We start from the raw sequence: 72089 nt of genomic DNA, 5'->3' as shown, positions 1-72089 counted from the left end.
TTATTAAACAACAATAACAGCAGCCTTTTTTCTTTTGTTTTTGTATGTTTGGATTGTGCATCTGTTTACCATACAAATGCCACAACATCTGTTCCTACAAAAAAAACACTTTGTAACTTTGTGTAGCTGATTGTTCCAGCAAAATGTGGTGAGTAAACTGAAGAAATAACTTATTTGTGTATTTTCTGATCCCATAAAAAACTATCTATATATTAGTGATGAGCGGGTTCGGTTCCTTGGAATCCGAACTCGCCCGAACTTCACCCTTTTTTGCACGGGTCAGAGCAGAATCGGATCCTCCCGCCTTGCTCGGTTAACCCGAGCGCGCCCGAACGTCATCATCCCGCTGTCGGATTCTCGCGAGACTCGGATTCTATATAAGGAGCCGCGCGTCGCCGCCATTTTCACACGTGCATTGAGATTGATAGGGAGAGGACGTGGCTGGCATCCTCTCCGTTATAGTAGAACTATACTATAGTAGAAGAACTTAGTTAGTTATAAATTGTGGGGAGGATTGGGGACGGGGAGCAGCTGTTAGGGAGTACAGTGCAGGGTTTTGAGTTTAATTAATCCGTTGTTACTTGTTTCCCTGCCTGAAAAAAAACGCTCCACCATATCTGTGCTCACTCAGTGTGCTGCACTGCTGCATGATATATCTGTGCTGAGTGCACTGCTCACACTGCCTAATTGTGGGGACTGGGGAGCAGTTATAGCAGGAGTACAGTGCACAGTTTTGCTGACAGTGACCACCAGTCCAGTATACGTTTGTCTGCTGCAAAACACTGTGGTGTTTTTTTCTATCTTTCTTCATGCTTGTTTGTTTAGCAGTCTGCTGACAGTGTCCACCAGGTCCTTTATACAGTATATTATATTTATATATAATTAAGCACTAAGCAGCAGTACGGTAGGCCACGGCTGTACCTACCTCTGTGTCGACTCGTCACTCATCGTCCATAAGTATAAGTAATACTATCCATCCATCTACATTATACCTGTGGTGTTTTTTTTTCTTTCTTCATACTAGTTTAGCAGTCTGCTGACACTGTCCACCAGGTCCGTGATAAGGAATATTACATTTATATATAAGCACTAAGCAGCAGTATGGTAGGCCACGGCTGTACCTACCTCTGTGTCGACTCGTCACTCGTCACTCGTCGTCCATAAGTATAAGTAATACTACATCCATCTACATCCATCTACATTATACCTGTGGTGTTTTTTTTTCTTTCTTCATACTAGTTTAGCAGTCTGCTGACACTGTCCACCAGGTCCGTTATACAGTATATTATATTTATATATAAGCACTAAGCAGCAGTACGGTAGGCCACGGCTGTACCTACCTCTGTGTCGACTCGTCACTCATCGTCCATAAGTATAAGTAATACTATCCATCCATCTACATTATACCTGTGGTGTTTTTTATTCATTCTTCATACTAGTTTAGCAGTCTGCTGACACTGTCCACCAGGTCCATTATATACAGTATATTATATTTATATATAAGCACTAAGCAGCAGTACGGTAGGCCACAGCTGTACCTACCTCTGTGTCGACTCGTCACTCGTCGTCCATAAGTATAAGTAATACTATCCATCCATCTACATTATACCTGTGGTGTTTTTTTTTCTTTCTTCATACTAGTTTAGCAGTCTGCTGACACTGTCCACCAGGTCCGTTATATACAGTATATTATATTTATATATAAGCACTAAGCAGCAGTACGGTAGGCCACGGCTGTACCTACCTCTGTGTCGACTCGTCACTCGTCGTCCATAAGTATAAGTAATACTATCCATCCATCTACATTATTCCTGTGGTGTTTTTTTTTCTTTCTTCATACTAGTTTAGCAGTCTGCTGACACTGTCTACCAGGTCCGTTATATACAGTATATTATATTTATATATAAGCACTAAGCAGCAGTACGGTAGGCCACGGCTGTACCTACCTCTGTGTCGACTCGTCATTCGTCGTCCATAAGTATAAGTAATACTATCCATCCATCTACATTATACCTGTGGTGTTTTTTTTTCTTTCTTCATACTAGTTTAGCAGTCTGCTGACACTGTCCACCAGATCCGTTATATACAGTATATTATATTTATATATAAGCACTAAGCAGCAGTACGGTAGGCCACGGCTGTACCTACCTCTGTGTCGACTCGTCACTCGTCGTCCATAAGTATAAGTAATACTATCCATCCATCTACATTATACCTGTGGTGTTTTTTTTTTCATTCTTCATACTAGTTTAGCAGTCTGCTGAGACTGTTCACCAGGTCCGTTATATACAGTATATTATATTTATATATAAGCACTAAGCAGCAGTACGGTAGGCCACGGCTGTACCTACCTCTGTGTCGACTCGTCACTCGTCGTCCATAAGTATAAGTAATACTATCCATCCATCTACATTGTATACCTGTGGTGGCTTTTACTTGTGCGCAAAATATGGAGAACAAAAATGTGGAGGTTAAAAAAATAGGGAAAGATCAAGATCCACTTCCGCCTCGTGCTGAAGCTGCTGCCACTAGTCATGGCAGAGACGATGAAATGCCATTAACGTCGTCTGCCAAGGCCGATGCCCAATGTCATAGAACAGAGCATGTAAAATCCAAAACACAAAAGATCAGTAAAAAAATGACCCAAAAATCCAAATTAAAAGCGTCTGAGGAGAAGCGTAAACTTGCCAATATGCCATTTACGACACGGAGTGGCAAGGAACGGCTGAGGCCCTGGCCTATGTTCATGGCTAGTGGTTCAGATTCACATGAGGATGGAAGCACTCATCCTCTCGCTAGAAAAAAGAAACGACTTGCGGCAAAAGCACAGCAAAGAACTGTGCGTTCCTCGAAATACCAAATCCCAAAGGAGAGTCCAATTGTGTCGGTTGCGATGCCTGACCTTCCCAACACTGGACGGGAAGAGCTTGCGCCTTCCACCATTTGCACGCCCCCTGCAAGTGTTGAAAGGAGCACCCGCAGTCCAGTTCCTGATAGTCAAATTGAAGATGTCAGTGTTGAAGTACACCAGGATGAGGATATGGGTGTTGCTTGGGCTGGGGAGGAAATTGAAAAGGAGGATTCTGATGGTGAGGTGGTTTGTTTAAGTCAGGCACCCGGGGAGACACCTGTTGTCCGTGGGAGGAATATGGCCATTGACATGCCTGGTGAAAATACCAAAAAAATCAGCTCTTCAGTGTGGAAGTATTTCAACAGAAATGCGGACAACAGGTGTCAAGCCGTGTGTTGCCTTTGTCAAACTGTGTTAACCACCTCGGAACATCCTCCCTTATACGTCACCTGCAGCGCATTCATAATAAGTCAGTGACAAGTCCACTGACCAGTAAATCCCTTCCTCTTGTAACCAAGCTCGCGCAAACCACACCACCAACTCCCTCAGTGTCAATTTCCTCCTTACCCAGGAAAGCCAATAGTCCTGCAGGCCATGTCACTGTCACTGGCAAGTCTGACGAGTCCTCTCCTACCTGGGATTCCTCCGATGCATCCTTGCGTGTAATGCCTACTGCTGCTGGCGCTGCTGTTGTTGCTGCTGGGAGTCGATCGTCATCCCAGAGGGGAAGTCGTAAGACGACTTGTACTACTTCCAGTAAGCAATTAACTGTCCAACAGTCCTTTGCGAGGAAGATGAAATATCACAGCAGTCATCCTGCTGCAAAGCGGATAACTGAGGCCTTGACAACTATGTTGGTGTTAGACGTGCGTCCGGTATCCGCCGTTAGTTCACAGGGAACTAGACAATTTATTGAGGCAGTGTGCCCCCGTTACCAAATACCATCTAGGTTCCACTTCTCTAGGCAGGCGATACCGAGAATGTACACGGACGTCAGAAAAAGACTCACCAGTGTCCTAAAAAATGCAGTTGTACCCAATGTCCACTTAACCACGGACATGTGGACAAGTGGAGCAGGGCAGACTCAGGACTACATGACTGTGACAGCCCACTGGGTAGATGTATTGCCTCCCGCTGCAAGAACAGCAGCGGCAGCACCAGTAGCAGGATCTCGCAAACGCCAACTCGTTCCTAGGCAGGCTACGCTTTGTATCACCGCTTTCCAGAATACGCACACAGCTGAAAACCTCTTACGGCAACTGAGGAAGATCATCGCAGAATGGCTTACCCCAATTGGACTCTCCTGGGGATTTGTGACATCGGACAACTCCAGCAATATTGTGCGCACATTACATCTGGGCAAATTCCAGCACGTCCCATGTTTTGCACATACCTTGAATTTGGTGGTGCAGAATTATTTAAAAAACGACAGGGGCGTGCAAGAGATGCTGTCGGTGGCCAGAAGAATTGCGGGCCACTTTCGGCGTGCAGGCACCATGTACAGAAGACTGGAGCACCACAAAAAAAAAACTGAACCTGCCCTGCCATCATCTGAAGCAAGAGGTGGTAACGAGGTGGAATTAAACCCTCTATATGCTTCAGAGGATGGAGGAGCAGCAAAAGGCCATTCAAGCCTATACATCTGCCCACGATATAGGCAAAGGAGGTGGAATGCACCTATCTCAAGCGCAGTGGAGAATAACTTCAACGTTGTGCAAGATTCTGCTGCCCTTTGAACTTGCCACACGTGAAGTCAGTTCAGACACTGCCAGCCTGAGTCAGGTCATTCCCCTCATCAGGCTTTTGCAGAAGAAGCTGGAGGCATTGAAGGAGGAGCTAAAACAGAGCGATTCTACTAGGCATGTGGGACTTGTGGATGGAGCCCTTCATTCGCTTAACCAGGATTCACGTGTGGTCAATCTGTTGAAATCAGAGCACTACATTTTGGCCACCGTGCTCGATCCTAGATTTAAAACCTAAGTTGGATCTCTCTTTCCGGCAGACACAAGTCTGCAGGGGTTCAAAGAACTGCTGGTGAGAAAATTGTCAAGTCAAGCGGAACGCGACCTGTCAACATCTCCTCCTTCACATTCTCCCGCAACTGGGGGTGCGAGGAAAAGGCTCAGAATTCCGAGCCCACCCGCTGGCGGTGATGCAGGGCAGTCTGGAGCGACTGCTGATGCTGACATCTGGTCCGGACTGAAGGACCTGACAACGATTACTGACATGTCGTCTACTGTCACTGCATATGATTTTGTCACGATTGAAAGAATGGTGGAGGATTATATGAGTGACCGCATCCAAGTAGGCACGTCAGACAGTCCGTACGTATACTGGCAGGGAAAAGAGGCAATTTGGAGGCCCTTGCACAAACTGGCTTTATTCTACCTAAGTTGCCCTCCCTCCAGTGTGTACTCCGAAAGAGTGTTTAGTGCCGCCGTTCACCTTGTCAGCAATCGGCGTACGAGGCTACTTCCAGAAAATGTGGAGAAGATGATGTTCATTAAAATAAATTATAATCAATTACTCCTTGGAGACATTCACCAGCAGCAATTGCCTCCAGAAAGTACACGGGGATCTGAGATGGTGGATTCCAGTGGGGACGAATTAATAATCTGTGAGGAGGGGGATGTACACAGTGAAAGGGGTGATGAATCGGACGATGATGATGAGGTGGACATCTTGCCTCTGTAGAGCCAGTTTGTGCAAGGAGAGATTGATTGCTTCTTTTTTGGTGGGGGCCCAAACCAACCAGTCATTTCAGTCACAGTCGTGTGGCAGACCCTGTCGCTGAAATGATGGGTTGGTTAAAGTGTGCATGTCCTGTTTATACAACATAAGGGTGGGTGGGAGGGCCCAAGGACAATTCCATCTTGCACCTCTTTTTCTTTTTTTCTTCTTTGCGTCATGTGCTGTTTGGGGAGTATTTTTTGGAAGGGCTATCCTGCCTGACACTGCAGTGCCACTCCTAGATGGGCCAGGTGTTTGTGTCGGCCACTAGGGTCGCTTAGCTTACTCACACAGCTACCTCATTGCGCCTCTTTTTTTTCTTCTTTGCGTCATGTGCTGTTTGGGGAGTAGTTTTTGGAAGGGCCATCCTGCGTGACACTGCAGTGCAAACTCCTAGAGGGGCCAGGTGTTTGTGTCGGCCTCTAGGGTCGCTTAGCTTACTCACACAGCTACCTAATGGCGCCTCTTTTTTTTCTTCTTTGCGTCATGTGCTGTTTGGGGAGTAGTTTTTGGAAGGGCCATCCTGCGTGACACTGCAGTGCCACTCCTAGATGGGCCAGGTGTTTGTGTCGGCCACTACGGTCGCTTAGCTTACTCACACAGCTACCTCATTGCGCCTCTTTTTTTTCTTCTTTGCGTCATGTGCTGTTTGGGGAGTAGTTTTTGGAAGGGCCATCCTGCGTGACACTGCAGTGCCACTCCTAGATGGGCCAGGTGTTTGTGTCGGCCACTAGGGTCGCTTAGCTTACTCACACAGCTACCTCATTGCGCCTCTTTTTTTTCTTCTTTGCGTCATGTGCTGTTTGGGGAGTAGTTTTTGGAAGGGCCATCCTGCGTGACACTGCAGTGCCACTCCTAGATGGGCCAGGTGTTTGTGTCGGCCACTAGGGTCGCTTAGCTTACTCACACAGCTACCTCATTGCGCCTCTTTTTTTTCTTCTTTGCGTCATGTGCTGTTTGGGGAGTAGTTTTTGGAAGGGCCATCCTGCCTGACACTGCAGTGCCACTCCTGGATGGGCCAGGTGTTTGTGTCGGCCACTAGGGTCGCTTAGCTTAGCCATCCAGCGACCTCGGTGCAAATTTTAGGACTAAAAATAATATTGTGAGGTGTGAGGTGTTCAGAATAGACTGAAAATGAGTGGAAATTATGGTTATTAAGGTTAATAATACTATGGGATCAAAATGACCCCCAAATTCTATGATTTAAGCTGTTTTTTAGGGTTTTTTGAAAAAAACACCCAAATCCAAAACACACCCGAATCAGACAAAAAAAAAAATCGGTGAGGTTTTGCCAAAACGCGTTCGAACCCAAAACACGGCCACGGAACCAAACCCAAAACCAAAACACAAAACCCGAAAAATTTCAGGTGCACATCCCTACTATATATGTGTGTAAACTATCTCACAGCCCCAGCATGAAGACATTCCTCAGACTGGTCCATAATGATGTGCAGCATTTTAAGCCAACACGCCTCTTCGATAATCTTACTCCTGGTGAAAGAAAGGCGCTCAAAAATTTGAGAGATGTTACCTCTATTGTAATAAGACCCGCTGACAAGGGTGGAGCCGTGGTAGTCCAGGACTGGACAGATTACGATTTCGAAATATGTCGCCAATTGGCCGACACTAATGTATACCGTAGGGTCATGACTAACCCTATACCTGTGATAAAAAAGACCATTGATCTGAGTTTTAAGAGGGGATTGGAGAGTAATTCGATTGAACAGGACCTTTTTGAATTCTTAAGTATAGATGAGCCTAAATGTCCTATCATCTATACTCTTCCAAAAATACACAAAACAACGACCAAACCACCCGGGCGACATATAATTGCAGCCGAGGGCTCACTGTTACAACCTATCGCTAGGTGGGTTGATTCTATATTTCAGCCATATGTGAGTAAATGTCGCAGTTATATACGCGACACAAGTGATTTTCTTAATCAACTTGGACTAAATGGGGTCCCCAGGGGCAAGTGTCGTTTAGCCACTATGGATGTACAATCACTGTACATGATTATACCACACAGTGATGGATTGGAAGCAATCAAGGAGGTACTTACTAGAAATCCAGAGGGTAATGTACCTACTGAATTTGTTTTGGAACTGACCAATCTCGTGTTGAGTCATAACCATTTCAAGTATAAGGATTCGTACTTTCTTCAGTTATCGGGTACAGCCACGGGTTCTAACTTGGCGCCCGTGTCCGCACATCTGTGTATGTCCAAGTTTGAGGAGACACATATCTTACCCATATATGGTTCCAAAATTCCTTTCTACAAACGATTCATTGACAATGTCTTCCTAATCTGGGAGGACTCGCAGGAATCTTTTGTAGAGATGGTCAACAATATTAACATGCTTAATAGCCCTGTTAAATTCACTTGTGAAAGCTCCCACCATTCGGTTCACTTTCTAGATGTTCAGGTATCCATTGTAGATGGAGTATTTGTTACATCTGTATACAGAAAGCCCACTGATAGAAACACTACTTTATTGACCAGCAGCTTCCATCCCCCTTCGCTAAAGGATAATTTACCCATCTCGCAGTTTTTGCGGGTAATGCATATCAACAATGATGGAATAATTAGGGAGAAACAGTTGGAAGAAATGAAGCAACGGTTTAGTGAAAGAGGGTATTCAACTAAAGTGATCAATAACAGTCTCCTTAAAGCTAGGAATATATTTAGCGGTACCTCATCAAGGGTTGCAGCTAATGATAACCGTATGGTCTTTACCACGAAGTTCGATAATTTACGCGCAAAACATTGCGCAAACATTGGCCGATTCTAAAATCTGATCAAGGGTTACCCTTTACACATATGGATCCTCCAATGATGGCTTATAAACGGGGATCCAATCTTAGACAAATGCTGATGAGGCCTACAATGGTACCAGAAACTAAACTTAATTTTCTCCAGATTATGAGTAGTAAACCTGGTTGTTTTTCATGCGGGAAGTGTACGACATGTAGATCCCTACTCACTGGCTCTACTTTACCCCATCCACGCTCCGGCAGGAATATAAAAATAAGGTACCACATGCATTGTAGGCTTGATGTCAGATTGTGTTTGGGCTGTGTCCCCGGAGGGGGCGCTAGTGGGTCAGTGGAGGTAGATGGGAGAAAACGAGGAGGCTGGATAACGTTCCTGCGCATGAGCGCAATGGTATTTTATTTGGCAGATGATATAATACAGAATGGTAGCAGAAACAATAATAACAGATGAATAAAGTCAATCACTCAGTATGATAACTGAAAGTCTATGGCAATGGATGACAGATGACTTGAGAAAATAATATCCGGTAATATATAAACAGAAGAACAAGTGTTTGTGAAATGGTTCTGGTTTGGAAACCAGTGCAGGTTTTAAAACAGGAAACTTAGGCAGCAAGGTGTAGAATGGCAAACCTGAGCAGAGGCAGGAGTCTGACTTCACAGTGCAGGTGATGAGGCACTGGCAGCAGCAAGCTGTATCACAGGTGGAGGAATGAAACACACCTGGAGTCAGTCTTCAACTGCAGGCTGAAGCACACAAGGTGGTGATGAGTGTGAAGCCTTATTTGCAGGTTGCAGGTATTGCTGGGCCTTGAAGTTCCACGGAGCTGTGCAGAGTAACCAGGAGTACAAGTTCTTAAGCAGAGAACCAGGAACACAGGAGGAACAGGAACAGATCCTTTCACATGGGTCGCTGGAGAGACACAAAGTCCAGGATGCCTGCAGACTGATCCTGCAGTCTCTTATGTACCCCATGGTGCACAGGGATTGGATGAGTGAAGGAAAGTGGGTGCGGCCAAGCACCGGATTGGCCGCAGTATACTGGCTGTTTACAGACTGTCATGGCGGCGCCCACGCTGCGGCCTAGCAGGGACGCGGCGCGCTACATGCCCGCTGTCTCAGGAGTGTTCCCAGGCCCTTGATGATGTCCCATGGCAGGGGCATAGGTGACAGGTGACCGCAGGGAGCCAGGACGGAGTCCGCAGCGGCGGACGGATGTCAGCCTGGTAAGTCGATTCCTGACAGTACCCCCTCCTTTAGGGGTGGACACCGAACACCCACGTGGTTTGGAGGGATGAGTGCTGTGGAAGACACGGACCAACCTAGGAGCATGGACATCGGACGAATTCACCCAACTTCTCTCCTCTGGGCCATAACCGGACCAATCGACCAGGTACTGGAGACGTCCATACCGACAACGGGAGTCCAGAATTTTGTTGATCTCGAATTCCACGCCCCGCTGAGTTCGAACCTTGGGACCTACTGGAAGAGTATTCTGAAAGCGGTTTAGGACTAGAGGTCTGAGGAGAGAAATATGAAAAGCGTTAGGTATACGAAGGGAAGATGGTAACTTTAATTTATAGGCCACTGGGTTGATGACTCTTTCGACAGGGTAAGGACCAATGAAGCGTGGTGCAAACTTCATGGATGGGACCCTGAGACGGAGGTTACGGGTTGATAGCCAAACCTTGTCCCCAGGTTTCAAATGGGGAACCGCACGTCTCTTGCGGTCGGCAAAGACCTTGTACCGACTGGAGGCCTTTTTGAGGGAAACGTGAATTTTTCTCCAAATAGATGAAAACTGAGTCAGAGCAGTAGTGGCAGCAGGAACATCCATATGAGGGAGTTCTTGGAAATCAGGTACACGGGGATGTTGCCCATATACTGCAAAGAATGGTGTCGTTTCAGTGGCAGTATGGTATCGAAAGTTGTGGGCAAACTCGGCCCATGGGAGCAGATCGAACCAGTCATCCTGGGAAGATGAAACATATAATCTTAAAAAAGTCTCAAGTTCTTGATTGACCCTCTCTGTCTGCCCATTCGTCTGAGGATGGTATGAAGATGAAAACTTCAGTTTGACCTGCATGGCAGAACAGAGGGCCCTCCAAAACCTCGCTACAAACTGTACCCCCCGGTCAGATATTATTTCAGAGGGTAAACCATGTAAGCGGAAAATCTCCCGTAGGAAGATTTGGGCAAGTTTTGGGGCAGAAGGGAGACCCTGGAGAGGAACAAAATGAGCCATCTTGGTGAATCTGTCCACTACAACCCAAATGGTATTATGTCCTTGAGAAGGAGGAAGGTCGGTGATAAAATCCATGGACAGGTGTGACCAGGGACGACTAGGGATAGACAGTGGTTGTAACTGACCTGCTGGAGACTGACGAGGAGTCTTGTGCTGCACACATTTAGGACAGGATGCCACGAAATCCTGGATGTCCATTTTCATCTTTGGCCACCAATATGTAGCAGAAAGGAACTTGAAGGTCTTCAGGACCCCAGGATGACCAGTGAACTTGGATTGATGGGCCCAAGATAGCAACTTGGGACGGAGATCTGGGGAAACAAAAGTCTTACCAGGAGGAGGAGCTGGGGAGACTTGAGATGCAGCGAAAACCACGGGACTCAGGATGGAATGTGGCACTGAGTCAGATGTTCCTTCTTCAGATTCCATGGATCGGGATAACGCGTCGGCTTTCACATTCTGCGAACCTGGGCGGAAATGAAGCTTGAAATTAAAACGTGAGAAAAACATAGCCCACCTGGACTGGCGAGGGTTAAGGCACTGAGCTGCCTTTAAATATAGCAGGTTTTTATGATCCGTGTAGATACTAAACGGATGTTTGGCCCCTTCTAGGAGATATCTCCATTCCTCGAGAGCCAGCTTGATCGCCAGTAGTTCTTGATCTCCCACGGAGTAGTTAGCTTCTGCAGGAAGAAACTTTCGAGAATAAAATCCACAAGGGTGGACTTTCCCATCGGATCCCTTCTGAGAGAGAACAGCTCCAACCCCAACTGTAGAGGCATCTACCTCCAACTCGAATGGTCTGTTGACATCTGGCTGAGACAGCACTGGAGCAGACATAAAGGCTAGCTTGATCTTCTGGAAGGCTGCCAAGGCTTCTTCTGACCAGTTGGAATGGTCTGCCCCTTTCCGAGTCAGGTTGGTAATAGGAGCGATGAGAGTGGAGAATCCTCGAATAAATTTTCTATAGTAGTTAGCGAAACCCAGGAATCGCTGGATAGACTTGAGAGAGTTTGGAATGGACCAATTGGCAATAGCTTCCAATTTTGTCGGGTCCATCTGAAGATCCGATCCGGAAATTATATAACCCAGGAAGGGTATAGAGGGAACTTCAAAGGTGCATTTAGATAGTTTCCCGTAGAGCCGGTTCTCACGAAGACGTCGGAGAACTTCACAAACTTGTAGACGATGAGATGGAAGGTCTTGGGAGAAGATAAGGATATCATCTAAGTAAACAACGAGGTACTTATACAGGACATCACGAAAGATTTCGTTCACAAAGTGTTGGAACACTGCTGGAGCATTACTCAACCCAAATGGCATTACCAGGTATTCATAATGGCCATCTCGAGTGTTGAAAGCTGTCTTCCACTCGTCACCACTCCGGATTCTGATGAGATTATAGGCACCGCGGAGATCTAACTTGGTGAAGATGCGGGCTCCTTTAACTCTGTCAAATAATTCGGTAATGAGTGGTAATGGATAACTATTCTTGATAGTAATGTCATTGAGACCCCGATAGTCAATGCATGGACGCAGTCCTCCATCCTTCTTTTTAACAAAGAAGAAACCTGCACCAGCGGGAGATGATGACGGACGGATGAATCCCTTCTGAAGATTCTCTCTGATGTAATTACTCATCGCCTCAGTTTCAGGAACAGACAACGGGTAGGTGCGCCCCCTAGGTGGCTTCTTGCCAGGAAGGAGATCGATGGGACAATCCCATTCCCTATGGGGCGGCAGGATATCAGCAGCCTTTTCACAGAAGACGTCTGAGAAGTCTTGATAAGCTGCTGGGAGACTTGACTGTGTCTTTACTTCGGTAGACTTAATGGGACACACTTGGGCTAAGCAGGATTGATGACAATGTGAACCCCATGAGGTAAGCTGCAACGTTGACCAGTCAAACTGTGGATTATGTAGCTGGAGCCAGGGCATGCCCAAGACAATCTCCTGGGTGGCTTGAGGGATGACCAGGAACTTGATCAGTTCAGAATGGAGAAATCCAACTCCCAGAACCACTGGAACAGTTTGATGAGAAATGTTCCCCTTGGAGATTCGACTACCATCCACAGCAGTAATGTAAACTGGACAAGAAAGTTCACAGGTAGATAGGCAAAATTTATTTACCGCAGCTTGGGTGATAAAGTTTCCTGCAGCACCGCAGTCCACTAATGCTGACGCAGACTGGAGCCCAACTGGAGTCTCTAGCATCACTGGAAGGATGAGGTCTTGTTGAGAAGGAGCTTGACTGAAAGATCCTAACTTGACTCCTCCCTTACAAGTCAGGATCTGGCGTTTCCCGAACGCACCGTGCAGGAGTTAATCTGATGGCCCGCAGCAGCACAGTATAGGCAGAGTCTCTCACGTATTCTTCTTGCCCGCTCTTCAGGAGTTAGGCGGGACCTATTTATCTGCATAGGCTCGTCAGAAGAGGGAGACTGGAACTGTACAGAAGGTATGAACCTTGATCTGTGTGGCTCACTCCGAGCGCGTTCATTATTGCGTTCGCGGATGCGAGAGTCCAACTTAATGCACAGGGAGATCAAATCAGACAGTTGAACAGGAATGTCACGGGTCGCCAGTTCATCCTTGATCCGATCCGAGAGTCCGTGCCAGAAAGCTGCTACCAGAGCTTGGTTGTTCCACTGAACCTCTGCAGCCAACGTCTGGAACTGGATGACATATTGTCCCATGCTTCGGGTACCTTGACGAAGTTGGATCAGGTCTGCCGAAGCTGATGTCGCACGACCAGGCTCGTCAAAGATCCGTCTGAAGGTTGACACGAAGTCTGTGTAGTTGTTAATCAGAGGGTCAGCACGTTCCCACAGAGGAGACACCCAACTCAGAGCAGATCCAGAGAGTAAGGAGATGATGTAGGCAACCTTGGATCTTGGCGTGGGGAAATTATGTGGCAATAACTCAAACTGTATTTCACATTGATTGAGAAACCCGCGACATAACTTAGGACTGCCATCATACTTGCTCGGCACGGGCAGATGCAGACGTGACACTGGAGCTGATGCAGCCGGCATAGAAGAACTCACAGCACTGGCAGGTGCTGGAGTAACAGGAACAGTAGGAGAGAGTACACTAGGCAGAGATTGCTGTAGTGTATCTAATCGGGAGGACATCCCTTGCAGGAATTGAAGCATCTGCTGCTGCGCAACCTCTTGACCATCCAGACGGGAGACCAGATTTTGCAAGGCCTCTGACCCCACACTCCGTCCACCATCCGAGTCCATCGATCCTGGACTTACTGTCAGATTGTGTTTGGGCTGTGTCCCCGGAGGGGGCGCTAGTGGGTCAGTGGAGGTAGATGGGAGAAAACGAGGAGGCTGGATAACGTTCCTGCGCATGAGCGCAATGGTATTTTATTTGGCAGATGATATAATACAGAATGGTAGCAGAAACAATAATAACAGATGAATAAAGTCAATCACTCAGTATGATAACTGAAAGTCTATGGCAATGGATGACAGATGACTTGAGAAAATAATATCCGGTAATATATAAACAGAAGAACAAGTGTTTGTGAAATGGTTCTGGTTTGGAAACCAGTGCAGGTTTTAAAACAGGAAACTTAGGCAGCAAGGTGTAGAATGGCAAACCTGAGCAGAGGCAGGAGTCTGACTTCACAGTGCAGGTGATGAGGCACTGGCAGCAGCAAGCTGTATCACAGGTGGAGGAATGAAACACACCTGGAGTCAGTCTTCAACTGCAGGCTGAAGCACACAAGGTGGTGATGAGTGTGAAGCCTTATTTGCAGGTTGCAGGTATTGCTGGGCCTTGAAGTTCCACGGAGCTGTGCAGAGTAACCAGGAGTACAAGTTCTTAAGCAGAGAACCAGGAACACAGGAGGAACAGGAACAGATCCTTTCACATGGGTCGCTGGAGAGACACAAAGTCCAGGATGCCTGCAGACTGATCCTGCAGTCTCTTATGTACCCCATGGTGCACAGGGATTGGATGAGTGAAGGAAAGTGGGTGCGGCCAAGCACCGGATTGGCCGCAGTATACTGGCTGTTTACAGACTGTACACAAGGTGGGAAGCTGCTCAATCAGATTGTAATGTCACTCAGGTGCTAAAAGGGGAGGGGTAATTCTGTGTAGGAAAAAAAAAACTGTGTTCCCTAATGCACACCGAGTGAATAATATTACTATATAATAATAGTCAGATAATACGGAGATCTTAGTTGCGTATATCTGCAGATATAGGGTTAAGCCCCCAGGCCGATCGACAAGGCTTCTCCGTCACTGGGGGTCCCTAATACTAGGCATGGGCCCGGGGTGCAGGACCCCACAATGTCGGCACAGGTCGGCCACCCCAGGTCAGCACACAGGTGAAAATTAATAGGGGTTAATAAGAAGCACAGAAGTGCTATGTAAGTGGTGTGATTAAAAAATATATACAAAGTAATAGGAAAAATAATAAGTGTTAATAAAGTGTTAGGGTGTGCCGACCTGCAACAGCCCACCCATACCGACACAGGGGCCACTGCACCCCACACCCACCCCATAAATAATTACATATATATATCTGGGTTAAATTCCCAGTGTAAGGCCACATGGTAATGGCACCTACAGCATCTGAGAGCCAGCTTACCTGGGGATACCCCTGACTTCCCCTATGGCACTACTAGAGTCAGCAATCCCTCCTAATGCTAACCCATTTGTGCCTCTCTATATACAATACACAAGGTGGGAAGCTGCTCAATCAGATTGTAATGTCACTCAGGTGCTAAAAGGGGAGGGGTAATTCTGTGTAGGAAAAAAAAAACAAAAAACTGTGTTCCCTAATGCACACCGAGTGAATAATATTACTATATAATAATAGTCAGATAATACGGAGATCTTAGTTGCGTATATCTGCAGATATAGGGTTAAGCCCCCAGGCCGATCGACAAGGCTTCTCCGTCACTGGGGGTCCCTAATACTAGGCATGGGCCCGGGGTGCAGGACCCCACAATGTCGGCACAGGTCGGCCACCCCAGGTCAGCACACAGGTGAAAATTAATAGGGGTTAATAAGAAGCACAGAAGTGCTATGTAAGTGGTGTGATTAAAAAATATATACAAAGTAATAGGAAAAATAATAAGTGTTAATAAAGTGTTAGGGTGTGCCGACCTGCAACAGCCCACCCATACCGACACAGGGGCCACTGCACCCCACACCCACCCCATAAATAATTACATATATATATCTGGGTTAAATTCCCAGTGTAAGGCCACATGGTAATGGCACCTACAGCATCTGAGAGCCAGCTTACCTGGGGATACCCCTGACTTCCCCTATGGCACTACTAGAGTCAGCAATCCCTCCTAATGCTAACCCATTTGTGCCTCTCTATATACAATACACAAGGTGGGAAGCTGCTCAATCAGATTGTAATGTCACTCAGGTGCTAAAAGGGGAGGGGTAATTCTGTGTAGGAAAAAAAAACTGTGTTCCCTAATGCACACCGAGTGAATAATATTACTATATAATAATAGTCAGATAATACGGAGATCTTAGTTGCGTATATCTGCAGATATAGGGTTAAGCCCCCAGGCCGATCGACAAGGCTTCTCCGTCACTGGGGGTCCCTAATACTAGGCATGGGCCCGGGGTGCAGGACCCCACAATGTCGGCACAGGTCGGCCACCCCAGGTCAGCACACAGGTGAAAATTAATAGGGGTTAATAAGAAGCACAGAAGTGCTATGTAAGTGGTGTGATTAAAAAATATATACAAAGTAATAGGAAAAATAATAAGTGTTAATAAAGTGTTAGGGTGTGCCGACCTGCAACAGCCCACCCATACCGACACAGGGGCCACTGCACCCCACACCCACCCCATAAATAATTACATATATATATCTGGGTTAAATTCCCAGTGTAAGGCCACATGGTAATGGCACCTACAGCATCTGAGAGCCAGCTTACCTGGGGATACCCCTGACTTCCCCTATGGCACTACTAGAGTCAGCAATCCCTCCTAATGCTAACCCATTTGTGCCTCTCTATATACAATACACAAGGTGGGAAGCTGCTCAATCAGATTGTAATGTCACTCAGGTGCTAAAAGGGGAGGGGTAATTCTGTGTAGGAAAAAAAAAAACTGTGTTCCCTAATGCACACCGAGTGAATAATATTACTATATAATAATAGTCAGATAATACGGAGATCTTAGTTGCGTATATCTGCAGATATAGGGTTAAGCCCCCAGGCCGATCGACAAGGCTTCTCCGTCACTGGGGGTCCCTAATACTAGGCATGGGCCCGGGGTGCAGGACCCCACAATGTCGGCACAGGTCGGCCACCCCAGGTCAGCACACAGGTGAAAATTAATAGGGGTTAATAAGAAGCACAGAAGTGCTATGTAAGTGGTGTGATTAAAAAATATATACAAAGTAATAGGAAAAATAATAAGTGTTAATAAAGTGTTAGGGTGTGCCGACCTGCAACAGCCCACCCATACCGACACAGGGGCCACTGCACCCCACACCCACCCCATAAATAATTACATATATATATCTGGGTTAAATTCCCAGTGTAAGGCCACATGGTAATGGCACCTACAGCATCTGAGAGCCAGCTTACCTGGGGATACCCCTGACTTCCCCTATGGCACTACTAGAGTCAGCAATCCCTCCTAATGCTAACCCATTTGTGCCTCTCTATATACAATACACAAGGTGGGAAGCTGCTCAATCAGATTGTAATGTCACTCAGGTGCTAAAAGGGGAGGGGTAATTCTGTGTAGGAAAAAAAAACTGTGTTCCCTAATGCACACCGAGTGAATAATATTACTATATAATAATAGTCAGATAATACGGAGATCTTAGTTGCGTATATCAGCAGATATAGGGTTAAGCCCCCAGGCCGATCGACAAGGCTTCTCCGTCACTGGGGGTCCCTAATACTAGGCATGGGCCCGGGGTGCAGGACCCCACAATGTCGGCACAGGTCGGCCACCCCAGGTCAGCACACAGGTGAAAATTAATAGGGGTTAATAAGAAGCACAGAAGTGCTATGTAAGTGGTGTGATTAAAAAATATATACAAAGTAATAGGAAAAATAATAAGTGTTAATAAAGTGTTAGGGTGTGCCGACCTGCAACAGCCCACCCATACCGACACAGGGGCCACTGCACCCCACACCCACCCCATAAATAATTACATATATATATCTGGGTTAAATTCCCAGTGTAAGGCCACATGGTAATGGCACCTACAGCATCTGAGAGCCAGCTTACCTGGGGATACCCCTGACTTCCCCTATGGCACTACTAGAGTCAGCAATCCCTCCTAATGCTAACCCATTTGTGCCTCTCTATATACAATACACAAGGTGGGAAGCTGCTCAATCAGATTGTAATGTCACTCAGGTGCTAAAAGGGGAGGGGTAATTCTGTGTAGGAAAAAAAAACTGTGTTCCCTAATGCACACCGAGTGAATAATATTACTATATAATAATAGTCAGATAATACGGAGATCTTAGTTGCGTATATCTGCAGATATAGGGTTAAGCCCCCAGGCCGATCGACAAGGCTTCTCCGTCACTGGGGGTCCCTAATACTAGGCATGGGCCCGGGGTGCAGGACCCCACAATGTCGGCACAGGTCGGCCACCCCAGGTCAGCACACAGGTGAAAATTAATAGGGGTTAATAAGAAGCACAGAAGTGCTATGTAAGTGGTGTGATTAAAAAATATATACAAAGTAATAGGAAAAATAATAAGTGTTAATAAAGTGTTAGGGTGTGCCGACCTGCAACAGCCCACCCATACCGACACAGGGGCCACTGCACCCCACACCCACCCCATAAATAATTACATATATATATCTGGGTTAAATTCCCAGTGTAAGGCCACATGGTAATGGCACCTACAGCATCTGAGAGCCAGCTTACCTGGGGATACCCCTGACTTCCCCTATGGCACTACTAGAGTCAGCAATCCCTCCTAATGCTAACCCATTTGTGCCTCTCTATATACAATACACAAGGTGGGAAGCTGCTCAATCAGATTGTAATGTCACTCAGGTGCTAAAAGGGGAGGGGTAATTCTGTGTAGGAAAAAAAACTGTGTTCCCTAATGCACACCGAGTGAATAATATTACTATATAATAATAGTCAGATAATACGGAGATCTTAGTTGCGTATATCTGCAGATATAGGGTTAAGCCCCCAGGCCGATCGACAAGGCTTCTCCGTCACTGGGGGTCCCTAATACTAGGCATGGGCCCGGGGTGCAGGACCCCACAATGTCGGCACAGGTCGGCCACCCCAGGTCAGCACACAGGTGAAAATTAATAGGGGTTAATAAGAAGCACAGAAGTGCTATGTAAGTGGTGTGATTAAAAAATATATACAAAGTAATAGGAAAAATAATAAGTGTTAATAAAGTGTTAGGGTGTGCCGACCTGCAACAGCCCACCCATACCGACACAGGGGCCACTGCACCCCACACCCACCCCATAAATAATTACATATATATATCTGGGTTAAATTCCCAGTGTAAGGCCACATGGTAATGGCACCTACAGCATCTGAGAGCCAGCTTACCTGGGGATACCCCTGACTTCCCCTATGGCACTACTAGAGTCAGCAATCCCTCCTAATGCTAACCCATTTGTGCCTCTCTATATACAATACACAAGGTGGGAAGCTGCTCAATCAGATTGTAATGTCACTCAGGTGCTAAAAGGGGAGGGGTAATTCTGTGTAGGAAAAAAAAAACTGTGTTCCCTAATGCACACCGAGTGAATAATATTACTATATAATAATAGTCAGATAATACGGAGATCTTAGTTGCGTATATCTGCAGATATAGGGTTAAGCCCCCAGGCCGATCGACAAGGCTTCTCCGTCACTGGGGGTCCCTAATACTAGGCATGGGCCCGGGGTGCAGGACCCCACAATGTCGGCACAGGTCGGCCACCCCAGGTCAGCACACAGGTGAAAATTAATAGGGGTTAATAAGAAGCACAGAAGTGCTATGTAAGTGGTGTGATTAAAAAATATATACAAAGTAATAGGAAAAATAATAAGTGTTAATAAAGTGTTAGGGTGTGCCGACCTGCAACAGCCCACCCATACCGACACAGGGGCCACTGCACCCCACACCCACCCCATAAATAATTACATATATATATCTGGGTTAAATTCCCAGTGTAAGGCCACATGGTAATGGCACCTACAGCATCTGAGAGCCAGCTTACCTGGGGATACCCCTGACTTCCCCTATGGCACTACTAGAGTCAGCAATCCCTCCTAATGCTAACCCATTTGTGCCTCTCTATATACAATACACAAGGTGGGAAGCTGCTCAATCAGATTGTAATGTCACTCAGGTGCTAAAAGGGGAGGGGTAATTCTGTGTAGGAAAAAAAAACTGTGTTCCCTAATGCACACCGAGTGAATAATATTACTATATAATAATAGTCAGATAATACGGAGATCTTAGTTGCGTATATCTGCAGATATAGGGTTAAGCCCCCAGGCCGATCGACAAGGCTTCTCCGTCACTGGGGGTCCCTAATACTAGGCATGGGCCCGGGGTGCAGGACCCCACAATGTCGGCACAGGTCGGCCACCCCAGGTCAGCACACAGGTGAAAATTAATAGGGGTTAATAAGAAGCACAGAAGTGCTATGTAAGTGGTGTGATTAAAAAATATATACAAAGTAATAGGAAAAATAATAAGTGTTAATAAAGTGTTAGGGTGTGCCGACCTGCAACAGCCCACCCATACCGACACAGGGGCCACTGCACCCCACACCCACCCCATAAATAATTACATATATATATCTGGGTTAAATTCCCAGTGTAAGGCCACATGGTAATGGCACCTACAGCATCTGAGAGCCAGCTTACCTGGGGATACCCCTGACTTCCCCTATGGCACTACTAGAGTCAGCAATCCCTCCTAATGCTAACCCATTTGTGCCTCTCTATATACAATACACAAGGTGGGAAGCTGCTCAATCAGATTGTAATGTCACTCAGGTGCTAAAAGGGGAGGGGTAATTCTGTGTAGGAAAAAAAAAACTGTGTTCCCTAATGCACACCGAGTGAATAATATTACTATATAATAATAGTCAGATAATACGGAGATCTTAGTTGCGTATATCTGCAGATATAGGGTTAAGCCCCCAGGCCGATCGACAAGGCTTCTCCGTCACTGGGGGTCCCTAATACTAGGCATGGGCCCGGGGTGCAGGACCCCACAATGTCGGCACAGGTCGGCCACCCCAGGTCAGCACACAGGTGAAAATTAATAGGGGTTAATAAGAAGCACAGAAGTGCTATGTAAGTGGTGTGATTAAAAAATATATACAAAGTAATAGGAAAAATAATAAGTGTTAATAAAGTGTTAGGGTGTGCCGACCTGCAACAGCCCACCCATACCGACACAGGGGCCACTGCACCCCACACCCACCCCATAAATAATTACATATATATATCTGGGTTAAATTCCCAGTGTAAGGCCACATGGTAATGGCACCTACAGCATCTGAGAGCCAGCTTACCTGGGGATACCCCTGACTTCCCCTATGGCACTACTAGAGTCAGCAATCCCTCCTAATGCTAACCCATTTGTGCCTCTCTATATACAATACACAAGGTGGGAAGCTGCTCAATCAGATTGTAATGTCACTCAGGTGCTAAAAGGGGAGGGGTAATTCTGTGTAGGAAAAAAAAACTGTGTTCCCTAATGCACACCGAGTGAATAATATTACTATATAATAATAGTCAGATAATACGGAGATCTTAGTTGCGTATATCTGCAGATATAGGGTTAAGCCCCCAGGCCGATCGACAAGGCTTCTCCGTCACTGGGGGTCCCTAATACTAGGCATGGGCCCGGGGTGCAGGACCCCACAATGTCGGCACAGGTCGGCCACCCCAGGTCAGCACACAGGTGAAAATTAATAGGGGTTAATAAGAAGCACAGAAGTGCTATGTAAGTGGTGTGATTAAAAAATATATACAAAGTAATAGGAAAAATAATAAGTGTTAATAAAGTGTTAGGGTGTGCCGACCTGCAACAGCCCACCCATACCGACACAGGGGCCACTGCACCCCACACCCACCCCATAAATAATTACATATATATATCTGGGTTAAATTCCCAGTGTAAGGCCACATGGTAATGGCACCTACAGCATCTGAGAGCCAGCTTACCTGGGGATACCCCTGACTTCCCCTATGGCACTACTAGAGTCAGCAATCCCTCCTAATGCTAACCCATTTGTGCCTCTCTATATACAATACACAAGGTGGGAAGCTGCTCAATCAGATTGTAATGTCACTCAGGTGCTAAAAGGGGAGGGGTAATTCTGTGTAGGAAAAAAAAACTGTGTTCCCTAATGCACACCGAGTGAATAATATTACTATATAATAATAGTCAGATAATACGGAGATCTTAGTTGCGTATATCTGCAGATATAGGGTTAAGCCCCCAGGCCGATCGACAAGGCTTCTCCGTCACTGGGGGTCCCTAATACTAGGCATGGGCCCGGGGTGCAGGACCCCACAATGTCGGCACAGGTCGGCCACCCCAGGTCAGCACACAGGTGAAAATTAATAGGGGTTAATAAGAAGCACAGAAGTGCTATGTAAGTGGTGTGATTAAAAAATATATACAAAGTAATAGGAAAAATAATAAGTGTTAATAAAGTGTTAGGGTGTGCCGACCTGCAACAGCCCACCCATACCGACACAGGGTGTGGGGTGCAGTGGCCCCTGTGTCGGTATGGGTGGGCTGTTGCAGGTCGGCACACCCTAACACTTTATTAACACTTATTATTTTTCCTATTACTTTGTATATATTTTTTAATCACACCACTTACATAGCACTTCTGTGCTTCTTATTAACCCCTATTAATTTTCACCTGTGTGCTGACCTGGGGTGGCCGACCTGTGCCGACATTGTGGGGTCCTGCACCCCGGGCCCATGCCTAGTATTAGGGACCCCCAGTGACGGAGAAGCCTTGTCGATCGGCCTGGGGGCTTAACCCTATATCTGCAGATATACGCAACTAAGATCTCCGTATTATCTGACTATTATTATATAGTAATATTATTCACTCGGTGTGCATTAGGGAACACAGTTTTTTTTTTTTTTTTTTTCTGTTTACAGACTGTCATGGCGGCGCCCACGCTGCGGCCTAGCAGGGACGCGGCGCGCTACATGCCCGCTGTCTCAGGAGTGTTCCCAGGCCCTTGATGATGTCCCATGGCAGGGGCATAGGTGACAGGTGACCGCAGGGAGCCAGGACGGAGTCCGCAGCGGCGGACGGATGTCAGCCTGGTAAGTCGATTCCTGACACTTGACTTGTTCCTTAGGATTTGATTGTGGCTGATATCTGATGTTTAAGTGTCAAGCAACCATCCAGGACAACGCCAAGATTCCGCACCCGATCAGTGGTCTGTAATTCTGAATCCCCAAGTGTAATTCCAGTTGGTTGGCTATGCTGCAGTCTTGTCCTTTGATGTTGCGGTCGTATCATAAGGACCTCTGTTTTATCTGGGTTCAGTCGCAGCCAACTGGCGCTCATCCACTCCTGTAGCTCAGCTAGACAGCCATTTAGGGTTGCTATTGGGTTATCTGTGCCCGGAGCAAAGGACAAGTACAGTTGTGTATCATCTGCATAGCAGTGGTAGACCAGACCATGGCGCCTGATTATTTCGCCCAATGGGAGCATGTATACTGCAAAAAGCATGGGGGATAGTATAGAACCTTGTGGGACACCACATGGCAATGGCACTGGTGGTGATGAGTATAACCCAAACGATACTCTCTGTGACCTGCCTGTGAGAAATGATTTGAACCAGCTTAGGACTGTGCCACCCAGACCACAGAAATGTATCAGTCACTCAATCAGAAGCCCATGGTCCATGGTATCAAATGCTGCCGGGAGATCCAGAAGGATTAATATTGAACAGTCACCTCTGTCTCTTACCATCAGAAGATCATTTAACACACACACCAGGGCTGTTTCAGTGCTATGTCTTCTCCTGAATCCTGATTGAAATGGATCATAAATATCATGGGTTGTCCGGCGGGTTTCCAGTAGATTTGCAACCACTTTCTCAATAACCTTTCCTAGGAAAGGAAGGTTTGATACCGGTCTGTAGTTGGTGTTACGCACACCAGTGCTGACAGGAGTATACCGGTGTATGAACAGAGAGGGATGCAAAGCAAACGAACTCACAGACAGACATGGGAGTATAACATAACAAAGTGAACGAAGAAGCCCAAAGGCTCAGGAATTGGGTGTCTCCCTAGAGTCAGGAATGCTCAGATGGAATAGAGTGGACAATGAGGCGAGATGTAGTGATTTAACATGTGGAGCACCCGAAATGATGTTGCTAAGAGCAACAGAAAGAACCCTAAAGGGTTACCAACGGGTGTGGAAATAAACTCCTTGGTCAGAGATAGAAATATAGACACAAGGAGAGTATCCACAATCCTAACCCCCACTTGCAGGGCACAGGTTCAGCTTACTGTCACTAAACTGACACCTGGACGCCCTGCACAGTGAGAGAGGATTAAGCAGGCAGGTCTGAGAGTACAGCCGCAAACCTGCTGGGTTCACAGAATAGCAAAAGAACCCCAGCAGGTTAAACAACTGACTCCAGTCTTACTGCTAGGTCCGGATTGGCAGAATGAAGTACCGAATCCCAAGGCCTATTTGCAGTAAGCAACAAGTAAATACAAAGTCACACAGTACTAGCTAACTCTCTGGAACTGACTAACCAACAAAGCTTCAGCAGCATTTGCCTAGCCTGAGAGGATGGTTTATATAGCAGGTGCTGTCCACGCCCCACTCAGACCTCACAGACTGTGAGCACAAACCAGCGCCGGATTCCCTGCCGTGCACAGAGCCTGTAACCACTGCACAGTAAAAACCCGGACCGGAGTATAAGCTGCGCTCAGGTTACTTCACTAACACTTGCCTCCCGGTTGCCATGGCGACGTGGCAGCACAGAGCAGGAGATCCTAACAGTACCCCCCCTCTCACGAGGGGTCAAAGAACCCCTACCACCGGGTTTATCGGGGAACTGCGAGAAGAAAGAGCGTATCAGTCTGGGGGCATGAAGATCACAACTGCGCACCCACGACCGTTCCTCCGGGCCATACCCCTTCCAGTGCACCAAAAATGACAGCCGACCCCGAACCATCTTGGAGTCAAGAACCCTTTCAACAACAAACTCCCTCTGACTCCGTATCAGAAGAGGAGAAGGTCTTCTACTGGAAGGATTACTAATCGCCAGTTTTAAAAGGGAACAATGAAATGTTTTATTGATACCCAATGAACGGGGCAGATCTAACTGAAATGCCACCGGATTGATAACCCTGGTGATCTTATAAGGGCCAATGAACCGGGGGCCTAACTTATGAGATGGCTGTCTCAACTTCAAATTCTTGGTGGACAACCAGACGAAGTCTCCTAATTTGAAGCTGCAGGGCCTTCTCCGCTTATCAAAAACCCTTTCGGTCACTAATGATACAGACACAAGGGCTTTCTTCACTTTCCTCCAAATACCCCTAATGGCCGAAACCACAGAGGAACCACCAGGCGTGGAATCCAGGGGGTCAAAAGAATTAGCCTTAGGATGATGCCCATACACACAAAGGAAGGGAGAGATCCCTGTAGAAGAGTGAGCCACGTTGTTATAGGCAAACTCCGCCATGGATAGCTGAGCAACCCAGTCAGTATGACACTTGGAGACATAACACCTGAGGAACTGCTCCAAGGACTGGTTCACCCTCTCAGTTAGCCCATTAGACTGTGGATGGTAGCCTGATGACAAGCTCACAGAAATCTGGAGATCGGAACAAAATGCCCTCCAGAATTTGGCCACAAACTGGGATCCACGGTCAGAGACCACATCAAGTGGCAACCCGTGGAGGCGCACAACATGCTGCATAAATAACTCAGACAGGCATCTGGCCGATGGCAACCCAACCAGTGGAACGAAATGCGCCATCTTCGAAAACCTGTCAACGACAACCCAAATGGCTGTCATCCCCGAGGATTTGGGCAAGTCCACCACAAAATCCATGGAAATGTGGGTCCATGGTTTATATGGAATAGAGAGTGGATGTAATGGGCTGACAGAAACCCCTCTAGGAGTTTTATTTCGGGCACAAACGTCACATGCCCGAACCCACTGATCCACATCCCTAGCCACCGAGGGCCACCACACCGCCCTAGACAGCAACTCCCGAGTTCTGGCAATACCTGAATGCCCTGCCGACCTCTTGGCATGGAATTCCAGGAACACTCGCTGTCTTAACCTAGGAGGCACAAACAAGAGACCAACCGGAAGGTCTGGAGGAGCCTGCTCCTGTGCTCTAAGGACTAATGACAAGAGGTCCTGGGTAATGCCCACTTTAATACATGATGGGGACACAATGGGCAATGGCTCCTCGGTGGTCTCTTGGACTGGAGCAAAACTCAGCGAGAGCGCATCAGCCTTGATGTTTTTTGACCCAGGGCGATATGTTATCAAAAAATTAAAGCAAGCAAAAAACAAAGCCCATCGTGCCTGCCTGGCATTGAGACGCTTCGCTGACTCTAAATATGCCAGATTCTTATGGTCAGTGAGAATTGAGACCACAAACTTAGCCCCCTCAAGCCAGTGTCTCCACTCCTCGAGTGCATCCTTAATAGCCAACAATTCCCGGTTACCCACGTCATAATTCATCTCGGCAGGCGAAAATTTACGGGAAAAGTAAGCACAGGGATGAAGGCGATTATCAGACACTCCCATCTGAGAAAGCACTGCCCCTATACCCATCTCAGAGGCATCCACCTCCACCACAAAAGGACGCTCTGGATCTGGGTGTCGCAGCACCTTGGCCGAAACAAATGCCCTTTTGAGACGGGCAAAAGCCGCTTTAGCCTCACAAGACCAGTGAGCAACATCCGCCCCTTTCTTAGTGAGTGCCACCAAGGGCGCCACTATAGACGAAAATCCAGCGATAAATCGTCTATAAAAATTTGCAAAGCCCAGGAAACGCTGAAGCGCCTTCAAACTAGTGGGCTGCACCCAATCCAGGACTGCCTGTACCTTAGAACCCTCCATTTGGAAACCTTCTGAGGAGATAATATACCCTAGAAATGCGATTTGCTGGACTTCAAATTCGCACTTCTCCAGCTTCGCCCCAAGCTGGTGGTCTCTGAGTTTCTGGAGGACTAAGCGTACATGCTTCCGATGTTCCTCCAGGGAATGGGAGAAGATTAGGATGTCATCTAGATAAACATCTAAGAATCTATCCAAATATTCCCTGAGCACATTGTTCATGAATTCCTGGAAGACTGCCGGGGCATTAGAGAGCCCAAAAGGCATCACCAAATATTCATAATGCCCTGAGTGGGTATTAAAGGCAGTCTTCCATTCATCCCCCTCTCTTATTCGGATTAGATTGTATGCACCGCGTAGGTCAATCTTAGAAAAAATGGTGGCAGTACGAAGCTGGTCAAACAAAACCGAAATGAGAGGCAGTGGGTACGAGTTTTTAATCGTGATACGGTTCAATTCCCTGAAGTCGATGCAGGGTCGCAACGAACCGTCCTTTTTACCCACGAAGAAGAACCCCGACCCAACTGGGGACTGTGAGGGTCTGATAAATTCCTTAGCCAAGTTCTCCTGAATGTACTCTGCCATAGCCTGAGTCTCAGGACGTGTCAGGTAGTACAACCTGCTCTTGGGAAGCTTAGCATCCGGCAACAAATCAATGGCACAGTCATAGGGGCGATGGGGAGGTAGTACCTCCGCAACTTTTTTGGAGAACACATCCGCAAAATCTGCATAAAATCCTGGCAATCCTGGCAAACTTAGCTGTGAGAGCCTGACTGGAAGGCTCAAGCAACTCCTGAAACAATCACTACCCCAACTAAGAATCTCCCCAGAGACCCAGTCAAATTGAGGGTTATGGGCCCTTAACCAGGGTACCCCCAAAACCAATGGGGCAAAAGAACAGACAGTCACATAGAAAGACAATTTTTCAGAGTGTGTGGCTCCAATAAACAACGGAATTTGGCTGGTGCAGGAGGTAATTTTACCCTGGGACAATGGTTCCCCGTTTAACCCACAGATCTCAATCTCTGATGCCAAAGGTACTGAGGGAACAGAGTGTTCCAGGGCGAATTGACGGTCCATGAAAACCCCATCGGCCCCACTGTCAACAAAGGCCTCAGTCTTGACAGTTTGGCCGAGGATCTCCAAAGTCACCGGAATGAGAAAAGTCTTTTGAGGAAATTCTGGCCTGACAGGATTTTTCCCATCACCCTCAGGCCCTGAAGTTTTCCGGCTTTTCTGGGCATGATACTACAACATGACCTTTAGTCCCACAGTACAAACACAAACCCTGCTGTCTCCTCCGCGTCTTCTCACGCGAGGAGAGGCGGGTAGCCCCAATCTGCATAGGCTCCTCGGAATATTCCTCAGAGTCTGAGGTTCCCTTAGGAAAAAAGGAAACTGCGGTCTCCCTTTCAAGCCTACGCTCTCTCAGCCGTCTATCCACCCAGATGGATAACTGCATGAGCTGATCTAAGCTATCAGGCGAGTTGGTCCTTTATCTGGTCAGAAAGGCCCCTTCGGTACTGGTTTCTCAGGGCTGGGTCATTCCACTGGGTATCATGAGCCAACCTCCGAAACTCCGTACTATAAACCTCAGCTGGCCGTTGCCCTTGCTTAAGGACCGTAATCTGAGCCTCGGCTGAAGCCATCTTGTCAGGGTCATCATACAAAATGCCAAGTGCCGTAAAAAAAGCATCAACACTTTTAAGCAATGGACAGTCAGGCTGCAACCCATATGCCCAGACCTGTGGGTCTCCTTGTAGCAAGGAAATCACTATGCCCACCCGCTGAATCTCCGACCCAGAAGACTGGGGCTTAAGCCTGAAATATAGCTTACAGCTCTCCTTGAAACAAAAGAACTGTGAGCGATCTCCAGAAAACGATCCGGGAGATTTACTTTCGGCTCCTTAACCCCTGAACTTGCCGCTGCTGCTGCGGGAGCTCTGCTAGCGGCCTGCGGGGTGTTCATTTTAATGGACATCTCATTAAATTGTCGAGTCAGGACCTGCACCTGATCGACCACCTGTTGCAAAGTATTTTGAGGGGTATGCTCCATATTCCCACAAAATTTCAACAGGAGTATGGCTGCTGAATATGTTACGCACACCAGTGCTGACAGGAGTATACCGGTGTATGAACAGAGAGGGATGCAAAGCAAACGAACTCACAGACAGACTTGGGAGTATATCATAACAAAGTGAACGAAGAAAGCCCAAAGGCTCAGGAATTGGGTGTCTCCCTAGTGTCAGGAATGCTCAGATGGAATAGAGCGGACAATGAGGCGAGATGTAGTGATGTAACATGTGGAGCACCCAAAATGATGTTGCTATGAGTAACAGAAAGAACCCTAAAGGGTTACCAACGGGTGTGGAAATAAACTCCTTGGTCAGAGATAGAAATATAGACACAAGGAGAGTATCCACAATCCTAACCCCCACTTGCAGGGCACAGGTTCAGCTTACTGCCACTAAACTGACACCTGGACGCCCTGCACAGTGAGGGAGCATTAAGCAAGCAGGTCTGAGAGTACAGCCGCAAACCTGCTGGGTTCACAGAATAGCAAAAGAACCCCAGCAGGTTAAACAACTGACTCCAGTCTTACTGCTAGGTCCGGATTGGCAGAATGAAGCACCGAATCCCAAGGCCTATTTGCAGTAAGCAACAAGTAAATACAAAGTCACACAGTACTAGCTAACTATCTGGAACTGACTAACCAACAAAGATTCAGCAGCATTTGCCTAGCCTGAGAGGATGGTTTATATAGCAGGTGCTGTCCACGCCCCACTCAGACCTCACAGACTGTGAGCACAAAACCAGCGCCGGATTCCCTGCCGTGCACAGAGCCTGTAACCACTGCACAGTAAAAACCCGGACCGGAGTATAAGCTGCGCTCAGGTTACTTCGCTAACACTTGCCTCCCGGTTGCCATGGCGACGTGGCAGCACAGAGCAGGAGATCCTAACAGTTGGTCATGCAGTCGGGATCTAAATTAGGTTTTTTAAGAAGCGGTCTGACAATTGCTTCCTTTAGGGGTCCAGGAAAAATGAAAAGAGCATTGAACAATTTTTGCAAATTTTGCAATTTTTGCAGAGACTCTATCCAGTAAAGGGGAAAGTTAGTGACTGTGTAATACGATATCCAGATACTTTGTGGGAAAGTGTGAAATGGTCATAACTAAGACAGCATTCTGTGACATCACACTATATTCCATTGGCTGTCCTTGCATACGCATCTAATAGAGAAACGGAAGGACTTGTATATCATTTTGTTAGATGGTTTGTCACAGAAATGGAGATTATAAATGTATACGTATATGTTAGTGATGAGCGGGTTCGGTTTCTCGGAAACCGAACCCCCCCCGAACTTCAGCTTTTTTTACACGGGGCCGAGCAGGCTCGGATCCTCCCGCCTTGCTCGGTTAACCCGAGCGCGCCCGAACGTCATCATCGCGCTGTCGGATTCTCGCGAGGCTCGGATTCTATCGTGAGACTCGGATTCTATATAAGGAGCCGCGCGTCGCTGCCATTTTCACACGTGCATTGAGATTGATAGGGAGAGGACGTGGGTGGCGTCCTCTCCGTTTAGACTAGAGTACTAGAGAGAGACATTTGATTTACTAATTTTGGGGAGCATATTATTAGGAGGAGTACTACTTGCTGATAGTGTGACCAGTGACCACCAGTTTAATTAATCCGTTCTCTGCCTGAAAAAAAACGATACACAGTGTCCAGCAGGTACGTCATTATATAATATATACCTGTCCGGCTGCAGTAGTGATATATATATATTTTATATCTCATTATCATCCAGTCTATATTAGCAGCAGACGCAGTACGGTAGTCCACGGCTGTAGCTACCTCTGTGTCGGCAGTCGCTCGTCCATCCATAATTGTATACCACCTACCCGTGTTTTTTTTTTCTATCTTCTTGATACTAGTAGCTTACTTTAGGAGTCTGCAGTGCTGAGCTGACAGTGTCCAGCAGGTCCGTCATTATATAATATATACCTGTCCGGCTGCAGTAGTGATATATATATATTTTAATTTTATATCTCATCATCATCCAGTCTATATTAGCAGCAGATGCAGTACGGTAGTCCACGGCTGTAGCTACCTCTGTGTCGGCAGTCGCTCGTCCATCCATAATTGTATACCACCTACCCGTGTTTTTTTTTTCTATCTTCTTGATACTAGTAGCTTACTTTAGGAGTCTGCACTGCTGAGCTGACAGTGTCCAGCAGGTCCGTCATTATATAATATATACCTGTCCGGCTGCAGTAGTGATATATATACATTTTAATTTTTATCTCATTATCATCCAGTCTATATTAGCAGCAGACGCAGTACGGTAGTCCACGGCTGTAGCTACCTCTGTGTCGGCAGTCGCTCGTCCATCCATAATTGTATACCACCTACCCGTGTTTTTTTTTTCTATCTTCTTGATACTAGTAGCTTACTTTAGGAGTCTGCAGTGCTGAGCTGACAGTGTCCAGCAGGTCCGTCATTATATAATATATACCTGTCCGGCTGCAGTAGTGATATATATATATTTTATATCTCATTATCATCCAGTCTATATTAGCAGCAGATGCAGTACGGTAGTCCACAGCTGTAGCTACCTCTGTGTCGGCAGTCGCTCGTCATCCATAAGTATACTAGTATCCATCCATCTCCATTGTTTACCTGAGGTGCCTTTTAGTTGTGCCTATTAAAATATGGAGAACAAAAATGTTGAGGTTCCAAAAATAGGGAAAGATCAAGATCCACTTCCACCTCGTGCTGAAGCTGCTGCCACTAGTCATGGCCGAGACAATGAAATGCCATCAACGTCGTCTGCCAAGGCCGATGCCCAATGTCATAGTACAGAGCATGTAAAATCCAAAACACCAAATATCAGTAAAAAAAGGACTCAAAAATCTAAAATAAAATTGTCGGAGGAGAAGCGTAAACTTGCCAATATGCCATTTACCACACGGAGTGGCAAGGAACGGCTGAGGCCCTGGCCTATGTTCATGGCTAGTGGTTCAGCTTCACATGAGGATGGAAGCACTCAGCCTCTCGCTAGAAAAATGAAAAGACTCAAGCTGGCAAAAGCACAGCAAAGAACTGTGCGTTCTTCGAAATCCCAAATCCACAAGGAGAGTCCAATTGTGTCGGTTGCGATGCCTGACCTTCTCAACACTGGACGTGAAGAGCATGCGCCTCCGCCATTTGCACGCCCCCTGCAAGTGCTGGAAGGAGCACCCGCAGTCCAGTTCCTGATAGTCAGATTGAAGATGTCTGTGTTGAAGTACACCAGGATGAGGAGGATATGGGTGTTGCTGGCGCTGGGGAGGAAATTGACAAGGAGGATTCTGATGGTGAGGTGGTTTGTTTAAGTCAGGCACCCGGGGAGACACCTGTTGTCTGTGGGAGGAATATGGCCATTGACATGCCTGGTGAAAATACCAAAAAAATCAGCTCTTCGGTGTGGAAGTACTTCAACAGAAATGCGGACAACATTTGTCAAGCCGTGTGTTGCCTTTGTCAAGCTGTAATAAGTAGGGGTAAGGACGTTAACCACCTCGGAACATCCTCCCTTATACGTCACCTGCAGCGCATTCATCATAAGTCAGTGACAAGTTCAAAAACTTTGGGCGACAGCGGAAGCAGTCCACTGACCAGTAAATCCCTTCCTCTTGTAACCAAGCTCACGCAAACCACCCCACCAACTCCCTCAGTGTCAATTTCCTCCTTCCCCAGGAATGCCAATAGTCCTGCAGGCCATGTCACTGGCAATTCTGACGAGTCCTCTCCTGCCTGGGATTCCTCCGATGCATCCTTGCGTGTAACGCCCACTGCTTCTGGCGCTGCTGTTGTTGCTGCTGGGAGTCGATGGTCATCCCAGAGGGGAAGCCGTAAGACCACTTTTACTACTTCCACCAAGTAATTGACTGTCTAACAGTCCTTTGCGAGGAAGATGAAATATCACTGCAGTCATCCTGCTGCAAAGCGGATAACTGAGGCCTTGGCATCCTGGGCGGTGAGAAACGTGGTTCCGGTATCCATCATTACTGCAGAGCCAACTAGAGACTTGTTGGAGGTACTGTGTCCCCGGTACCAAATACCATCTAGGTTCCATTTCTCTAGGCAGGCGATACCGAAAATGTACACAGACCTCAGAATGTTAGGCGCCGGGGTCCGATCGTCGGTGCGGCCCGGCGCCTAGCAACCAGGGACGCCGTACGCGTACAGCCGCCGGCTCCCTGGCAACGCTAGACGCCGGGCGCACTGAGCCGCACGGACCCTAGCAACAGGGACGCCACTGGCGGCCGCGTTCCCCGTTGCTGGGTCCATTTAAATTAGTATTGCACCTGTTTCCTGGCCGTGCAGCAAGGCAGCTGCACGGCATTTATGCAATCAGCCCTGTCAGCAGCTGATTGGAGGGCTCCAGTTTATATGCTCTTTCAGTGCCTCACACAGACGCCAGTAATAGCTTCCTGCATGCTGTCTCTGTTTGCTGAGAGTGTTTCCAGTCTTGCTGTATCCGGTCGTTCCAGTCCTCAGTTGTCCTGCAGTTGGAAGTCATCATCTTGTTCCTGGAGTCCTGACTGATCACCGTATTAAACATCCAGTGGTGTTCGTGAGTCACGGCGTTGCCGTGTGTAGCGGCTTGGCCGCTTTATTATTTATTATTTATTATTTGTGTTTCGGAGCATTCTGCGGAGGATTCCGCTTCCACAGATCCACTCTGGTATCCGGCGGTGCCGGGTAGGAGTATTGGACAAGTGGATTTTGGTTGTCCTTTTCACTGGCGATTTTTCCGCACATACTTTAAATTTTGTTAGTTAGCTTGTTGCCCTTGGCCTGTTGTTAGTCAGAGGTCCTCTTGTCATCATCCTGCCTCAGATTTTCCTTTGTCTCTCACTAAGACCGAGGGGCACCGGAGTTGGGCAGACATAATCCGCCTTTCAAACGTGGCTGCCAGGGGCTCAAGAAACCATAGTCTCGCAAGGGATTTCCGATAGCACGGGTGAGACAATAGAGTTAGGGCGCCAGGGGCAACTAGGCTTTCCTGCTCCCGGAACCAGCATTCCCTTCCAGTACTCTGGTCATTGTCACAAGATCTCCTCCAGTCAGGAGTACTGGAATCATAACACAGAAAAAGACTCACCAGTGTCCTAAAAAATGCAGTTGTACCCAATGTCCACTTAACCACGGACATGTGGACAAGTGGAGCAGGGCAGGCTCAGGACTATATGACTGTGACAGCCCACTGGGTAGATGTATGGACTCCCGCCGCAAGAACAGCAGCGGCGGCACCAGTAGCAGCATCTCGCAAACGCCAACTCTTTCCTAGGCAGGCTACGCTTTGTATCACCGCTTTCCAGAATACGCACACAGCTGAAAACCTCTTACGGCAACTGAGGAAGATCATCGCGGAATGGCTTACCCCAATTGGACTCTCCTGTGGATTTGTGGCATCGGACAATGCCAGCAATATTGTGTGTGCATTAAATCTGGGCAAATTCCAGGACGTCCCATGTTTTGCACATACCTTGAATTTGGTGGTGCAGAATTATTTAAAAAACGACAGGGGCGTGCAAGAGATGCTGTCGGTGGCCAGAAGAATTGCGGGACACTTTCGGCGTACAGGCACCACGTACAGAAGACTGGAGCACCACCAAAAACGCCTGAACCTGCCCTGCCATCATCTGAAGCAAGAAGTGGTAACGAGGTGGAATTCAACCCTCTATATGCTTCAGAGGTTGGAGGAGCAGCAAAAGGCCATTCAAGCCTATACAATTGAGCACGATATAGGAGGTGGAATGCACCTGTCTCAAGCGCAGTGGAGAATGATTTCAACGTTGTGCAAGGTTCTGCTGCCCTTTGAACTTGCCACACGTGAAGTCAGTTCAGACACTGCCAGCCTGAGTCAGGTCATTCCCCTCATCAGGCTTTTGCAGAAGAAGCTGGAGACATTGAAGGAGGAGCTAAGACGGAGCGATTCCGCTAGGCATGTGGGACTTGTGGATGGAGCCCTTAATTCGCTTAACAAGGATTCACGGGTGGTCAATCTGTTGAAATCAGAGCACTACATTTTGGCCACCGTGCTCGATCCTAGATTTAAAACCTACCTTGGATCTCTCTTTCCAGCAGACACAAGTCTGCTGGGGTTCAAAGAACTGCTGGTGAGAAAATTGTCAAGTCAAGCGGAACGCGACCTGTCAACATCTCCTCCTTCACATTCTCCCGCAACTGGGGGTGCGAGGAAAAGGCTCAGAATTCCGAGCCCACCCGCTGGCGGTGATGCAGGGCAGTCTGGAGCGACTGCTGATGCTGACATCTGGTCCGGACTGAAGGACCTGACAACGATTACGGACATGTCGTCTACTGTCACTGCATATGATTCTCTCCCCATTGAAAGAATGGTGGAGGATTATATGAGTGACCGCATCCAAGTAGGCACGTCAGACAGTCCGTACTTATACTGGCAGGAAAAAGAGGCAATTTGGAGGCCCTTGCACAAACTGGCTTTATTCTACCTAAGTTGCCCTCCCACAAGTGTGTACTCCGAAAGAGTGTTTAGCGCCACCGCTCACCTTGTCAGCAATCGGCGTACGAGGTTACATCCAGAAAATGTGGAGAAGATGATGTTCATTAAAATTAATTATAATCAATCCTCCGTGGAGACATTGACCAGCAGCAATTGCCTCCACAAAGTACACAGGGAGCTGAGATGGTGGATTCCAGTGGGGACGAATTCTGTGAGGAGGGGGATGTACACGGTGATATATCGGAGATTGATGATGAGGTGGACATCTTGCCTCTGTAGAGCCAGTTTGTGCAAGGAGAGATTAATTGCTTCTTTTTTGGTGGGGGTCCAAACCAACCCGTCATTTCAGTCACAGTCGTGTGGCAGACCCTGTCACTGAAATGATGGGTTGGTTAAAGTGTGCATGTCCTGTTTATACAACATATGGGTGGGTGGGAGGGCCCAAGGACAATTCCATCTTGCACCTCTTTTTTCTTTAATTTTTCTTTGCATCATGTGCTGTTTGGAGAGTAGTTTTTTGAAGGGCCATCCTGCGTGACACTGCAGTGCCACTCCTAGATGGGCCAGGTGTTTGTGTCGGCCACTAGGGTCGCTTAGCTTACTCACACAGCTACCTCATTGCGCCTCTTTTTTTTCTTCTTTGCGTCATGTGCTGTTTGGGGAGTAGTTTTTTGAAGGGCCAGCCTGCGTGACACTGCAGTGCCACTCCTAGATGGGCCAGGTGTTTGTGTCGGCCACCAAGGTCGCTTAGCTTACTCACACAGCTACCTCATTGCGCCTCTTTTTTTCTTTGCGTCATGTGCTGTTTGGGGAGTAGTGTTTTGAAGTGCCAGCCTGCGTGACACTGCAGTGCCACTCCTAGATGGGCCAGGTGTTTGTGTCGGCCACTTGGGTCGCTTATCTTAGTCACACAGCTACCTCATTGCGCCTCTTTTTTTCTTTGCGTCATGTGCTGTTTGGGGAGTCGTTTTTTGAAGGGCCAGCCTGCGTGACACTGCAGTGCCACTCCTAGATGGGCCAGGTGTTTGTGTCGGCCACTTGGGTCGCTTATCTTAGTCACACATCTACCTCATTGCGCCTCTTTTTTTCTTTGCGTCATGTGCTGTTTGGGGAGTAGTTTTTTGAAGGGCCAGCCTGCGTGACACTGCAGTGCCACTCCTAGATGGGCCAGGTGTTTGTGTCGGCCACTTGGGTCGCTTATCTTAGTCACACAGCTACCTCATTGCGCCTCTTTTTTTTCTTTGCGTCATGTGCTGTTTGGGGAGTAGTTTTTTGAAGGGCCAGCCTGCGTGACACTGCAGTGCCACACCTAGATGGGCCAGGTGTTTGTGTCGGCCACTTGGGTCGCATATCTTAGTCACACAGCTACCTCATTGCGCCTCTTTTTTTCTTTGTGTCATGTGCTGTTTGGGGAGTAGTTTTTTGAAGGGCCATCCTGCGTGACACTGCAGTGCCACTCCCAGATGGGCCAGGTGTTTGTGTCGGCCACTAGGGTCGCTTAGCTTACTCACACAGCTACCTCATTGCGCCTCTTTTTTTCTTTGCGTCATGTGCTGTTTGGGGAGTCGTTTTTTGAAGGGCCAGCCTGCGTGACACTGCAGTGCCACTCCTAGATGGGCCAGGTGTTTGTGTCGGCCACTTGGGTCGCTTAGCTTAGCCATCCAGCGACCTCGGTGCAAATTTTAGGACTAAAAATAATATTGTGAGGTGTGAGGTGTTCAGAATAGACTGAAAATGAGTGGAAATTATGGTTATTGAGGTTAATAATACTTTGGGATCAAAATGACCCCCAAATCCTATGATTTAAGCTGTTTTTGAGGGTTTTTTGAAAAAAACACCCGAATCCAAAACACACCCGAATCCGACAAAAAAATTTTGGTGAGGTTTTGCCAAAACGCGTTCGAACCCAAAACACGGCCGCGGAACCGAACCCAAAACCAAAACCCGAAAAATTTCCGGCGCTCATCACTAGTATATGTACACAAGGGAGATGAAATTGTCTATGCAGTCGGATAAGACTAAGAATATTAGAGTATAAATCACTAGCTACACAAGCTATTCAGAGACTGCAAGTAGATCTGTTCAGAGAGAAAGAGACACTGATGCTTTAATTTAATGTAGAAAATAATCAAGACAGAAATGAGTCTGTATGAAGAAAAACTGTCACGTTACCCATCTGGATGTTATGAGATCTAGAGTTCTTTGTACTAAGCCAGCGGATGAGATATACTGGGTCTTTATACTTCATGACATAGATCAGTTCTCTACATTCAGCTTACTGGATACAGAGTAATGTAACTTTACATTCAGAACAGAGAAATGTCATTTATTTTGGGCTACACTGGTAACCAGGATAAAGAATTACAGTTACACATCTAAGCAGGAATTTCTAAAGTGGCCTCAGACTCAGTAAAGGAACTTTCACACTCTCATATATTTGGAATATAACAGAACATTGTTGTTTATCATCTTTATGGGCCACAACTTGCGCAACTCAGGTTTTTTCAGAGTACCCGGGTCACTTATTCAGCGCGGTTATCACCAAATTTTGTATTGTGTATTGTGTATTAGTATATGAATAAGGTGTGTCAAATAATATTACAAATATAATACCAACTGTTGTTGCTGGAGGTTAATTAGAAGAGCTGGAAAGAAGAACGGGTATATGGGTAATATATGATTTATATATATATATATATATATATATATATATATATATTTATATATATATTTATATGTACATATATGTATATATAACAAAACCCACATACAAAGTACAGGTAGAAGTCAGGCAGCCTGTTAGAGCAATAGCTTGGGTGGAGGCACATTATTAGAATTAGTAACCTTATAAGGGAGGGTTACACTGTCGACCAGTGACTATCGACCTATAGTGGTTGACCCAAACATTGTCGACCTAGACACTGTGGATCCTATGATCCACACCCTTGCATTATCCTGCTTTACTATGGGGCTGTCACCACTTCAGGAGCTGAAGGAGTTAATACAATCAGGGAGTGAGAGAGAGGCTCTGTGTGAGCTCAGAGTGGAGGACATGGATTAGGGGAAGGAGGGGGGAGGAGAAGCTTCCTGTGTGTGTGGAGAGAGGAGCAGGAGTGAGGACTCTGGTGCTGGGCTTGTTTTTCACTCATCAGCTGCTTGTTTTTTATTTTAGAGTTGGCAACATTGGACACAACACATTTCAGTGTAGGAGGCGGGAGAGGAGGTGACGGTGACCGGCAGTGAGGTGAGCGATGTTCCTGGTGTATGAGAGACGTCTGCGGGCACCATATATGGTATGTGTGACCAGCTCCCCACACTTGGGACCTAGGCCCTAATTCAGACCTGATCGCAAAAGCAAAATCTCTCTCTAATGGGCAAAACCATGTGCACTGCAGGTGGGGCAGATGTAACATGTGCAGAGAGAGTTAGATTTGGATGGGTTATACTGTTTCTGTGCAGGGTAAATACTGGCTGCTTTATTTTTACACTGGAATTTAGATTTCAGTTTGAACACACCCCACCCAAATCTAACTCTCTCTGCACATGTTTCATCTGCCCCACCTGCACTGCAGATGATTTTGCCCATTACAGAAATATTTTGCTGTTGCAATCAGGTCTGAATTAAGCCCCTTATGCAGTAAGGATTTCTATTTCTGATATAAAGCAGTTTCTGCGATCAAATAGTTGCCGCCCAGAAATTCAGAAATAACGCCCATTGCAGAAACTGTGAATGCATCGCAATATGCAGCTGATCGCAGAACCATGCGCAATTACCGGAACATGGAAGATTTTTCCTATCTGCGCCAGGTAAGGTCGGCTACAATTTTTGTGACACAAGAGGCTGGAAGTGGTCATCGCTGATGTCAGAGGCCCTCCTTAAAAACGCCTGGGCATGCCTGCGTTTTCTCACACACACACAGAAAATGGCAGGTTTCCACCCAGAAACGCCGGCTCCTGTCAGTCAAACAGCGTCTGCATGTGATCACGATGTGTACGCATTTTCTGTCGCTATTATTACTCGGGGATCAGTACTAAATCCCGCCGGTCGGTATCCCGTCGGTCGAAATACCGACGCCGGAATCCTGACCACACAATCCCGTGCTCGCCACGCTGCGGGCACGGTGCCTCGCTACGCTCGGCACACTATTATATTCTCCCTCTGTGGGTGTCGTGGACTCCCACGGAGGGAGAATATGTCGGGATTGCGGCGGTCGGGATTGCGGCGTCGGTATTTCGACCGCCGGGATTCCGACCGGCGGCATCTTGACCGCATCCCATTACTCGCACGTGCACAATGCAAACACTGCTCATGTGCAGCCGATCCATAATAAGCCGAATTGTGATTTGATAATTTTGCAATCCTTATTGAATAAGGTCCTTGGATGGAAGGTGGGCGAGCGGCGGATGGGGGATGGGGATGACCCTGCGGTGTAATACACAGCGCTCATTATATTTATATAGGTAGCATCATATACTGGCATATATATTGTGTATATTATATATACAGATGTAGCCATGATCATCGTTGTGTATCGCGGCAGTGATGTTGTGACAAGTGTGCCCACTGCGTACGCATGCACACGCCATGTTACCCTATGGAGCTAACACCCGCTGCAATCAGTATCACAGCGGCGCGGTCACACTATGCAGCAATGCGTGCGCATGTGTGAATGCATCACGGTATAGATGAGCGTGGCTACATCTGTAGTATAGGTGTATATAGGGAGAGAAAGCTATATCTGTATCCTATCATGTGTATAACCTAGGGCAGAGTCCCTGCTGTATAATAACACTGCACATTATACATATACAGTATATATAGAGATAGATGTTATTGGTATATAGTCCCTAGTGTATCATGTATATAACCTAGGACAGTATCCCTGCTGTATAATAACACTGCACATTATACATATACAGTATATATAGAGATAGATGTTATTGGTATATAGTCCCTAGTGTATCATGTGTATAACCTAGGACAGTGTCCCTGCTGTATAATAACACTGCACATTATACATATACAGTATATATATAGTTAGATGTTATTGGTATATAGTCCCTAGTGTATCATGTGTATAACCTAGGACAGAGTCCCTGCTGTATAATAACACTGCACATTATACATATACAGTATATATAGAGAGAGATGTTATTGGTATATAGTCCCTAGTGTATCATGTATATAACCTAGGACAGTAACCCTGCTGTATAATAACACTGCACATTATATATATATATATATATATATATATATATATATATATACACAGTATATATAGAGATAGATGTTATTGGTATATAGTCCCTAGTGTATCATGTGTATAACCTAGGGCAGAGTCCCTGCTGTATTAATAACACTGCACATTATACATATACAGTATATATAGCGATAGGTGTTATTGGTATATAGTCCCTAGTAGATCATGTGTATAACCTAGGACAGTAACCCTGCTGTATAATAACACTGCACATTATACATATACAGAATATATAGAGATAGATGTTATTGGTATAGTCCCTAGTGTATCATGTGTATAACCTAGGACAGCGTCCCTGCTGTATAATAACACTGCACATTATACATATACAGTATATAAATAGATAGATGTTATTGTTATATAGTCCCTAGTGTATCATGTGTATAACCTAGGGCAGAGTCCCTGCTGTATAATAACACGGCACATTATACATATACAGTATATATAGAGATAGATGTTATTGGTATATAGACCCTAGCGTATCATGTGTATAACCTAGGACAGAGTCCCTGCTGTATAATAACACTGCACATTATACATATACAGTGTATATATAGAGATAGATGTTATTGGTATATAGTCCCATGTGCATCATGTGTATAACCTAGGGCAGTATCCCTGCTGTACAATAACACTGCACATTATACATATACAGTATATATAGAGATAGATGTTATTGGTATATAGTCCCTAGTGCATCATGTGTATAATATAGGACAGAGTCTCTGCTGTATAATAAGACTGCACATTATACATATACAGTATATATAGAGATAGATGTTATCGGTATATAGGGCCTAATTCTGAGATGATTGTAGCAACAAATTTGTTAGCAGTTGGGCAAAACCATGTGCACTGCAGGGGAGGCAGATATAACATGTGCAGAGAGAGTTAGATTTGGGTGCGGTGTATTCAAACTGAAATCTAAATTGCAGTGTAAAAATAAAGCAGCCAGTATTTACCCTGCACATAAACAAAATAACCCACCCAAATCTAACTCTCTCTGCAAATGTTATATCTGCCCCCCCTGCAGTGCACATGGTTTTGCACAACTGCTAAAAAATTTCCTCGTGTGATCATCCTGGAATTACCCCCATGTGTATAACCTAGGGTAGTGTCCCTGCTGTATAATAACACTGCACATTATACATATACAGTATATATAGAGATAGATGTTATTGGTATATAGTCCCTAGTGTATCATGTATATAACCTAGGACAGAGTCCCTGCTGTATAATAACACTGCACATTATACATATACAGTATACTGTATATAGAGATGGATGTTATTGGTATATAGTCCCTAGTGTATCATGTGTATAACCTAGGACAGAGTCCCTGCTGTATAATAACACTGCACATTATACATATACAGTATATATAGAGATAGATGTTATTGGTATATAGTCCCCAGTGTATCATGTATATAACCTAGGACAGAGTCCCTGCTGTATAATAACACTGCACATTATACATATACAGTATACTGTATATAGAGATAGATGTTATTGGTATATAGTCCCTAGCGTATCATGTATATAACCTAGGACAGAGTCCCTGCTGTATAATAACACTGCACATTATACATATACAGTATATATAGAGAGAGATGTTATTGGTATATAGTCCAGCAAGCTGTACTGAGTCTGCTAATTATCATATAGGAATATCATGAATGCCTAGCCATAGGTATGTCTAGTGTATTAAATATTAGCAGATTTATTCAAGTTTTATTTGTAGTTATTTGGGGAATGTGTAATGGTTTCATCCCTACACATCATTTATTTGTTTAAGATTTATTGCTCCAAATGGGTGATGGGGTAGGGGAGGGTCCAATCAATCAATGTGCTTACATACACATGTTTGGGCTTTATATTAGTGTGTAGTTTAACTGAATTAGCGTAGCTGAATCATTGTGTGGTGAAAGATATATCCAAGGGAGAAAATTTCTAAGGGATTCGTCTGGGACTTATACTGGACTTTAACTGGACGGAAACTGCATGGAAACTCCAAACAAAATCAAATACATCATCACAATCCACCAAAACTTGGACTGCAGCTACAAATGTATGTACACACCTATTATTCTCCAAACCTCACTTACCCGGAAACTATACATTCACTTTCTGCAAAAAAAACTGCAATACAACTTTTACTCTGACCCTGCAAATACCTGGAAAACAAATGTTTTATTGAGAAGCATATTTGATGAAGTAACACTGACTTGTGGTTTGCCAACACTGTGTAATTTTCCAACTAACATCAACAAATATTTGATTTACTGGTAATCTGTAGATATTAACATCATTTTAAATACTTGCAAATCATATTTCATTCTGCAAACCTCACTGCTCTCTCATACAGCCACCCCCATTACTCATTGTCCTTCTAATCCTTTATTCTGTCCCTGTTACCACCTCTATCCCTCTCTCCCAGTCTCCTACATCTCATCCTCTCTCCTCTCCTCTGTCTTCCTCCCTACCCCTCTTCTGTTTCCCTATTGCAATTCACTTCTGCCCCTTCACACCATTATACCCCACCACTCAACCCTGCTCTCTCCCTCCTCTGCCTGTCTCCTCACCTCTCCTCCACCAGTATCAAACTGCACTCCCTCCCTGTCTCACGCAGGGAGTCTCCCTTCCTAGCCAAGGCCCCAGCACCATCATCACACCCTCTTTATCCTCTCCTTCCAAATTACTCCTACCTCAACGCTACAGCAATCCTGATAATCTCATTCACATCTCTCCCACAAACTCATACCCCCTATCTTGTGCACTCTGGAATGCCAGATCTATTTGCAACAAACGACCCCCACTCGTGACCTTTTCATTTCCAACTCCCTGCACCTCCTGGCCATTACAGAAACCTGGATTACTCCTCATGATACCACTTCTCTTGCTGCTCTCTCTGCTGGGGGCCTCACATTCTCACACACACCCCGACCCGGGGGTCGCCATGGGGGTGGTGTTGGGATCCTTTTACCCTCAAGCTACACATACCAACTTATACCTCCAGAACCTTCTCTTACATTCTCTACATTTGAGGTCCATGCAATACGCCTCTACCAACCTACTAATCTTCGAGTTGCTGTAATTTACCGTCCACCTGGCATTTCCTCCAAATTCCTCGACAACTTTGCTTCCTGGCTACCTCACTTCCTCTCTTCTGACATTCCCTCCATTATTCTAGGTGATTTCAACATCCCTATCGATAACCCCACAAAATCACCTGCCTCTAAACTCCTTAACCTCTCCTCTTCACTTGGTCTCTCCCAGTGGACCACCTCACCCTCCCATGTGAACGGGAGCTCACTGGATCTGGTTTTCACTCACCGCTGTGATATTTCTGAATTCTCCTATTCCCCTTTTCCCCTCTCTGACCACCACTTGCTCTCTTTCAACTTATCTATCTCTGCTTCTCCATCTCTCCCTCCTAAGGCTACCATCACGAAGCGTAACATTGAGGCTATTGACACCTCATTCCTATCCTCCCTGTTTGACTCTCTTCTCTCTCTCACATGCCCTGAACAAGCTGTTATGCACACCAGTGCCTGCAGGAATGTACTTGTGCTTGAACTGTTATGCACACCAGTGCCTGCAGGAATGTACTGGTGTCTGAACGGATAGGGATGCAAAACAAATGAACTCACAGACAGACTAGGGAATATGACATTACGTACACAGAAGGTGATAGGGTAACAAAATAAACACAAAGTGAACAGAGAAGCCCAGAGGCTAAGAAACTGGGTGTCTCCCCAGTATTAGTAATGCTCAGATGGAAAAAGCAAGATGTTGTGTTTTAATACGTAGAGAACCCAAAATGCTGTTGCTAAGGGCAACAGCAAAATCCTAAAGGGTTACCAACGGGTGTGGCAGTAAACTCCTTGGTCAGAGATGGAATGATAAACACAAGGAGAGTCTCCACAATCCTAATCCTCACTTGCAGTGCACAGGTTCAGTTTACTGCCACTAAACTGACACCTGAACACCTTGCACAGTGAGACAGGATTTATGCAGTTAAGTCTGAGAATACAGCCGCAAACTTGCTAAGTTCACAGAGTAGCAAAAGAACCCCAGCAAGTTAAACGACTGACTCCAGTCTTACTGCTAGGTCTGGAATGGCAGAGTGTAGTACCAAATCCCCAGGCCTATTTGCAGTAAGCAACAACAAATACAAAGCTACACAGTACTGGCTAACTTTCAGGAACTGACTAACCAACAAAGATTCAGCAGCATCTGCTTAACCTGAGAAGAGGCCTTATATAGCAGGTGCTGTCCACGCCCCACTCAGACCTCACAGACTGTGAGCACAAAAACCAGCACCGGATCCCCTGCCGTGCACAGAGCCTGTAACCACTGCACAGCAAAAGACCCGAACCGGAGTATCAGCTGCGCTCAGGTTACTCCGCTAGCACTTGTCTCCCGGTTGCCATGACGACGTGGCAGCACAGGGCAGGAGACCCTAACAGTACCCCCCCTCTGACGAGGGGTCAAAGAACCCCTACCACCGGGTTTATCGGGGAACTGCGAGAAGAAAGAGCGTATCAGTCTGGGGGCATGAAGATCACAACTGCGCACCCACGACCGCTCCTCCGGGCCATACCCCTTCCAGTGCACCAAAAATGACAGCTGACCCCGAACCATCTTGGAGTCAAGAATCCTTTCAACAACAAACTCCCTCTGGCCACGTATCAGAAGAGGGGAAGGTCTTCCACTGGAAGAAGGATTACTAATCGCCCGTTTTAAAAGGGAACAATGAAATGTTTTATTGATACCCAAAGAACGGGGCAGATCTAACTGAAATGCCACCGGATTGATAACCCTGGTGATCTTATAAGGGCCGATGAACCGGGGGCCTAACTTATGAGATGGCTGTCTCAACTTCAAATTCTTGGTAGACAACCAGACGAAGTCTCCTAATTTGAAGCTGCAGGGTCTTTTCCGCTTATCAAAAACCCTTTTGGTCACTAATGACACAGACACAAGGGCTTTCTTCACTTTCCTCCAAATACCTCTAAGGACCGAAACCACAGAGGAACCACCAGGCGTGGAGTCCAGGGGGTCAAAAGAATTGGCCTTAGGATGATGCCCATACACACAAAGGAAGGGAGAGATCCCTGTAGCAGAGTGAGCCGCGTTGTTATAGGCAAACTCCGCCATGGACAGATGAGCAACCCAGTCAGTCTGACACTTGGAGACATAACACCTGAGGAACTGCTCCAAGGACTGGTTCACCCTTTCAGTCTGCCCATTAGACTGCGGATGGTAGCCTGACGACAAGCTGACAGAAATTTGGAGATCGGAACAAAATGCCCTCCAGAATTTGGCCACAAACTGGGATCCGCGGTCAGAGACCACATCAAGTGGCAGCCCAACCAGTGGAACGAAGTGCGCCATCTTTGAAAACCTGTCAACGACAACCCAGATGGCTGTCATCCCCGAGGATTTGGGTAAGTCCACCACAAAATCCATTGAAATGTGGGTCCATGGCTTAGATGGGATAGAGAGTGGATGTAATGGGCCAACAGGAACCCCTCTAGGAGTCTTATTTTGGGCACAGATGTCACATGCCCGAACCCACTGATCCACATCCTTAGCCACCGAGGGCCACCACAACGCCCTAGATAGCAACTCCCGAGTTCTGGCAATACCCGGGTGACCTGCCGACTTCTTGCCATGGAATTCCAGGAACACTCGCTGGAACACTCCAGGAACACCTAGGAGGCACAAACAAAAGACCTACCGGAAGGTCTGGAGGAGCCTATTCCTGTGCTCTAAGGACCAATGATAAGAGGTCCTGGGTAATGCCCACTTTAATACATGATGGGGACACAATGGGCAACGGCTCCTCGGTGGTCTCCTGGATTGGAGCAAAACTCAGCGAGAGCGCATCAGCCTTGATGTTTTTTGACCCAGGGCGATATGTTATCAAAAAATTAAAGCGAGCAAAAAACAAAGCCCATCGTGCCTGCCTGGCATTGAGACGCTTCGCTGACTCTAAATATGCCAGATTCTTATGGTCGGTGAGAATTGAGACCACAAACTTAGCCCCCTCAAGCCAGTGTCTCCACTCCTCGAGTGCATCCTTAATAGCCAACAATTCCCGGTTACCCACGTCATAATTCATCTCGGCAGGCGAAAATTTACGGGAAAAGTAAGCACAGGGATGAAGGCGATTATCAGACACTCCCATCTGAGAGAGCACTGCCCCAATACCCATCTCAGAGGCATCCACCTCCACCACAAAAGGACGCTCTGGATCTGGGTGTCGCAGCACCTTGGCCGATACAAATGCCCTTTTGAGACGGGCAAAAGCCGCTTTAGCCTCACAAGACCAGTGAGCAACATCCGCCCCTTTCTTAGTGAGTGCCACCAAGGGCGCCACTATAGACGAAAATCCAGCGATAAATCGTCTATAAAAATTTGCAAAGCCCAGGAAACGCTGAAGCGCCTTCAAACTAGTGGGCTGCACCCAATCCAGGACTGCCTGTACCTTGGAACCCTCCATTTGGAAACCTTCTGGGGAGATAATATATCCTAGAAATGCGATTTGCTGAACTTCAAATTCGCACTTCTCCAGCTTCGCCCCAAGCCGGTGGTCTCTGAGTTTCTGGAGGACTAAGCATACATGCTTCCGATGTTCCTCCAGGGAATGGGAGAAGATTAGGATGTCATCTAAGTATACAACTAAGAATCTATCCAAATATTCCCTGATTACATAATTCATGAAATCCTGGAAGACTGCCGGGGCATTACAGAGCCCAAAAGGCATCACCAAATATTCATAATGCCCTGAGTGGGTATTAAAGGCAGTCTTCCATTCATCCCCCTCTCTTATTCGGATTAGATTGTATGCACCACGTAGGTCAATCTTAGAAAAAATGGTGGCAGTACGAAGCTGGTCAAACAAGACCGAAATGAGAGGCAGTGGGTATGAGTTTTTAATCGTGATACAGTTCAATTCCCTGAAGTCGATGCAGGGTCGCAACGAACCGTCCTTTTTACCCACGAAGAAGAACCCCGACCCAACTGGAGACTGTGAAGGTCTGATAAATCCCTTAGCCAAGTTCTCCTGAATGTACTCTGCCATAGCCTGAGTCTCAGGACGTGACAGGGAGTACAACCTGCTCTTGGGAAGCTTAGCATTTGGCAACAAATCAATGGCACAGTCATAGGGGCGATGGGGAGGTAGTACCTCTGCAACTTTTTTGGAGAACGCGTATGCAAAATCTGCATAACACCCTGGCAATCCTGGCAAACTTAGCTGCGAGAGCCTGACTGGAAGGCTCAAGCAACTCCTGAAACAATCAGTACCCCAACTAAGAATCTCCCCAGAGACCCAGTCAAATTGAGGATTGTGGGCCCTTAACCAGGGTAACCCCAACACCAATGGGGCAAAAGTACAGACAGTCACATAAAAGGACAATTTTTCAGAGTGTGTGGCTCCAATAAACAAAGAAATCTGGCTAGTGCAAGAGGTAATTTTACCTTGGGATAATGGTTCCCCGTTTAACCCACAAATCTCAATTTCCGATGCCAAGGGTACTAAGGGAACAGAGTGTTTCAGGGCGAATTGGCGGTCCATAAAAACCCCGTCGGCCCCACTGTCCACAAAGGCCTCAGTCTTGACAGTTTGACCGAGGATCTTCAAGGTCACCGGAATGATAAAAGTCTTCTTGGGAAATTCTGACTTCTGGCCTGACAGGATATTTCCCATCACCCTCAGGCCCTGAAGTTTTCTGGCTTTTCTGGGCATGATACTACCACATGACCTTTATTCCCACAGTACAAACGCAACCCCTGCTGTCTCCTCCGCGTCTTCTCACGCGAGGAGAGGCGGGTAGCCCCAATCTGCATAGGCTCCTCGGAAAATTCCTCAGAGTCTGAGGTTCCCTTGGGAAAGAAGGAAACCTTGGTCTCCCTTTCAAGCCTACGCTCTCTCAGCCGTCTATCCACCCGGATGGATAACTGCATGAGCTGATCCAAGCTATCAGGCAAGGGATATTGTACCAGTTGGTCTTTTATCTGGTTAGAAAGACCTCTTCGGTACTGGTGTCTCAGGGCTGGGTCATTCCACTGGGTATCATGGGCCAACCTCCGAAACTCCGTACAGTAAACCTCAACTGGCCTTCGCCCTTGCTTAAGGATCGAAATCTGAGCCTCGGCTGAGGCCGTCTTGTCAGGGTCATCATACAACATGCCCAGTGCCGTAAAAAAAGCATCAACACTTTTAAGCGACGGACAGTCAGGCTGCAACCCATATGCCCAGACCTGTGGGTCTCCTTGTAGCAAGGAAATCACTATGCCCACCCGCTGAATCTCCGACCCAGAAGACTGAGGCCTAAGCCGGAAGTATAGCTTGCAGCTCTCCTTGAAACAAAAGAACTGCGAGCGATCTCCAGAAAAACGATCCGGGAGATTTACTTTCGGCTCCTTAACCCCTGAAGGTGCTGCTGCGGGAGCTCCGCCAGCGGCCTGGGAGGTGTGCATTTTAATGGACAAATCATTAAATTGTCGAGTCAGGACCTGCACCTGATCGACCACCTGTTGCAACGTATTTTGAGGGGTATGCTCCATATTATCGTAAAATTTCAACAGGAGTATTAGGCTGCTGAATATGTTATGCACACCAGTGCCTGCAGGAATGTACTGGTGTTTGAACTGTTATGCACACCAGTGCCTGCAGGAATGTACTGGTGTCTGAACGGATAGGGATGCAAAACAAATGAACTCACAGACAGACTAGGGAATATGACATTACGTACACAGAAGGTGATAGGGTAACAAAATAAACACAAAGTGAACAGAGAAGCCCAGAGGCTAAGAAACTGGGTGTCTCCCTAGTATTAGTAATGCTCAGATGGAAAAAGCAAGATGTTGTGTTTTAATACGTAGAGAACCCAAAATGCTGTTGCTAAGGGCAACAGCAAAATCCTAAAGGGTTACCAACGGGTGTGGCAGTAAACTCCTTGGTCAGAGATGGAATGATAGACACAAGAAGAGTCTCCACAATCCTAATCCTCACTTGCAGTGCACAGGTTCAGCTTACTGCCACTAAACTGACACCTGAACACCTTGCACAGTGAGACAGGATTTATGCAGTTAAGTCTGAGAATACAGCCACAAACTTGCTAAGTTCACAGAGTAGCAAAAGAACCCCAGCAAGTTAAACGACTGACTCCAGTCTTACTGCTAGGTCTGGATTGGCAAAGTGTAGTACCAAATCCCCAGGCCTATTTGCAGTAAGCAACAACAAATACAAAGCTACACAGTACTGGCTAACTTTCAGGAACTGACTAACCAACAAAGATTCAGCAGCATCTGCTTAACCTGAGAAGAGGCCTTATATAGCAGGTGCTGTCCACGCCCCACTCAGACCTCGCAGACTGTGAGCACAAAAACCAGCACCGGATCCCCTGCCGTGCACAGAGCCTGTAACCACTGCACAGCAAAAGACCCGAACCGGAGTATCAGCTGCGCTCAGGTTACTCCGCTAGCACTTGTCTCCCGGTTGCCATGACGACGTGGCAGCACAGGGCAGGAGACCCTAACACAAGCCACTTCCATATACAATGCATCTCTTACTTCTGCCCTTGACTCTGTTGCTCCGCCAACCACTATTCACCCTCGCAGATCAATTCCTCAACCCTGGCACACCAAATGCACCAGATACCTACAAAAATGCTCACGTACTGCCGAGCGACAGTGGAGGAAATCACACTCTAAAGCAGACTTCCTCCATTTCAAATTCATGCTCTCATCCTTCAGTACTGCCCTTTCCCTTGCTAAATAATCATACTTCAAAATCCTCATTTCTACATAGTCTTCCAACCCCCGGCGCCTCTTTACCACTGTTAACTCCCTCCTCTGCCCACCACCACCTCCTCTCCCTTCCTCATTGTCTGCTCTTGACTTTGCCACTTATTTCACATCCAAGATTGACTCCATATGTCAGGATATCACTTCCCACCAGACCAGCAACCAGCCACCACCCATCCCTTGCCACCCCTCCCCTTCCCTCTTACCAACTCTGACATCTTTCTCCCATGTGTCTGGCGAGGAAGTCATGGCCCTCATCCGCCCCCCCCCCCCCACAACCTCCCCGCTCGACCCTATCCCCTCCCACCTCCTTTGCTACCTCTCCCCTTCTGCCTGTTCCCATCTTGCCCACCTTCTCAATCTCTCCCTTTCATCAGGCACTGTCCCCTCTGCCTTCAAGCATGCTCTTGTCTCCCCTATTCTTAAAAAACCTACCCTTGATCCTAACACTCTCTCCAACTATCGACCTATCTCTCTCCTCCCCTTTGCCTCCAAACTTCTTGAGCATATTGTATATAATCGCCTCACAGCCTTTCTTTCCTCTCACTCACTGCTTGACCAATTCCAGTCTGGTTTCCGTTCTCTCCACTCCACTGAAACTGCCCTCACGAAAGTCTGCAATGACCTCCATGCAGCTAAATCTAAGGGCCACTACTCTCTGCTTATTCTTCTTGACCTCTCTGCTGCTTTTGACACTGTGGACCACCCTCTCCTTCTGCAAATCCTTCACTCTCTTGGTCTGCGTGATACTGCCCTCTCCTGGCTGTCCTCCTACCTCTCTGATCGTTCCTTCTCTGTCTCCTCTCATGATGCTACCTCCCCCCCACTTCCACTAACTGTTGGTGTCCCCCAAGGCTCTGTTCTTGGTCCTCTCCTTTTCTCTCTCTATACGTCCTCTTTAGGTGAACTCATTAGTTCTTTTAACTTCCAATACCACCTCTATGCTGATGACACTCAAATCTACCTCTCCTCCCCTGATCTCTCCACGGCTCTCTTCACTTGTATCTCCAACTGTCTTTCTGCTATCTCTTCCTGGATGTCCATGCGCTTTCTTAAACTCAACATGTCTAAGACTGAACTGATTATCTTCCCACCCTCCCGCACAGCCTCACCTCCCACAATCTCATTATCCATTGATGGCACGACTATCTCCCCTAGCCCCCAAGTACGCTGTCTTGGCGTAATCCTTGACTCCTCCCTCTCCTTCAAACCACACATTCAGCACCTCTCACAAACCTGTCATTTTCATCTCAAAAACATTTCTAGAATCAGACCTTTTCTCACCCAGGATGCCACTAAGATCATTATTCACTCACTGATTATTTCCAGACTGGACTACTGTAATCTCCTCTTAACTGGCCTCCCTGACAATTACCTCTCTCCACTCCAATCTATCCTCAATGCTGCTGCCCGGCTCATCTTCCTCACCAAACGCACTACGTCTACCTCCCCTCTCCTACAGGCCCTCCACTGGCTTCCCTTCCCTTTCAGAATCCAATTCAAACTTCTCACACTCACTTACAAAGCTCTCACCCACTCCTCTCCCATCTACATCTCTGACCTTATCTCCCTTTACTCTCCTACCCGTCCTCTTCACTCTGCTAATGCACGCTGACTCTCCTGTCTTCTGATTACTTCCTCCCACTCCTATCTCCAAGATTTTTCACCTGCTGCTCCCTTTCTCTGGAATTCTTTACCTCTCCCCCTCAGACTCTCCACCTCTCTACAAAACTTCAAACGGGCTCTCAAGACCCATTTCTTTACCAAACCCAGCCAAATCTCATCCTAACCCTCTGTTCCACGCTCTCTATGTACCCCATCTGTGTCATCCCTGTCTGTCTACCCCTCCCCTTAGAATGTAAGCTCTCACGAGCAGGGCCCTCTTCCCTCACGTGCTTACCCTTTTCTTACTTTAATAATCCTCAACTGCCCAGATCCCACAGTTTTTTGGCCACCTGGAACTTATCTCTATGTTTACTGGTGTAGTTATGCTTAGTTGCCCTGTACTTGTCCTATATTGTCTTCAACTGTAAGTCACTGTTTTCCTATGTATTTTTTTTTTTTTAATGTGCATTTGTACTCTGTAATTGGGCGCTGCGGAACCCTTGTGGCGCCATATAAATAAAGGATAATAATATAGTCCCTAGTGCAGTGTATTTCAACAGGTGTGCCGCCATCGCCCGACCCACCAGGGACCCTCCGCGCCGCTAGAGACCCGCCGCTGCCGCCAGATGACTTCCGCCGCCCTTACTAACCCAGTGCACGGGTAGCACAGCGCTACACATTTCCGTGAGAGCAGGCCTGTTTTAATAACACTGCACATTATACATATACAGTATATATAGAGAGAGATGTTATTGGTATATAGTCCCTAGTGTATCATGTGTATAACCTAGGGCAGAGTTCCTGCTGTATAATAACACTGCACATTATACATATACAGTATATATAGAGAGAGATATTATTCGTATATAGTCCCCAGCGTATCGTGTATATAACCTAGGACAGAGTCCCTGCTGTATAATAACACTGCACATTATACATATACAGTATATATAGAGATAGATGTTATTGGTATATAGTCCCTAGCGTATCATGTATATAACCTAGGACAGCGTCCCTGCTGTATAATAACACTGCACATTATACATATACAGTATATATAGAGAGAGATATTATTCGTATATAGTCCCCAGCGTATCATGTATATAACCTAGGACAGTGTATAATAACACTACACATTATACATATACAGTATGTAAATAGATGTTATTGGTATATAGTCCCTAGTGTATCATGTATATAACCTAGGACAGCGTCCCTGCTGTATAATAACACTGCACATTATACATATACAGTATATATAGAGATAGATGTTATTGGTATATAGTCCCTAGTGTATCATGTATATAACCTAGGACAGAGTCCCTGCTGTATAATAACACTGCACATTATACCTATACAGTATATATAGAGATAGATGTTATTGGTATACAGTCCCCAGCGTATCATGTGTATAACCTAGGACAGCGTCCCTGCTGTATAATAACACCGCACATTATACATATACAGTATATATAGAGATAGATGTTATTGGTATATAGTCCCCAGCGTATCATGTGTATAACCTAGGACAGAGTCCCTGCTGTATAATAACACTGCACATTATACATATACAGTATATATAGAGATAGATGTTATTGGTATGTAGTCCCTAGTGTATCATGTATATAACCTAGGACAGAGTCCCTGCTGTATAATAACACTGCACATTATACATATACAGTATATATAGAGATAGATGTTATTGGTATATAGTCCCTAGTGTATCATGTGTATAACCTAGGACAGCGTCCCTGCTGTATAATAACACTGCACATTATACATATACAGTATATATATAGAGAGATATTATTCGTATATAGTCCCCAGCGTATCATGTGTATAACCTAGGACAGAGTCCCTGCTGTATAATAACACTGCACATTATACATATACAGTATATATAGAGATAGATGTTATTGGTATGTAGTCCCTAGTGTATCATGTGTATAACCTAGGACAGTGTCCCTGCTGTATAATAACACTGCACATTATACATATACAGTATATATAGAGATAAATGTTATTGGTATATAGTCCCTAGCGTATCATGTGTATAACCTAGGACAGCGTACCTGCTGTATAATAACACTGCACATTATATATATATATATATATATATATATATATATATATATATATACAGACAGTATATATAGAGATAAGTTATTGGTATATAGTCCCTAGTGTATCATGTGTATAACCTAGGGCAGAGTCCCTGCTGTATAATAACACTGCACATTATACATATACAGTATATATAGAGAGAGATGTTATTGGTATATAGTCCCTAGCGTATAATGTATATAACCTAGGGCAGAGTCCCTGCTGTATAATAACACTGCACATTATACATATACAGTATATATAGAGATATTATTGGTATATAGTCCCTAGCGTATCATGTGTATAACCTAGGACAGTATCCCTGCTGTATAATAACACTGCACATTATACATATACAGTATATATAGAGAGAGATGTTATTGGTATATAGTCCCTAGTGTATCATGTATATAACCTAGGGCAGAGTCCCTGCTGTATAATAACACTGCACATTATACATATACAGTATATATAGAGAGAGATGTTATTGGTATATAGTCCCTAGCGTATAATGTATATAACCTAGGGCAGAGTCCCTGCTGTATAATAACACTGCACATTATACATATACAGTATATAGAGAGAGAGATGTTATTGGTATACAGTCCCCAGCGTATCATGTGTATAACCTAGGACAGAGTCCCTGCTGTATAATAACACTGCACATTATACATATACAGTATATATAGAGATATTATTGGTATATAGTCCCTAGCGTATCATGTGTATAACCTAGGACAGTATCCCTGCTGTATAATAACACTGCACATTATACATATACAGTATATATAGAGATAGATGTTATTCGTATATAGTCCCCAGCGTATCATGTGTATAACCTAGGACAGAGTCCCTGCTGTATAATAACACTGCACATTATACATATACAGTATATATAGAGATAGATGTTAATGGTATATAGTCCCCAGCGTATCATGTATATAACCTAGTACAGCGTCCCTGCTGTATAATAACACTGCACATTATACATATACAGTATATATAGAGATAGATGTTATTGGTATGTAGTCCCTAGTGTATCATGTGTATAACCTAGGACAGTGTCCCTGCTGTATAATAACACTGCACATTATACATATACAGTATATATAGAGATAAATGTTATTGGTATATAGTCCCTAGCGTATCATGTGTATAACCTAGGACAGCGTACCTGCTGTATAATAACACTGCACATTATATATATATATATATATATATATATATATATATATACAGACAGTATATATAGAGATAAGTTATTGGTATATAGTCCCTAGTGTATCATGTGTATAACCTAGGGCAGAGTCCCTGCTGTATAATAACACTGCACATTATACATATACAGTATATATAGAGATAGATGTTAATGGTATATAGTCCCTAGTGTATCATGTGTATAACCTAGGACAGCGTCCCTGCTGTATAATAACACTGCACATTATACATATACAGTATATATAGAGATAGATGTTATTGGTATATAGTCCCTAGCGTATCATGTGTATAACCTAGGACAGAGTCCCTGCTGTGTAATAACACTGCACATTATACATATACAGTATATATAGAGAGAGATGTTATTGGTATATAGTCCCTAGCGTATCATGTATATAACCTAGGACAGCGTCCCTGCTGTATAATAACACTGCACATTATACATATACAGTAGACTTGCCTACCCTCCCGTATTTTGCTTGAGTCCCCCGCTGCCCCGCATATTGAATGGCAGCTTCCGGATTCCCACTGCCACCTTCCCTCCCCCTCAGAAAATGGACTGCGCATGAGCGAACTCGGAATGAATGGGGGCGGGGCCTGAATGGGGAGCCGGTAGTTGGACTGTGGGACCTAAAGCTGCATACACCCCTGCCCCCAGCAGCATGTCACTCACCATGCTTACAGAATAGCTTGTCGTGTCACACCTATCAGAAGCCTGCAGTTTGGAGGAGTCTGTGTGAGATCCTCCAGGTCCCGGCATCTACTCAGAGCTGCTAGCATAGCCACAGCGGTCCCATTATCCGCTTCAAGGAAGACCTGCATTTTTGGGGCGGAGCCTAATAGAATGGGGCCTTGTCCTGACTGCAGCTGATCCTTCTTCTGCTTGGTGAGTGGGAGGTGTGTGTGTCTGTATGCTATATAGGTGTGTGTATGCATGATGTACTGTATATATGTAATCACATGGAACCCCAAACCCCAAGAAAAATCCTGCGTTCGACACTGGAGTAGACATGAGAGAACTTGCCCCTATTACAAGCTAGTCCCCTGTCAGAGGCTTGTTTGCTTAGGCTAAAGGCCCATACACACTGGCCGATATATCGCGGGACTGTCGGGCAGTGTGTACGGCCGATACGTCTGTGAACTCCGTCGTTCACAGACGTATCGCGTCCGCCGTGCAGCACAGCCGACGGGCAATATATCTATCGATATATTGGCGCAACGCTGTGTGTGAACGGGGCGGTCGGCCGACCGCCCGCACACATGCTGCGGCGGACAGCAGTGATTGACAGCTGAACTGGGTGGGCGTGTGTACACGCCCGCCCAGTTCATGACGTTAGTCCCTGACGGATCGGGCAGTGAGTATGTTGAACACACTGCTCGATCCGTCCATAGATATATCTGCATATCAATTGATCTGCAGATATATCTATTAGTGTGTACCCACCTTTACTCTTTCTCGCTATATGGAAACTGGCCGCACAGGTGTGTCTATATCACATGGGTGACCCCCGTTTTTAATATCTAATCACAATCATGTTCAGCAATAAATATTTTTTGGGGGGTGCTACCACAGGCAATGTAAATATACAGTAGAAAAAAGGAGAAAAAGATTGCCCTATGGTGGTGCACAGTTATGGATATAAGATAAAATATAACTTTTATTACAATATATAATAAAACCAGCGAATATTAAAAGGAAGATAGAATAAGTGTAAATAAAAAAGAAATCGTGATTAAAAGTAAATGTTCCGCGCATTGGATGTTACTGGATTAACTCCTTATAAATATATCTTAGAGATCAAAGTAAATAAAGTGTGTCCTATTTGCTCATATGTAGTGAGTATATTAATGTCCTATATGGTCATATATGATCACTCGTTATCTATATCTCATGAATCACACTGATATCATTTTATCCGCTGAGAGAGCCCCTTAAAGTCCCAACGATCTCAGACATATTAATTTTATTGTCCTTCCCAGGACTTCAAATATCTGTAGTAATAGATAGTTTGAAGACAGGGTAACCAATTATCACTTTATGTTGAACATATTCACCTTATCCAGTACATATCAGTTTAGGTGTGTTGTTCATCTTATTATCACTCCCAGAAACATATACTGGTCTGATAGGTGTGTGTGTGTGAGTGTTTATCTTCTAGGGCAGTGGTTTCCAAACTTTTCTTAATCACAGTGCCCTAGAATATCAGAATTTTTTTACACTGCACCCCTAGGCCAAAAATTTCTTATTGAGAAATTTAGAAAGAAATATTACATGAAGTAGATCGCGTTTATATGTCATCCTTAAGGTCAGTTGTGTGGTGAGGGAAAAGATTTGCTTCTGTTTGGCCACATATTTTATGACTGGCAGCCACCAGCACTGGTTTTGCCTATTATATTGACCATGAATAATTTGAATTGGTCCTGGACCACCAACCCAGGGCACCCCTGCAAGTGTCCCGAGGCACCCCATGAAGCCACGGCACACAGTTTGGGGACCTCTGTTCTAGGGAATAAGTTGTGTTTTCACATCCAGTTATGTTTTAGTGTTGAAACTGTTACTGTTGCCATACTGCTTGGTTTAGAGTGCACGCGAATATACTTCAGAACACATAGATAATTTCTCTGACGTCCTAGTGGATGCTGGGGACTCTGTAAGGACCATGGGGAATACACTGCTCCGCAGGAGACTGGGCACAACTAAAGAAAGCTTTAGGTCTATCTGGTGTGCACTGGCTCCTCCCCCTATGACCCTCCACCAGACCTCAGTTAGATTTTTGTGCCCGGCTGAGCTGGATGCACACTAGCGGCTCTCCTGAGCTCCTAGAAGAAAGTATAGTTTAGGTTTTTTATTTTCAGTGAGATCTGCTGGCAACAGACTCACTGCAACGTGGCACTAAGGGGAGAATAAGCGAACCTACCTGCTTGCAGCTAGCTTGGGCTTCTTAGGCTACTGGACACCATTAGCTCCAGAGGGATCGAACACAGGACCCGACCTCGTCGTCCGGTCCCGGAGCTGCGCCGCCGTCCCCCTTACAGAGCCAGAAGCAAGAAGGTGGTCCAGAAAATAGGCGGCAGAAGACTTCGGTCTTCAACAAGGTAGCGCACAGCACTGCAGCTGTGCGCCATTGCTCCTCATGCACACCTCACACTCCGGTCACTGATGGGTGCCTGGGGGGGAAGGGCGCCCTGAGCAGCAATATTAACACCTTGGCTGGCAAAAAATACACCATATATAGTCCCCGAGGCTATATAGGTGTAAATTAACCCCTGCCAGAATTACAGAAAATGCGGGACAAAGACCGCCAAAAAAAGGGCGGAGCCATCTCCCTCAGCACACTGGCGCCATTTTCCCTCACAGCTCCACTGGAAGGATCGCTCCCTGGCTCTCCCCTGCAGTCCTGCACTACAGAAGGGTAAAAAAGAGAGGGGGGGCAGTAAATTGTTGCCTTACAAGGGTGAGGAATTGTTTGGAGAGGACCTCTTGGATCTCGTCTCCACGGCTACGGCATGCAAATCAAATTTTTTGCCATATATTCCCTCACAATCTAAGAAAGTGCCTCATTATCGAATGCAGTCCTTTCGTTCCAATAAAAGCAAGAGAGCACGTGGATCGTCCTTTCTTGCCAGAGGTAAGGGCAGAGGGAAAAATCTGCACAACACAACTAGTTCCCAGGAACAGAAGTCCTCCCCGGCCTCTGCTAAATCCATCGCATTACGCTGGGGCTCCCCTGAGGGAGTCAGCTCCTGTGGGCGCACGTCTTCGACTGTTCAGCCACGTCTGGGTCCACTTACAGGTGGATCCATGGGCAATAGAAATTGTTTCCCAGGGTTACAAGCTGGAATTCGAAGAAGTGCCTCCTCAACGGTTTTTCAAATTGGCCCTACCGAAACCACCCCTGGAAAGGGAAATAGTGTTACATGCGATTCACAAATTGTGTATGCAACAAGTGGTGGTAGAGGTTCCCCTGCTTCAAAGAGGGCAGGGGTACTACTAAACTCAGTTTGTGGTTCCGAAACCGGACGGTTCGGTCAGACCCATTTTAAAGTTAAAATCCCTGAACTTTTACTTAAAACGGTTCAAGATGGAATCACTCAGGGAGGTCATCGCCAGCCTAGAATGGGCAGATTTTTGGTATCTGTGGACATAAAGGATGCATACCTGCATGTCCCCATATATCCTCCTCATCAGGCGTACCTGAGATTGGCGGTACAGGATGGTCATTACCAATGTCAGACGTTGCCGTTTGGGCTTTCCACGGCCCCAAGAATTTTCACCATGGTAATGGCGGAAATGATGGTGCTCCTGCGCTAGCAGGGTGTCACAATTATCCCGTACTTGGATGATCTCCTCATAAAAGCGAGATCACGGGTGAAGTTGCTGAGCAGCGTATCACTTTCACTGAATGTGTTACAGCGACAACGCTGGATTCTCGATATTCCATAGTCGCAGCTGAATCCTACAACTCGTCTGCCCTTCTTGGGCATGATTCTGGACACAGACCAGAAAAGGGTTTTTCTTCCAAAGGAAAAAGCGCAGGAACTCATGACTTTAGTCATGAACTTGTTGAAACCAAAACAAGTGTCAGTACATCATTGCACATAAGTTCTGGGAAAGATGGTGGCAACATACGAAGCCATTCCATACGGCAGATTCCATGCAAGGGCCTTCCAATGGGACCTATTGGACAAATGGTCCGGGTCGTATCTGCAATTGCATCAGCGGATCACCCTGTCCCCCAGGGCCAGAGTATATCTCCTGTGATGGCTAAATAGTGCTCACCTTCTAGAGGGTGCAGGTTCGGCAGTCAGGACTAGATCCTGGTGACCACGGACGCGAGCCTCCGAGGTTGGGGAGCAGACACACAGGGAAGAAATTTCAAAGGACTTTGGTCAAGTCAAGAGACTTGTCTTCACATCAACATCCTGGAACTAAGGGCCATATACAACGCCCTACATCAAGCGGAGATATTACTTCGCAATCGACCAGTTCTGATCCAGTCAGACAACATCACCGCAGTAGCTCATGTAAACCGCCAAGGTGGCACAAGGAGCAGAGTGGCAATGGCGGAAGCCACCAGAGTTCTTTGCTGGGTGGAGAATCATGTAAGCGATCTGTCAGCAGTTTTCATTCTGGGAGTGGACAACTGGGAAGCAGACTTCCTCAGCAGACACGATCTGCATCCGGGAGAGTGGGGACTTCGTCAGGAAGTCTTTGCGCAGATTGCATGTCGGTGGGGGCTACCCCAAATAGACATGATGGCATCCCGTCTCAACAAAAAGCTACAAAGATATTGCGCCAGGTCAAGAGACCCTCAGGCGGTAGCTGTGGACGCCCTAGTGACACCGTGGGTGTTCCAGTCGGTATATGTGTTTCCTTCTCCTCCTCCTCTTCCTCTCATACCCAAGGTGTTGAGAATAATAAGAAAATGAGGAGTGAGAACAATTCTTATTGTTCCAGATTGGCCACAAAAGACCTGGTATCCGGATCTGCAAGAAATGCTCACAGAAGATCCGTGGTCTCTTCCTCAAAGGCAGGACTTGTTACAACAAGGTCCCTGTCTGTTCCAAGACTTACCGCGGCTGTGTTTGATGGCATGGCGGTTGAACGCCGGATCCTAGCGGAAAAAGGTATTCCGGATGAGGTCATTCCTACGCTAATAAGGGCTAGGAAGGACGTGACATCTAAACATTATCACCGAATATGGAGAAAATATGTTTCTTGGTGTGAGTCCAGGAATGCTCCTATGGAAGAATTCCACCTAGGCCGTTTTCTTCACTTCCTATAAGCTAGAGAGAATTTGGGCCTAAAATTAGGCTCCATTAAAGTTCAGATTTCGGCCTTATCCATTTTCTTTCAAAAAGAATTGGCCTCATTACCTGAAGTTGAACCACTTAAGACAGTGGAGTGGAAATAGCTCACCTGGAAGGTGATCATGTTGTTAGCCTTGGCTTCGGCTAGGCGAGTTTCGGAATTGGCGGCTTTATCACAAAAAAGCCCCTATCAGGTTTTCCATATGGATAGAGCGGAATTGCGGACCCGTCCTCAATTCCTGCCTAAAGGGGTCTCATCCTTTCATATGAACACGTGACTTGGAGGATTCCGAGTCCCTTGATGTGGTCAGGGCTTTGAAAATTTACGTGGCCAGAACGGCTAGGATCAGAAAAACAGAAGCACTGTTTGTCCTATATGCAGCCAACAAGGTTGGCGCCTCTGCTTCAAAGCAAACTATTGCTCGCTGTATCTGTAACACGATTCAGCAGGCTCATTCTACGGCTGGATTGCCGTTACCAAAATCGGTCAAGGCCCATTCCACTAGTAAGGAGGGCTCTTCTTGGGCGGCTGCCCGAGGGGTCTCGGCACTACAACTATGCCGAACTGCTACTTGGTCGGGGTCAAATACCTTTGCAAAGTTCTATAAGTTTGATACCCTGGCTGAGGAGGATCTCCTGTTTGCTCAATCGGTGCTGCAGAGTCATCCGCACTCTCCCGCCCGTTTGGGATCTTTGGTATAATCCCCATGGTCCTTACGGAGTCCCCAGCATCCTCTAGGACGTTAGAGAAAATAAAATTTTACTTACCGGTAAATCTATTTCTCGTAGTCCGTAGAGGATGCTGGGCGCCCGTCCCAAGTGCGGACTTCTTCTGCAAGACTTGTATATAGTTATTGCTTACATAAGGGTTATGTTATAGTTTCATCGGTTTGAACCAAGACTATGTTGTTGTTCATGCTGTTAACTGGGTAGTTTATCACAGGTTATACGTTATGATTGGTGTGGCTGGTATGAATCTTGCCCTTGGATTAACTAAAATCCTTTCCTTGTATTGTCCATCTCCTCTGGGCACAGTTTCCCTAACTGAGGTTTGGAGGAGGGGCATAGAGGGAGGAGCCAGTGCACACCCAGAATCCAAAGTCTTTCTTAAAGTGCCCTATCTCCTGCAGAGCCCGTCTATTCCCCATGATCCTTACGGAGTCCCCAGCATCCTCTACGGACTACGAGAAATAGATTTACCGGTAAGTAAAATCTTATTAACAACGTTCCTATTATATCATCAGATATGAATACGGCACTCATAGGCGTGCGCAGGACATTTTATTAGGGGGTGCACGATTAGAAAGACGTGTTTAGCACCACCTATCAGGCGTGTCTACCACCACATATTGGCACTCAATGCAAACTAAATACAGGTTGAGTATCCCTTATCCAAAACGCTTGGGACCGGAAGAATTTTGGATATCGGATTTTTCCGTATTTTGGAATAATTGCATCCCATAATGAGATATCATGGTGATGGGACCTAAGTCTAAGCACAGAATGCATTTATGTTACATAGACACCTTATACACAGCCTGAAGGTCATTTTAGCCAATATTTTTAATAACTTTGTGTATTGAACATAGTTTGTGGACATTGACCTTCAGAAAACAAAGGTTTCACTATCTCGCTCTCACGAAAAAAATTCCATAATTCGGAATAATCCGTATTTCTGAATATTTTGATATGGGATACTCAACCTGTAATATATATAGATAGATAGATAGATTAATGTATATAATGTATTCATGTATATACTGTCGATAAATGTATATAAGTCATGGAGACTGACCATATCACAACACACAGCGACTTGGTGGAAATTCATTGATATAGCGACCCACATGACCGGAAGTTACAATTATCTATATGGAACGCATTTGAGCGGGAAGGGCAGTGTGTGAGAGCTTGATGGGAGTTCCTGTGAAGACGCAGACCACATGACCGGAAGTGACGATAACGGAAGAGCGATGTTTTGAATGTTCTAACGAACTGTTCCACAGCTGACTTTGTTTTTTATGAATTGTGGGGGTATATAAGAGAGGTCTATTGCTACATGGGCACTATCCGCTTTTGAAAAAGGTTAAATTCGAGACGCTTTAAGCGGGATCTTGTACTCTGTATCCTGATGGATTCCTGCACACCGTTTGTACACTGCCTGGAAGGGTGAGCTGTGGGTAACTGGGACTCGTACTTACCTTGCTGTAAACTACCATCCCAGCAATCCAGTGTGGTGTTCTCTTGGGAATTGCAGGATAAAGACATATGATATGCTTGTTATTCTACTTTACCATGTGAGTGCATTTATGTAAAAATAAAAAACCTATTTGTATAAGGGAATATTGCACGATCGGTCTCTCTCTCTCTGCTGTATGTGTATCGGAGGCAACTCTGACACATATCCTACAGGTTGAAAGCACAAAGAAAGCTGGGTCCATTTTGGATTTCTTGTGGAGTCTATTTGAGGAAATCTTGAACATAAAGATACCTTGATATGCCTGAAATTTCTGGGAACTTTGTGAGTGAGATGTGTTAAATATATTGGGTATTCTATGAAAAGGATTTCTACACTATTGTGTTTTTCTCTTACGTCCTAGAGGATGCTGGGGACACCGTAAGGACCATGGGGATAGACGGTCTACGCAGGAGACATGGGCACTTTAAGAAAGAACTTTAGGTATGGGTGTGCACTGGCTCCTGCCTCTGCCCCTCCTCCAGACCTCAGTTTACTACTGGGCCCAGAGGAGACTGGGTGCATTACAGGGAGCTCTCCTGAGTTTCCTGTCAGAAAGTATATTTGTTAGGTTTTTTATTTTCTGGGAGCCTGCTGGCAACAGACTCCCTGCATCCTTGGACTGAGGGGAGAGAAGCAGACTTACTTCTGTGAGTTTCAATGCTCTGCTTCTTAGGCTACTGGACACCATTAGCTCCAGAGGGATCGGTATGCAGGTCTCACCCTCGCCGTCCGTCCCAGAGACGCGCTGCCGTCCTCCTTGCAGAGCCGGAAGATAGAAGCCGGGTGAGTATGAGAGGAAAAGAAGACTTCAGAGGCGGCAGAAGACTTCATAATCTTCACTGAGGTAACGCATAGCAGTAAAGCTGTGCGCCATTGCTCCCATACACCTCACACATGGCAGTCACTGTAAGGGTGCAGGGCGCAGGGGGGGCACCCTGGGCAGCAATAAAACCTCTTTTCTGGCAAATATATATATATATATATACAGCTGGGCACTGTATATATAAAGAGCCCCTGCCAGGTTTTTAGTATATTTGAGCGGGACAGAACCTCGCCGCCGAGGGGGCGGAGCTTCTTCCTCAGCACTCACTGGCGCCATTTTTTCCACAGCACAGCGCTGAGAGGAATCTCCCCGGACTCTCCCCTGCTTATCCACAGTGAAAGAAGGTTTTAAAAAAAAGGGGGGGGGGGGGGAGGCACATAATTGGCGCAATATGCAGATTACAGCATTATCTGGGTAAACATTGTGTTTTTTCCTGGGTCATTAGCGCTGGGTGTGTGCTGGTATACTCTCTCTATGTCTCTCCAAAGGGCCTTAAGGGGGAACTGTCTTCAGATAAGAGGATTCCCTAAGTGTGTGGTGTGTCGGTACACATGTGTCGACATGTCTGAGGTAGAAGGCTCTCCTAGTGAGGAGGTGAAGCAAATTAATGTGATGTCTCTGTCGGCAACGCCGACACCTGACTGAATGGATATGTGGGGAATGTTTTAAGTGCAGATGTAAATTTTATTGCACAAAAGATTAGACAAAGCTGAAACTAGGGAACAGCCAGGGAGTCACCCCACGTCTGTCCCTATATCGCAGGGACCTTCGTGGTCTCAAAAGCGCCCACTATCCCAAATAGTAGACACTGATACCGACACGGATTCTGACTCCAGTGTCGACTACGATGATGCAAAGTTACAGCCAAAATTGGCTAAATGTATTCGATATATGATTATTGCAATAAAAGATGTTTTGCATATCACAGAGGAACCCCCTGTCCCCGACACGAGGGTACACATGTATAAGGGAAAGAAACCTGAGGTAACATTTCCCCCTTCTCATGAGCTGAACGAGTTGTATGAAAAAGCGTGGAAATCTCCAGACAAAAAACTGCAGCTTCCCAAAAGGATTCTTATGGCGTATCCTTTCCCGGCAAAGGACAGGATACGGTGGGAATCCTCCCCTAGGGTGGACAAAGCGTTGACACGCTTATCCAAAAAGGTAGCGCTGCCATCCCAAGATACGGCTACCCTAAGGGATCCTGCTGATCGTAAGCAGGAGGTTATTTTGAAGTCCATTTACACACATTCTGGTACTTTACTCAGACCGGCTATTGCGTCGGCTTGGGTTTGTAGTGCGGTAGCAGCGTGGACAGATACCTTATCAGCGGAGATTGAGACCCTGGATAAGGATACCATCTTATTGACCCTAGGACATATAAAGATGCTGTCTTATATATGAGAGATGCTCAAAGAGACATTGCTTTACTGGGTTCTAGAGTCAACGCTATGTCGATTTCTGCTAGATGAGTCCTATGGACCTGGCAATGGACAGGTGATGCCGACTCAAAAAGGCATATGGAGGTCTTACCTTACAAAGGTGAGGAATTGTTTGGAGAAGGTCTCTCGGACCTGGCCTCCACAGCTACGGCTGGTAAATCCAATTTTTTGCCTTATATTCCCTCACAGCCTAAGAAAGCGCCACATTATCAAATGCAGTCCCCCCAGTGGGGGCACGTCTTCGACTTTTCAGCCATATCTGGATTCACTCACGAGTGGACCCCTGGGCAATAGAAATTGTTTCCCAGGGTTACAAGCTGGAATTCGAAGAGGTGCCTCCTCGCCGGTTTTTCAAATCGGCCCTGCCGGCTTCTCCCCCAGAAAGGGAGTTAGTGTTAAATGCAATTCACAAATTGTATCTTCAACAGGTGGTGGTCAAGGTTCCCCTACTTCAACAGGAGAGGAGTTATTACTCAACCCTGTTTGTAGTCCTGAAACCGGACGGTTCGGTCAGACCCATTTTAAATTTAAAAGGGCATTCCGGATTAGGTCATTCCTACTCTGATAAAGGCTAGGAAGGACGTAACAGCTAAACATTATCACCGTATATGGCGAAAGTATGTTTTTTGGTGTGAGGCCAGGAATGCTCCTACGGAAGAATTCCATCTGGGCCGTTTCCTTCACTTCCTACAAACTGGAGTGAATTTGGGCCTAAAATTGGGCTCCATTAAGGTTCAGATTTCGGCCTTATCCATTTTCTTTCAGAAATAATTAACTTCTCTCCCAGAAGTACAGACTTTTGTGAAGGGAGTGCTGCATATTCAGCCTCCTTTTGTACCTCCGGTGGCGCCTTGGGACCTTAATGTGGTGTTGAGTTTCCTTAAGTCGCACTGGTTTGAACCACTTGAAATGGTGGAGTTAAAATATCTCACTTGGAAGGTGGTCATGTTGTTAGCCTTGGCTTCGGCTAGGCGAGTGTTGAAATTGGTGGCTTTGTCTCATAAAAGCCCCTATCTGGTTGTCCATATGGATAGAGCGGAATTGCGGACCCGTCCTCAATTTTTGCCTAAGGTGGTGTCATCTTTTCATATGAACCAACCTATTGTGGTGCCTGTGGCTACGCGAAACTTGGAGGATTCCGAGTCCCTTGAGGTGGTCAGGGCTTTGAATATATACATGGCCAGAACGGCTAGAGTCAGAAAAACAGAAGCACTGTTTGTCCTGTGTGCAGCCAACAAGGTTGGCGCTGCTTCAAAGCAGACTATTGCTCGCTGGATCTGTAACACGATTCAGCAGGCTCATTCTACGGCTGGATTGCCGTTACCAAAACCGGTCAAGGCCCATTCCACTAGGAAGGTGGGCCCTTATTTGGCGGCTGCCCGAGGGATCTCGGCACTACAGCTGTGCTGAGCTGCTACTTGGTCGGGTTCAAACACCTTTGCAAAATTCAATAAGTTTGATACCCTGGCTGATGAGGACCTCCTGTTTGCTCAATCGGTGCTGCAGAGTCATCTGCACTTTCCCGCCCATTTGGGAGCTTTGGTGTAATCCCCATGGTCCTTATGGAGTCCCCAGCATCCTCTAGGACGTAAGAGAAAATAAGATTTTAAACCTACCAGTAAATCTTTTTCTCCTAGTCCATAGAGGATGCTGGGCGCCCGTCCCAGTGCGGACATATTTCTGCAAGACTTGTATATAGTTATTGCTTACATAAGGGTTATGTTACAGTTAAGATCAGTCTTTGGCTGATGCTGTTTTGTTCATGCTGTTAACTGGTTAGTATATTCCATGTTATACGGTGTGGATAGTGTGGGCTGGTATGAATCTTGCCCTTAGATTAACAAAAATCCTTTCCTCGTACTGTCCGTCTCGTCTGGGCACAGTTTCTCTAACTGAGGTCTGGAGGAGGGGCATAGAGGGAGGAGCCAGTGCACACCCATACCTAAAGTTCTTTCTTAAAGTGCCCATGTCTCCTGCGGAGCCAGTCTATCGCCATGGTCCTTACGGAGTCCCCAGCATCCTCTACGGACTAGGAGAAAGAGATTTACCGGTAGGTTTACAATCTTATTTTTTTTCTCTTTTACATGTGTGGTATTTGATGTTTTTACCTGATGGTGAACACAAACACACAGTCTATAGGTTGTGAAATACAAGTATAAGATTGAAGAGAACAAGCATTAGTAATATGACTTGTTACATTTGTAAGGCGCCTTAGTGGAGAATATTATATCCTAGAACTGTGAAAATGTTTTGCAGTAGGTGAAACTTCTTTATATCTTTGCTGGGCTGACTTCTGGACCTTGTTGCGCACTCTGTAAACCACTTATTTTCCTTGAGTTGGTGGGGTGTGGTCTGGACAACGGAGGCGTGTCCGGACCATTTGGGGGGGGCGGTCCGTGGTGGCTGCGTGATGTCACACGCAGCTGCTGTGACCCAAAGCGTGGTGGGTAGCTCCCTGCCGCTGCACAGGAGCTATGCTGGCAGGGAGCTACTAGTCAGGTACATAAGCATCGCCGCTGTGCCATGCTTTTATACCTGTGTGGGGTGGGTTGACCCTGACATGCACGGCAGACTTGCCCTGTGCTGAGCATCCCCCCGCATGTCAGAGGAAATGATCGTAGAAGTGCTAAATTTACTACATCTACGATCAACTTTGAATTCCCCCCTTAGTGTCTATGTTTCATTTAAATCAGGAACTTATCCTGCTGGCTTCTCAGCATTCCAGTTCTTCTAGTTCTGCAAGCCCATTTCATCTCCTGCATGTGATACACCCCTTAGCAATCTATATTGATCAGACTGCTTAGCAAGGCAGCGAGCTGGTCTTCCCTGCACACATTTGGCAGGAGGAAAGGGGTCTCTGTACTGCACATTTGACTGGAAATGGGAGCCCAGCATCATAAAGATGCATCATGTTCCTTATACAATATAACACTACAACTGATTACAATGGTCATCTTCAGGCTATTAAATAAAAAAATGTTTTTTTGGGGGGTTTTTTTACAGGTAACTTAAGGAGCTGGAGTCCCACTATGAATAGAAGACAAGGCTGTGGAAAGAGACGATGTGGAAAGGCTCCTTGTTCCCTGATCTAGCCAACTAAAGATATAATTTCTTCTTAAGCTTCTGAATTTACATGATGAGTCTCACAGGAGAGAGACCACATCTGTGCTCTGAGTGTGACAGAAGCTTTACATGCAAATCAAAACTTATCATACATCAGAGGACTCACACAGGAGAGAAACCATTTACATGTTCTGAATGCAGCAAGTGTTTTTCCAAGAAGTCACAGCTTGTTATACATCAGAGAGTTCACACAGGAGAGAAACCATTTGAATGTTCTGAATGCAGCAAGTGTTTTTCCCAGAAGTCACAGCTTGTTGTACATCAGAGAAGTCACACAGGAGAGAGACCACATCTGTGCTCTGAGTGTGACAGAAGCTTTACATGTCAATCAGTTCTTATTAGACATCAGAGGAGTCACACAGGAGAGAGACCATTTGAATGTTCTGAATGTAGGAAGTGTTTTTCCCGGAAGTCACATCTTGTTATACATCAGAGGAGTCACACAGGAGAGAGACCACATATGTGCTCTGAGTGTGACAGAAGCTTCACACGTAAATCACATCTTATCAGACATCAGAGGAGTCACACAGGAGAGAGACCATTTGAATGTTCTGAATGTAGCAAGTGTTTTTCCCAGAAGTCAGAGCTTGTTACACATCAGAGAGTTCACACAGGAGAGAAACCATTTGAATGTTCTGAATGCAGCAAGTGTTTTTCCCAGAAGTCAGAGCTTGTTGTACATCAGAGGAGTCACACAGGAGAGAAACCATTTACATGTTCTGAATGCAGCAAGTGTTTTCCCCGGAAGTCAGAGCTTGTTATACATCAGAGAGTTCACACAGGAGAGAAACCATTTGAATGTTCTGAATGCAGCAAGTGTTTTTCCCAGAAGTCAGAGCTTGTTGTACATCAGAGGACTCACACAGGAGAAAACCCAATTATATGTTCTGAATGCAGCAAATGTTTTACCAGGAAGTCATATCTTGTTATACATCAGAGGAGTCACACAGGAGAGAAACCATTTAAATGTTCTGAATGCAGCAAGTGTTTTTCCCAGAAGTCAGAGCTTGTTGTACATCAGAGGAGTCACACAGGAGAAAACCCAATTATATGTTCTGAATGCAGCAAATGTTTTACCAGGAAGTCATATCTTGTTATACATCAGATGATTCACACAGGAGAGAAACCATTTAAATGTTCTGAATGTAGCAAGTGTTTTTCCCATAAGTCATTTCTTATTAGACATCAGAGGAGTCACACAGGAGAGAAATAATTTATATTTTATGAGTGCAGCAAATGTTTTTCCCACAAGTCATATCTTGTTATACATCAGAGGAGTCACTCAGGAGAGAAATAATTTATATGTTTTGAATGTAGGAAGTGTTTTACTAGAAAGAAAACACTCAGTAATCACATGCGGAGTCACTCTGAGGGCCTGAATGCAGCTTGTGTATCATAAGTAATGTAACTTATCACAACTGTATGAATTCAATGGAACCAATATTTTATTTTCTGAATGTGACAAGTGTTTTATATAAATGACTCTTGATAAAGACAGGAGAGGTCAGACAAGTGGACCTGGAGGTACTTTTCCCCTTGGGAAGGTCTCTGTGTTAGGAACTAGAGCTGCAGTATAACAATAGCCAATGACCGTGGGACTGCCATTACTGAGCTCTGTAATATACAGCTGTTCTGCTCATGCAGGTGCTGGGACTAGTAGAGAGTTCCAGCAGCTCCTCTCAGTACTGGGATTCCTTCTCTGACCAGCAGGGCTATGAGTACTGGGTATTTCTACAGGAACAATGTATGCTGCTCTGTTTCACCATATGGGTTATTGTATGGGGTGTTATTTTTAACCACTTTTTAGATGCCATTTTGTCCATGTTTAACTCCATTTTGTAAATGTATGACCTCATTGCTTTATATACTGTACATACATTTTATTAGGATTAGTGCTTTGCAGACATATAGGCACCAGTTAGAAATATAGTGTCACGTTAAGTTACAAGTTTTCTTTCTCGTTTGACATAATGTGAAAGACATAGTAAGTGGGAAGTGTATACAGCTTTTAGGATGGCTGATTATAATAAATATATGTTCCTGTTATCAGTATCTCAGATGGAAACTGTCTAGTAAGATGTTTGGGGTATTGTGTACATAAGTAGGGGAAAGGGTACAGTTGTCTAGAATAACATTAATTATTTTATCCTGAATGACTACTGCACCCAGCGTCACAGACCCTGAATGTAATATCTGGTAAGACAATGTTAGTGTATCATTGCAGGGTTATAAAGCCTAGAGACTTACACAAAGCAAGTAGTTCTGATGGAAGCTAGGTCTGGCTGCAGCGGACCTAGACTTCTACAAACCCCCTCCAGCTTTTAACTTGCGACAAAGTTATTAGGCGGGACCCTAGAGAATGACTGAACTACATTATTTAAACTACTTAATCGATGACCATCATCTGGGACAGATCTTATAACATCTGGGATAAGAGCTGAGTGTTCTAATTTGTTCTTGTTATTATTGTAACTGACTAGAACTTGTTACTTGCATGTTTTCATTATTGTAACTTTGATAAATGATTATCCTTTTAATATGTCCTGTGAGAGTCTCCATATTTAACACATTGTATTCCAGAACAGACAACAGTTATATTTACTAAGTATCAGTTTTTCAAAGCCACTGATTCTCACTGTCTATGATCGCTGGATGATAAAGGGCAGTAATAATACATGTAAATTCAGGCTTGTTTTGCTTGTATTTCTATTGCCCTTTAAATCCAGCACACAAATGGAGTGAAAATCTCTGGCTTTCAAAAAAACTGTGTAGTAACTACAGTATACCCGCTACAGGTACAACAGCTTACTGTCGCATGTTACAACGCGTGCAAACGGATCGTACGTTAGTCTTAATCCAACGTCCAGTTTCAGTTGTACAATTTCAGTGTTGATTACGTTCAGTAACGCTTTGATTGTTTCATAAAAACCCGGTTTAATGCACAAACTCCGCCGTTCTATCCCATGATAATTGCAGTCTACAATCTTGTAAATCCAATGTATTCCACGTGTGCGGATATTGTATCTCAGTAAGTGCTACTTCCCATTCGCCATTTAAGTCTATCGGTTTAGTCAACTTTGTCGTATAGTTAGAAATATTATTTTGCGGGAAAGTAACCGCCGAGGCGTTGCTGGGTAAGGTTATGTAGAACGACTTGTCATCCATCGCTCGTCTTGTTTAGATAGTGATGAGCTTTATTTGTCTTTTATCAATGATGCCGCGACCCAACTGTTAAATTTTGCGGGGTACCCGTGCCACTTGACTAATGCGTATTTTCGGCCTCTGACCGTCTTATTTTTAAAAATCTTTTCCACTTTGTAAACCCTGTTATAGTTTTTTGGTATGCTTTGAAGCTCTTCGGGGTAAAACTACCTGTTATAACTTCACCGTACAGATCTGCCAACTTATAAAGCGGCTTAATCCCTTTAGTG

The 72089-nt window shown here is 45.9% G+C and overlaps 1 protein-coding gene across 2 annotated transcripts; it reads left to right on the top strand.

Annotated features, from left to right (window-relative positions):
* The first annotated feature begins 38289 nt into the window (after positions 1 to 38289).
* On the top strand, positions 38290 to 71171 carry LOC135006180 (zinc finger protein 84-like). 2 transcript variants are annotated; one of them, XM_063951997.1, is made up of 2 exons: positions 38290 to 38458; positions 68539 to 71171. In XM_063951997.1, the coding sequence occupies exon 2, from the start codon at positions 68669 to 68671 to the stop codon at positions 69869 to 69871; it is 1203 nt and encodes a 400-aa protein (XP_063808067.1). In that variant the 5' UTR covers positions 38290 to 38458; positions 68539 to 68668; the 3' UTR covers positions 69872 to 71171. The 2 variants fall into 2 exon arrangements, with proteins under 2 accessions (XP_063808067.1, XP_063808068.1); XM_063951998.1 differs by having other exon boundaries at positions 38290 to 38507.
* The last annotated feature ends 918 nt before the right edge of the window (positions 71172 to 72089 follow it).

The sequence above is a fragment of the Pseudophryne corroboree genome, unplaced genomic scaffold (genome assembly GCF_028390025.1).
Source record: "Pseudophryne corroboree isolate aPseCor3 unplaced genomic scaffold, aPseCor3.hap2 scaffold_2100, whole genome shotgun sequence".
NCBI lineage: Eukaryota > Metazoa > Chordata > Amphibia > Anura > Myobatrachidae > Pseudophryne > Pseudophryne corroboree.
This window is presented reverse-complemented; position numbering and strand designations above follow the sequence as displayed.

Excerpts from the sequence above, each read along its gene's own strand:
- LOC135006180 (XM_063951997.1), top strand. The coding sequence starts at position 68,669 with ATGATGAGTCTCACAGGAGAGAGACCACATCTGTGCTCTGAGTGTGAC.